Here is a 72089-nt window from a genome sequence, read left to right as displayed (position 1 = left end):
ATTGATGAGGGGCACGGTTGGCCCTGTCATCTTAGGCGTTGTAATTCGCAGTTGCCTCCCCTTTGCGTTCCAGCATCCTATGATCGTTGGTTCGAATCCCAATGTGGCCTGGTTATCTTCCATGCGTGGTTTATCAACACCATACCCGTTTCACCAAACCGGAACTGTTTGTACGCCATACCGGAAATGGGAGTAACCCCGGACTACCTCTCCAAAAACCAAATCCTGGTCTTGAGCCCGATATTCGCATTGAATATGTTTGTCAGCACCATACCCGTGATAGTATGGTTCACCAAAATGGTTAACGTTTAAGACCTGATCATTACATCAATAGACCCGTGAAGACCCGGGGTGGAATATGCCTCGGTAACCCATGCTTGCCGTAAAACAAGACTATGTTTGATGTCGTAAGAGGCGACAAACGGGATCGGGTGATCAGACTCGCTGAATTGGTTGATGCATAACATCGTATCCCAATCGTGTGTATTGATGCTCATGATATCAATCACTGGATTGTCTGGTCCAGACTCAATTATTTACAGACCGCCGTCATATAGATGGAATTTTGCTGACAGCGGCGTTAATCAACAAACAAACAGACAAACATTGCATCAATAATGTGTTGATGTCTTTACATACTTAACCGCCGGGAAAAGGGACACAACTCCGTTAGGCTTAACTGTATTCGCCATGGTTCACAACAATACATTTTTGTATTCTCTCCTGTTCATGTGTAAACAAACTCTTCCCACGCACATGTCATTATTAAAACCATATACGTTTAGCTTGATAAAACATCATAAGAAATAATGAACTCTGTACCAGGAAAAGAAATATAAAGCAACCGTAACATATTTATGTATATAGAGCCGTGAAGATCCGGGATAGAATAGTTTTTCGGCAACCGATGCTTGCTGTAAAAGGCGACTATGCTTATCGTAGTAGGCGACTAACGGGATCGGGTGGTCATGTTCGCTGATTTGGTTGATGCATATCATCGTTTCCAAATTGCGTGGATCGATGTTCATGATGGTAATCACTGGATTGTCTGGTCCAGACTCGATTATTAACAGACCGCCGTCATATAACTGGAATATTGCTAAATGCGGAGTTAAACAACAAACAAATAAACAAACAATGTATATATATATATATATATATATATATATATATATATATATATATATATATATATATATATATATATATATACTTCTGCTAATGTACGTGAAGTATCATTATCAGTGATTTGATTTTATTATTTTATGATGCTGACATTTGCTATAAATCAGTTTAACTGTGTACAGGCGCCTTATATAAACTGCCGGGTAAACGAAAGTATGCACGAACAAAAATGAAATTGAAACAAACTAACAATGGTTATTCGATGGAGATGTATTTGATACCGCTATCACATGCAGCGTTTCGGTGATTGGTTTCAGCTCAGCAGTGTTTTGATAACTTTTGTAATGTTTTGATCAAAGCCATTTTTTATCAGTATACCATTTGTTATCATGTAAATGTTGACATTTATATATGTGCTTCACTCACCAATACAGCGAGCTGTTTCTGTTTTGGTTGCATATGGAAGTCAGGGGAACGATTATCTTTTGAGGGAATTTTTATTTTTATTTATTTTAGTTGACAATGTTAAAGATGTGTGGCCTCAATCCCTGAAACGTAACATACCATTGTGTTAATAAAGTTATTGTCCTTCCATGATGTGTCTTTTTATGGGGGCGGTCGGGTAGCCTAGTGGTTAAAGCGTTCGCCCATCACGCCGAAGACCCGGGTTCGATTCTCCGCATGGGTACAATGTGTGAAGCCCATTTGTGGTGTCCCCCGCCGTGATATTGCTGGAATATTGCTAAAAGGGGCGTAAAACTACACACACTCACTCACTGTTTTATTTATGTACATTGGGCCTATAGCAATATTCGTATATGTATGAGTATCATGAGTGCGGGTTCTCCTGATTATAACGTTAACCTGCTATAGTTGACATAGTTGTGGCAAATATCTTGTCTTAAAAGATATCTTATCTTAAAATATATCTTGTCTTAAAATACATGTATATCTTGTCTTAAAATATATCTTGTCTTAAAATATATCTTGTCTTATGATGTACCTTATCTTATGATATACCTTATCTTAAAATATATCTTGCCTTTGAATATATCTTGTCTTAAAATATATCTTATCTTAAAATATATCTTGTCTTAAAATATATCTTGCCTTAAAATATATCTTGTCTTATGATATACCTTATCTTATGATATACCTTATCTTAAAATATATCTTGCCTTTAAATATATCTTACCTTAAAATATATCTTATCTTAAAATATATCTTGTTTTAAAATATATCTTATCTTAAAATATATCTTGCCTTAAAATATATCTTGTCTTATGATATACCTTATCTTAAAATATATCTTGCCTTTAAATATATCTTGTCTTAAAATATATCTTATCTTAAAATATATCTTGCCTTTAAATATATCTTGTCTTAAAATATACCTCATCTCAAAATATATCTTACCTTTAAATATATCTTGTCTTAGTCGTTTACCCAGGTTTCTGTTGCACGACTTATTAATTCTTATTGTGTTTGTGGTTATTTACTGCTACTCATCTTGCCAATGTGAAGGCACGGGGTGAGACTGCTGCTGCTGCTACTCATCTTGCCAATTTGAAGGCACGGGGTGAGACTGCTGCTACTCATCTTGCCAATGTGAAGGCACGGGGTGAAACTGCTGCTACTCATCTTGCCAATGTGAAGGCACGGGGTGAGACTGCTGCTACTCATCTTGCCAATGTGAAGGCACGGGGTGAGACTGCTGCTACTCATCTTGCCAATGTGAAGGCACGGGGTGAGACTGCTGCTGCTGCTACTCATCTTGCCAGTGTGAAGGCACGGGGTGAAACTGCTGCTACTGCTACTCATCTTGCCAATGTGAAGGCACGGGGTGAGACTGCTGCTGCTGCTACTCATCTTGCCAATGTGAAGGCACGGGGTGAGACTGCTGCTGCTCCGCCTCTTCTTCCTCCAGTTGATGTGCGGAATGTGTTGTTTGAAGCTATTGATTGTTTCTTGTGTAACGCCGCATGTTCTGACCTGACTACCAGGTATGGGGGCACCCCGGTGAAGACGTTATCACCTAACACCTGTTGTTGTGGTAGTCATTCCTAAATCACTAAAACATCACATGTAATCCCGATAGAATCCTACTCTACACCCCCCACCCCCACCCCACCCCACCCCCACCCCCCACCCCCACCCCTTGAAAAACATGCATAGGTGAAATGGAAAGTAGGCCAATGGGGAGGACACTACCCGTGAAGATCCGGGATTAGAATAAGTCTTCAGCAACCCATGCTTGCCGTGAAAGGCGACTATGCTTGTCGTTAAAGGCGACTGACGGGATCGGGTGATCAGACTCGCTGACTTAGCTGATGCATATCATCGTATCCCAATTGCGTGGGTCAATGCTCATGATATCAATCATTGGATTTCCTGGTCCGGCTTGATTATTTACACACCGCCGTCAAATAGTTGGAATATTGCTGAGTGCGGCGTTAAACAACAAACAAACATATATTGCCTTCTGTAGTCATGTTTCTATTATTCCACTGACTATAATATGTGTATGGACACCATCTTGCCTATCTAAGAAATATTATCAAACGACGACTAGTGAATATACCTGTTACATGAACTTACATGATTTTGTTTGCTGTGTGAAAGATAACGAGCTCGTATTAACAAGTGCGCCAGTAATCTGTAAAAAGTTATGTATGGCCAATGACGTATAGGCAAGTGACGTGTTCAATGGCTTAGTGTTGCCAATAACTCTTGACAAGGAAGCAAAATGTTTAGTCACATGGACCATGACGTCACTCCGTGTCACTTCGTATCTCTTTATGTCAATAAATGGTACATGATTTTATCCGTAAGCAAACACAAACGAAACAGCACAGTCAATATACCTGTGTGTTTGGGATATTATGTTTCCAACAGTTCGGCCTGTCAATACAATTTGCACTGTTGGTGCGTATTTTAATCAATTTTCTTGCAGCCTTGTGTGGAATTAGGTCTGAAATATAACTGCCTTGGAAAGAAAGGATACACCCTTGTTAGATATTGGGACCGCCTCCGTGGTCTAGTGGTAGAGCGTCCGCCCGGAGAGCGGAAGGTCCGGGGTTCGATCCCCGGCCGCGTCATACCAGAAGACGTTAAAAGATGGTACTTGTTGTTACCCTGCCTGGCGCTCGGCATTAAGGGGCTAAAACAAGAACTGGTCGGCTCGGAGTCAGTATACTGTGTCTGAGTGGGGTATTCATGTTAAACTGCGGCATGGTATCTCAGTGAGCTAGCACCATAAATCGGCATCACTCCGGACTAGTACAAGCAGCCACACAAACACACATACATGCACGTCGCTATATAAGTGCAATAATCTTGGACGCGACGTTAAACCCCATTTCACCTCACCTGTTGGATATTGGCTAAAATGTAAAGAAGCAAGCAATGTTTATTCGAGGTGGATGTATTTCATACGGGTATTATAGTTGTGCTTTGGACCTTAAGTTTGCAGCGTTTCGCCGACTGCTTTCAGCCGATATAAGTAACGTTTTGAAAACGTTTATAATGTTTTGGTAAATGTAAATTGTCAAAGAATAAATCCATTTCTGTAGTGTATACTATTTGTTACCATGTAAATGTTTAAGTGCAATTACTTTAATATTTATTTCACTCACTCACTCTCTATCTCTCCTGAGTCTTGTCCCGATGCCACACAGAGATGGTGGAAGTACTGGAATTGGCGTCATTCGGAAGGTGTATTTCGGAAGGTCTTTTGAACAGGCGTTATTTTCGAGGCAGGTGTTTTGAATCAAGGTTTTATTTTCAAAATTGTTTAACTGTCGCACTTCGATTTCTCTTAGTTGCAGTACGTTAGGAAAAAAGACAGGGTTCGCGTCCGCGACATTACATGAAACTTGGTACGTGGGACTGAGTGTTTGTCGTAATTCAAGTGTGTATGTTTATGTTTCCAGGGCAGCAAGTACAATCGGATTCATGTGGAAATAAAGATTGGTGCATATCCGGTCAGTAACCAAACACTGTTTTATTGTTACATCGATTCTTTGTGTACACAATAGATGCTGAACTTGCAACACTTGCCATGTAATTTATATTTTTGTATCGTTTTGCGTTTCCAAATCAACCCGTCGAAAATAACAATAATGGAAGACATGTAAATAGTTTTTTATCGAGTGACCTAATACAGAAGTAGATCAATGTAAATGATAAAGATGGCAATTTGTTTTCGAAATATGTCCCCATAGCTACTGTCTATAGGTATTTTATTGAATGTTGACACTCAAAAACCAGAACTCGAAATGAAAATATTACATGATTTGTTTTGATTGGCTGCAAGCACACAATTTGTCGTCACTTATCCTACCCAGAGTTCCTTGCGGCAAACCTAGTCAGAACCTCTGTTTCCCTTAGATATCCATATAATAATGTTGTTATATATATAATATAATATATAATTTAATAACGAGTCATTCAACAGCCCTTACATGTACATGTATGCAAAACCTATATGAATATGCAATGAATGTACATGTAATTAGACTGTCCAACACATTGTCAGTGGATGACCAGCTTTGGCACAAACACAGTATCTTAAGCGACATGATGGAGTGGCGCGATCACTGTATTACCGTCTTCGCCATGCTTGTGGTTTTGACACGGAGGTCCATCCATGGTACGACCCAGAATAGGTAGAGGCGTCATGGAAAATGATAAATACAAAATTCTTGTGAATAGACCCGTATACAGTCCCAGACCTATCCAGGCCAACACACCTGATCTTGTCCTTTTTTTTATAAATCCAATGAAATTATATGATTGAATGTTCTGTCCCCTTTGACGTAATGTAACTGACAAAATTCAGGGAAGAGATGGCAAATATGCGGACCTCGAAATTTCACGCTTGCATCCCAAGTACCAAGTTGTACGATTCGCCATTGGTACCTCGCAATCTGTTGACTGACATTGGGAGAGTACCCGGCTTTGTTGCCAGGAATACAGCCCTTCTGATAATCTGGGTAATGCAGAAGGCTGCAGTGTTGGGGAGTCGTCACATTCTCCGGAAAGTTCTGGGTGGGTTTGACTTGGCCCATTCGCTGTCTGGGCTGCGTGTAGAGGGGGCAAGGGCCCTGAGCTGATGATGAGTCTAACCAGCCTGACTGTGCCAGGATCACCCAAACCCTCTTTGCTGCATTTTCTTATTATAATCTGTAAATAGTAATAATAATAATGCAAAACGACATACAAAGCGCACGGTTATGTTTCCACTGGACCGACATACGAAATTTAGAAATTGGAGTTAGCTGATTGACAGAGCCTTTCTAAGTTATGACATTGGCTCTTGGCGTTTGGATTAAACATTTACCTCTCTGTGTCATAATGCTGACAATTATAAACTACATGTTGTTCGTCTTCACAAACTTTATATTTTTTGCGTGAGGAATATTATTCAGAACAATACTGTCATAAGGTCTTGAGTGGCATTTAGAAGTGATACACTTATTGCAGAGACGTTATGGATGTCAACTTCTTTATTATGAGGAACACCTCAAAATAAAGAAGTTGACATCCATAAATTCCCTTCTTTATACTGTAATGTGCACCATTTCCCTATTATTCCTTAAAAGAAATTTTGCTATTTTATAAAATGTTATATGTAATTATCCTTCATACATTTTGTCTATTTTCTGTTATTGAAAAAAACTTTGCCGAAGTCAACAATCAGCGTCACTGTTGAAATAGCAATGCGTCAGGGAAACTCAACATGCCTGTCATGCAACTAGAGTGGTCACAGTGTGTCACAGTTTTAATCCCGAAAGATACCCAGATTCATACAGTTTGCACATATTAATCGATTCATACCTCAATGATATTTATCCAAATATAAAAACAAAATTGAGGAAAATTAGAGAAAATGGCGCACTATAACAATATCTCTCTAATTAATTGTACGCCTAAGTTATTTTGCCCACTCATGAAATTGGTCAATATTCTTCGGTACTTGCATGATTAAACATTTAGTATTTATGATTTACAAATAAGAGAAACATATAGGATTATATATATATATATATATATATATATATATATATATATATATATATATATATATATATGACTGTCAATTTTGAAGTACACAATCTGTAGCCGGAGCTATAGACCCACTCCAGCGATGTATGTCATGGCTTTAGAAATGCACAAATCCAAGCTTGACACTGAGTCGATAATGGATATAACAATCTCAGTGAATTGTATACACATGTACAACGTAAACTAGCGGGCAAGAGAAACGCCACCAAATAAATAATTGTCGTCAGTTTGTCAGTCTTTAAAAAAATTCTGAACCGCACGAGAACAGTTGGACCACATGGCTGGAATGCAACTTATATATTCCCTGTGAACATGTGCACGTGTTGTACGTGATTTGCGAGAAAAGTGAATTTCATCACTAAAAAAATGCAAAATGTGCACAAGGTTACCCGTATGAAATTCTGGTATAAAGCATGAGCAGGATTGTACTCTCTCATCACTCAATCGTTTAAAACAACGAACATGCCTCGAGTATCCGCAGAGCAGAGGGAGAGAGCCATCGGTATGTTGCAAATGGGAGCGACGCAGGTGCACGTTGCCAGGATCATTGCTGCTTCAAGTGCACCATCGCCAGACTTGTCACAGGCAAACTGGCACTACTGCAGACAGGCCGAGGAGTGGAAGACCCAAGGTCACGACCCCACATGTATTTACGGGTGCTTCACCTAAGGTCCAGATTCTTAACTGTGACGTCATCATCCGCAAACAGCCTTGGACATCCAGTCAGCAGAAGGACCGTTGCTAGACGACTCAGCCTGTATGGTCTCCGTGCGTTTCAAGGTCATGACGTTAACGTTTCTACACCGACGTCACAGACTGAGATGGGCCAGGACTGTACAGCAGTGGCAGCAGAGAAATTGGCGAAGAGTGCTCTTCAGCGACGAGAGTAGTTGCTAACTCTTCAAGTCTGAAGGGCGGGTTCGAATCTACAGACGACGTGGTGAACGGGCGGCACGTTGTTGCGTCCAAAAGGTGGAGCCTTATGGAGGTGGTAGTGTCATGGTCTGGGGTGGCGGGAACCAGGAGACAGAGGATGTCATCATCGACGGAAATCTCACTGCACGTCGTTACATTGATGAGGTTTTGCGGCCTGTGGTACTGCCGTTCCTGCAACGACACCACGGACGCTGTTTCAGCAGGACAACGCCACCCCTCACACAGCAGGAGTCACTAGCGACTTTCTGAACGCCAACAACGTGACCGTATTACAGTGGCCCCCCAGATCACCGGATCTGTCGCTCATAGAGTACCTCTGGGACAAACTTGGACGCAGGATAGAGAAACGTCAACAGTCGAAATTGACGAGGGATGCCTTGGTAATTGCCCTGCAGGAAGAATGGCGTAGGATCCCTAATCAGGATGTCAGGAGACTCGTGTACTCAGGAGTGTACTCAGGAGACGTCATGTTAGGGCCTGCGTGCGGCTGGAGGGGGTCACATCCGATACTGAGCCATGTGTGTATCAGGGGACCTTGAAAGAGATCGACGTCGATTCTGCGGATGTGATCGAATACTGAACAGTGCACCCAGCATGATAAAGATGTCTGCAGAACTTTAAGTACATGGTTTTTGATCTTGTCATTTTCAAATACAGTTTTTGAATAAAAAATGTTTATAACAAAACATCAACTGTTACTAAATTTTGCGTCTGTTTTGTTTTAGATCAGAAAATTGTGTGGTGGCGTTTCTTTTGTCCGTTAGTTTATGTCCCACTAGGGAAATACAAACCATTATCCTGAGGAGGAGATAAGTGTTCTGTATTGATTTTCCCACTAACACTGTCGTGTTCAGTTGACGAAAGGCACATATCATGTAGTATTTATAACTGGAGTTTATAACATACAAAAAAATGCTATATCTTTTATTGAACTATGTTAGGCACGTGTTTGTTGACGCGTACAGTGCACAAACGCATCCGTTTTAAAGATTTGAAACCTGTGAAGATCCGGGGTAGAATGGGTCTTTAGCAACCCATGCTTGCAGTAAAAGGCGACTTTGCTTGTCGTAAGAGGCGACTAACGGGATCAGGTGGTCAGGCTCGCTGATAATGGTTGTTGCATGTCATCGTATCCCAATTGCGTGGATCGATGCTCATGATGTCAATCACTGGATTGTATTGTATTAAGAACGAACAGAGAGGTATTATGTACATAGGGATATTATGAACAGATAGGTTTTATGAACACAGAGGAATTATGAACAGAGGGGTATTATGAACAGGGCTGTATTATGAACAGAGGGGTATTATGAACAGAGGGATGTTATGAACAGAGAGGTATTATGATCAAAGGTGAATTATAAACGGATGGGTATTATGAACAGAGGGGTATTATGAACAGAGTGGTGTTATGAACATTGATGTATTATGAACACAGGGTTATAATGAACTGATGGGTATTATGAACAGAGAGGTATTATGAACAGAGAGGAATTGTGAACAGAGAGGTATTATGGACAGAGGGGTATTATGATTTCTTTTGTTTTGTTCATTGTTTAAATTTAACTCCGCACTCTGCAATATGGGTATTATGAACAGGGATGTATTATTAACAGGGATTATTATGAACAGAGGGGTATTATGGACAAGGTTGTATTATGAACAGGTATGTATTATGAACAGAGGGTTATTATGAACAGAGGGGTATTGTGAATAGGGATGTATCATGAACAAGGATGTATTATGAACAGAGAGGTATTATGAACAGGGAGGTATTATGATTTCTTTTGTTTTGTTTATTGTTCAACGCCGCACTCAGCAATATGGGTATTATGAATAGAGACGTATTATGAACAGAGGGGTATTATGAACAGGGTATTATGAACAGAGGGTTATTATGATTATGGTATTATAAACGGATGGATATCATGAACATATGGGTGTTGTGAAGAGTGATGTATTGAGAACATAGGGGTATTATGAACAGAGAGGTATCAAGAACGAACAGAGGTATTATGAACATATAGGTATCGTTAAGAGAGAGATATTAAGAACATAGGGGCATTATGAACAGAGAGGTATTATGAACACAGAGGAATTATGAGTGAGTGAGTTTGGTTTAACGCCGCTTTTAACAGTATTCTAGTTATATCGCGGCGTGTCAGCCCAATGGAAAGTGAGTGAGTTAGTGAGTGACTGAATGGGTGAGTGAGTGAGTGAGTGAGTGAGTTGGGTTTAACGCCGCTTTTAACAGTATTCCAGTTATATCACCGCGTGTCAGCTTAATGTGGGAGGAAAGCCCGAAGTGATGCAGGTCTCAGACGTTTACCACTTCGGTGAAACCCACGAGCACGGGTATGGTGCTGACAAACCTAGAAACATAATTGGGGCGAACCGGGATTCGAACCCACAATTATAGGTTTCTGGCGTGCCCAGGAGATGCAACTCTGCACAGCGAATCGCGGCGCCTTATACGACTGTGCCATCCGTGTCCCCGGTGAGTGAGTGAGTGAGTGAGTGACTGAGTGAGTGAGTGAGTGAGTGAGTGAGTATTTGAGTTATATCACGACATGGCATCTTGATGTGGGAGGAATGTCCGAAGTAATGCAGGTCTCAGACGTTTACCACTTCGGTGAAACCCACGAGCACGGGTATGGTGCTGACAAACCTAGATTCGGCGAACCGGGATTCGAACCCACAATCATAGGTTTCTGACGTTCTCAAGGGACACAACTCTGCACAGCGAATAGCGGCGCCTCAGACGACAGGGCCACCCGTGCCCCCGAGGACTTATGAAGAGAGGGGTATTATGAAAAGAGAGGTATTATGAACAGAGGGGTATTATGAATAGAGAGGTACTATGAACAGAGGGGTATTATGAACAGAGGGGTATTATGAACACAGTGGTGTTATGAACAGGGATGTATTATGAGCAGAGGGGTATTATGAACAGAGAGGTATTATGAACAGAGTGGTGTTATGAACAGGGAAGTATTATGAGCAGAGGGGTATTATGAACAGAGGGGTATTATGAGTAGATAGGTATTATGAACAGAGTGGTGTTATGAACAGGGATGTATTATGAGCAGAGGGGTATTATGAACAGAGAGGTATTATGAACAGAGGGGTATTATTAACAGAGTGGTGTTATGAACAGGGATGTATTATAAGCAGAGGGGCATTATGAACAAAGGGGAATTATAAACAGAGAGGAATTATGAACAGAGGGGTATTATGAACAAGGAAGTATTATGAACGGCGGTGGGAACGGTGGTGGGGTGATAGTTTTATATTCTCAAATATTTGTTATTTAAATTCAGACATTACTGCCTGGGAACATAAGGGACAGTTCATATGGGGGAGGGTTGGGGAATAAAAACAATGTTATGATGGGGTCGGCAAAATATGATACAGTTTCTCAGACACACCCACACACCCACACACAAATATATACTGAACCACAAAAGAAACGTTACCCCAAGTAACATTGCATGAAATATCTAGGAATTTTTTGTCAATTGTTATTCTAAACTTTAACATTACCTTGTCCGGAAAAAATATTTTGATGATAAAAAAACAAAGCAGATGACAATAAAACCGATCGCCCAAACGCATCACGACAACGGCCATGGTAACCCGATGCCAGTGAGTTCCGTGCAAATTGAAATGCACATGCGTTCCCCCATTTATTGCCCTATACAAATCCACCCAGATCGGATAACATTCATTCGTTATTTAATTGCTACCACATGACAAGAAATAAGCGACACCAAGCTCTTGGACGATTGCAAGCTGGACAAACCGCCCGGCATGTAGGAAGTAGACAGTGTATTTCAAGTCCACGTAAGGACCATATACAGGCTCCAGCAACAGTACCAGACCACCAGCACTACAGATGACCGACCTCGTAGTGGAAGACCAAGGGTCACCACCCGACGTCAGGATCGTCAGATTGTGCGACAGCATCTTCAAGATCGCTTTGTTACTGCTGCAGACACTGATCGACAGACCATGGGGACACACCAGCGACACATTAGCGCGGACACCGTGCGTCGACGATTGACGAGCAGACACCTCCACTGTCACAGGCCACACCGAGGACCCATTCTGACACCACGTCATCGCCGGGACCGTCTTCAGTGGGCTACACAGCACCAGCATTGGCGCCACTAGCAGTGGAGAAGAGTCCTCTTCTCAGACGAGAACCGTTACTGTATCTCAACAGCAGATGGCAGACAGGGGGTCTGGCGACGCCGTGGGAAACGTTATTCGGATGTTTGAGGTATGCACGCCATACCTCATTTGGCACGTCGCCACAACCACGAGTTTCAGCATGATAACGCCCGTGCCCCCACTGCGAGAGCAACAAGAGACTTCATCCAGCAGAATGGCATCAGAACCATGCAGTGGCCTGCCCTCAGTCCCGATTTAAATCCTACTGAGAACCCGTGGGACGAGACTCAAAGACGGCTGAATGACGCCCGACCAAGGCCGACAACTGCAGCTGAACTGCGTCAGGCGTTCCTCAGAGTGTGGGCTCAGGTGCCTATGGCCTTCATCAACCGCCTCATCCATTCAATGTATCGACGTTGCGCGGCAGTCATCAATGCACATGGCGGACACACGAGATACTGACTAGTGATGCCATTTTCTCAGAGACTAGTGTTGTGTTTCACTTTAAGAACATTTGACACTTTAATTTCAACCTTGATGATCAGTTTTGCCAAGTTTCATCTTTTTGATATGTCTCAAAGTATGTTTACAGTGTTTGGCCAAATAAGGTTTCTCATATATCTACCCACGGTGACGTTTCTTTTGCAGTTCAGTATATATTAAATGATCTTTTGTGAACTCTGGCTCTATTCTGGTATATCGTTGCAGGTCAATAATAATCAGTTACATACTCCAGTTACAATCTCCGACAGGGAAGCCATTTATAGATCTCTGGGTCAACTTGACCTGTGGATCGTCCTCAACTACAATCACAACTACTCATACTTTTACTGACATCAACCTAACTGAATATCTCCATCCTCACACCTTGAGCTTTTACGTTTTACAGGTATACAGGGCAACGCGACCTGTGGACATTGCTCCCTCTGCAAACAACTACTCCGATATCAACCCACGCGAACGACTCCATCAGCACAACTTTCACGCTTTCACGAGTTTCACGCTTTATAATTCCACAAGTCAACTTGACCTATGGATCATCCTCACTCTGAAAATGCATCGTCATACAAACGCACTTATTGCCAGGTGCGCTTGTTATTCAGCATGCAACCCGGATGGTGTAATCGATGCCGGGAATGTCGTTATAGGAAAATGCCCACAGTGAAAAGCAACAAGCATCGTTCAAAACGCAGCTGCAGGTACACCGTTCCCACAAGCCATATCTTCCTCATCCTTCATCAAATACCACTGCTACTTAGATCGTTATGTGGAACGGAGTGTACGTATTATCACATAAAATAGCAATATTGTTGCTCAGCATCCGGGTACTATGTATTTTTTAGAGACGTAGAAATCAAGAATGTTAACATAAAGGACTCTATAATCATTGGAATAATATTGCTGAAATTAAAAAAAGTACCGTTGAATTGAGTGTTCTTTTAGACTCGCTTCGAGGTCTTCAAAAAGAATTTCTCATATCAGTTGGGGCAGGGTCCGAGGCCAGAGATGTGGCAGGATTTTCAAAATTACGAGATATTCGTTTTCAAATACCTTCTAAACAGACTAAACATTGTACTTGTCATTATGTATTTTTATAATCAGCTGACTGCTAGAATTGTTTGTTCATTAAGCCATCTGACTCTTCTTAAAAAATATGAACATAATAACATAACACATGGACGGCCCGATGAAATTCATTTTTTGTGAATTGTGAATATCTTTTTAGCTACGGATACAAAATCAGAAAGTATTTCCATTAACATTATGAGCCTAAATACTTTTATTTAAAAAAACCATCTAGAAACATTGTATTTTCAATGGCAGACAATTTACTGTTTATTCAACCGCCTGCAGCATTTTTATGTTTTGCAAGACTTTCCTGGGACAATTTTGTTGTTGACAATAAAACACACACACACACACACACACACACACACACACACACACACACACACACACACACACACACACACACACACACCTGACCAACTTCAACTGTCTGGCGTAACCACTACATTACTAACTTCACGACTACACCGCCACGTTGCGTATTTATGTAGGGCAACGAGACAATGAGAAGACGTTGTTAGGCAGAGCCTCTCTACTCTATACACACAATGCCAATAATCTTTTTTAAGACCAATGTCACACATTAAAGCGTCAGTACTTTAACAAGCAAATGAAAAATCGGTTTCGCCCATATGCACAGACGTACACAGATGTATGTGCGTCCTTGCCGCATGTTATGCTTAACGTGACACAATCGACTCAGCTTTATGCAGAGATTTCTACTGGATATGGAAGTGATTTTGTGGCTTTATTTATTTGAAGAATTTGGTATACATGTGCACCACAGGTCATCCTAACATCGTGCCCAATTATAGGCGTCAATAGGTATATCTTGTAAAGGTGTTCTTTTGTTTACATATTTCATTTGTCAGCACCTCAAAACAAACGCTTGTTTTAAACAAAAAAAAGTGTATGCGCTTCAAAACACATTATTATTCAGAGTGAGTGAGTTGGGATCAACGCCGCTTCCATTAGTAACAGTATTCCAGTTATATCACGACGTGTCAGCTTAATATGGGAGGTAAGCCCGAAGTGATGCAGGTCTCAGACGTTTACCACTTCGGTAAAACCCACGAGCAGGGGAGCAAGCCGGCCAGGGGATGACATTCACGTTGTTTTGTTGAAGAGAACCCTGAGAAGTCGAGCAATATGCGGCCGGGCGTTGTCATGTTGAAAGGTAATGCCTGGGCCATGATGACGCAAAAACGGTAGAGCAACAGGGCCGATGATCTCGTCGCGGTAGCGCTGTCCATTGAGATTTCCCTCTACATCTATCAAACGAGTCCTCTGTCTTGCTGTAATCCCACCCCATACCATAACGCTGCCGTCCCCGAACCGATCTTCTTCCATGACACAATGATTTACGTAACGTTCACCTCAAAGTCGGTACACTCGAATCCGTCCATCGCTGTGGCTGAGGTGAAAACGAGACTCGTCAGTGAATAGACGCAACTCTGCACAGCGAATCGCGGCGCCTTAGACGACTGGGCCACCCGTGCCCCCTTGTAATAAAGAAGTTGTATATCTATAGAATTAAAATTCACCGGTCACGATGGATGTTCTGAAAAAAAAGGGGGCACGGGTGGCCCAGTCCTCTAAGGCGACGCGATTCGTTGTACAGAGTTGCGTCCCTTGGGCACACCAGAAACCTATGATTGTGGGTTCGAATCCCGGTTCGCCCCAATTACGTTTCAAGGTTTGTCAGCACCATACCCTGATCTCTCACCAATCGAGCACATGTGGGATGAGACGTCAACCACGTGTTCCACAGACACTCCAGGAACTTCGAAACATGCTCCGGCACATATGGACAGATAGACCACAGGACTTTGTGCGACGCCTGGTCCATTCCATGAGACGAAGATGTGTTGCTTGCATCGCAACCAAAGGTGGACACACACGCTATTGATTTGTAAATTGACATTTTGGCATGTTCATGTTGTGTTTTTTTATGAAATCACGCATTTTCTGAAGTCAGTATGGCAAATTAAACCATTTGAACACTTACAGGGGTCTTTTATCTGTTGCAAACCGAAATTGTTTCGGATTTGGTAAAAACTTAACTTTGCATTAAATCTTATTCAATGTCACAGGAACTTCTGTTGTTCAGTATATAGTATTCTCATTTTGTAATATTGATGGGAAACGTCTTTGTAATTTATTTAGTGTGACGAAAGGCACACAAAGTCTTTGAAGTTTGAATAACGTCATCATAGCTGACTACACTGGTTCCATAATAGTTTTGCAAAAATAGTTATAGAAACTTAGATCTACTTCAAATTAAATTTACAGAGGCAATACCACTCGTTCTATTTTTTCCAGCATAACACATCAATCTAATCATAAGTGTTGGTGGCGATATAAGCCTCAAAATATTCCTACACATGAATTGAACTCGGACATGATACAAGCCTTTTACCTCAAACATTTCCATGAAAGGAATAACTCATGAATATTAATGACCCCACGACCTTGTTTGGCGATGTTCGTAGAAGTGAGTTCAGCTGTAGTGTCTTCGCATTTGTACATTCTAATCCCATTATAAGTCATAATACTTATTTTAAATAGACAAAATAGCAGTTCGTTATGCGGGTTTGTTTACGTAATACATATTCTCAACATGTCAACAAGTGCGTTTAGTTTCGAATGTGGGCCCACCTCGAACTTTCAATTAGGCAAACGGAGTGAGATCCCTTCTCGAACCACGGTTTCGCATTTTTCCTCAAGATCAGAATTGAGAAACGTTGGCATCCAACGAGCAGAAATCTTATTCCTATGTAAATGTTCATAAATAATAGTTTCATTGGATCAATGGCTTAGACCTATGTCTTCCTCAAGTTGAGCAATGGTAATACATCTCTCTGACAGTATAAGTATAAGACAGGTACATATGCAGACAGGCAAGACGGCATGTCGACAGGTACATATGTAGACAGGACAGCATGTCGACAGGTACATATGTAGACAGTTAAGGCAGCATGTCGACGGATACATATGTAGACAGGCAGGACAGCATGACGACAGGTACATATGTAGACAGGCAGGACAGCATGTCGACGGGTACAGATGTAGACAGACAAGACAGCATGTCGACAGGTACATATGTAGACAGTTAAGACAGCATGTCGACGGGTACAGATGTAGACAGACAAGACAGCATGCCGACAGGTACATATGTAGACAGTTAAGACAGCATGTCGACAGGTACATATGTAGACAGGCAGGACAGCATGCCGACAGGTATGAATGTAGACAGTTAAGACAGCATGTCGACAGGTACATATGTAGACGTCGACATGCTGTCTTAACTGTCTACATACATTCCTGTCGACATGCTGTCCTGTCTGTTAACGTCGCAAACGTCGTTAGTGTCAGCCAAAGTTTGATCAGCAGGGCATGGAATTGACAGCGTTCCACAACACAGTGGGAAGAGAGGTTTCTCCTGATTGCAGCAAGCCGTCATCACTTCGTGACTGTCACTACACTCAGAAATGACCTGCAGAACACCAGTGACGTAACGTTTCTACTCAAACGGTGCGTTATCGTCTCCGTAAGGCTGGTCTCCACTGGACAATAACGCACGACCTTATGATCAAGGGTCAATGATGGCTACTTTGAGCAGGAGACCACTGCCCGCATGGAGTTGGCAGACCGGTCATCAGACCTCAAGCTATCGAGCACATGTGGAACGAGCTGCAGATCACCCTGTCTTTCCGGTAACTCTACAGGAACTCTGCCATGCCCTTACTCAGGCCTCCCAATGAAAACTGACAGACAAAAAAAACCATGTCGTATGTCTACAATACACAGGGAATCGGCAACAGAAACCACGCGAAAGTAACCAAAAACTGAGAAACAGCATCATAAATCGGAGAGTACGCTGCCGAAAACATGGAAACGGCAGCACTAAAACAGACAGCCCCGCAACATTGCAAACTAGGCATGCGCAGAACAAGAGGGAAGTTGACCGTTTTGTCACGAGGTAGATTTACGTCTTATAGCGCTAATATAATAATACACATCCAGAATATCCAGAATTAGTACATCACAATAATTTACTCTTGGGACACTACACACAAGCAAAAACAGAAAACTTGTCACTACAACCAGTAGAGATAAGATTCATCAAAAGTAAAATTGTCATACAGGCAAGTACATTTCCATTCAAAACATGTACATGTTGCTCTTTCATGTTTTATTTCCCAAAAATCGAGGACAAACTTTCCTGCTTTTGATTTCATAGACGTTAGATCAACAGCTGAAGTTGATGTTTTTGAATATAGAAATGATAGTTTTTAATCGAACTTCCGTCTCCCAATTCTTCATCATGGGAGTCTACAGTCTTGGTGTTTTCGTTAGCTGATTAGTTTTTACAGCTCAAAGGCAGGGCTAGTAGCATTAAATTCATGACACAGTTTAGGCACGCGGGTAACACCTGCATTAATTTGGTGACACATGTCAGGATTTATAGTATTCGTGAGGAATATTTTATGAAGGTTCAACCGCATGGGGAATAGAGCCGGAGGGGTCGTTGGGTACTACAGATACATAACCCAGGTACATTTCAGTACCCTTGGTAAAATAAGAGCCTTCAGAGGGAGTAGATAGAGGTTATCACACGAGTGTGTTTGGGGATGGTAAATATCCTGTATTAGGAATAAACATTGTATACTAGCCACATAAAGAAACTGTGCACGGAGAAAATATAGATATAAGGGCACACCGTCCATATATGAAATATAGGTTTGAACACAGCAATTATTGGAGACATTCAAACGCTCATGCACGTGCCATGCGATATGAGGTCATTGATGGGGGCCTATGGACGTGCAATGTGTTACTACACGTGCATCCTGTGCAGCTGTACACAGCATGTGCAACTCAAAATTCGCTGTCACTTTGGAAAGCATGATCTGTGGTCATTCAAAAATTCAAAACTTCTCAGGCGCAGACACAAGCATATCACAAACAAATAATGCCAAGATTGACAGCTGCACAGCGTCATGAAGCCATTGGAATGATCCGAGCGGGAATGAGGCAAAAACAGGTGGCAACACATTTCCAATGCCATCGTAACACGATATCGGCATTGGTGAGGCGTTATCAGAACACAAATGACGTTGCCGTCACAGGTTCCAAACGGCAGTAACGACGTCCCAGACAATTCCTGGACTGCGCCGTATCCATCCCAACACTGTCAGGAATCGTTTACGTCAGTACGGGATTCGAACACGACGCCCTGCCATACGTCCCATCCTGACACACCGTCATCGAGTCAACCGTCTAAGATGGTGTCGAAATCATGTTCGCCAACCCCGAATATGGTGGAGAAATGTTGTCTTTACAGATGAATCGAGGTTCAACATTTCCCACAGTGACGGGCGCCAACGTGTCTACCGGCGTTTGGGAGAACGTTATGCACGCAACTGTATTGTGGAGAGGTATCGTTTTGGAGATGGCTCTGTGATGATTTGGGGTGGGATAACAGCACGGCACCGAACCCCTTTGGTGGTTGTTCAGGGCAATATCACCGGTGTTGGCTACAGAGATCAGATTCTGAGGCCTGTGGTCATTCCTTTCCTGCAACGTCATGGCCCGGGATTGACATTTCAACAGGACAACGCTCGTCCTCACACGGCTAGGGTCGCAATGGATTTCCTTCACCATAACAATGTCATGTTACTGCCATGGCCTGCAATTTCTCCAGAACTCTCCCCAATAGAGCATATGTGGGATGAAATGGAGCGCCGTCTGCGTCGTCTTCCACATCCTCCAGATAACGTCCGTGACTTGGCACAGGATTTGAGGAGAATATGGCAGGCCATTCCCCAGGCCTCCCATGCCCATTTGGTGGACTCCATGCGTCGCCGATGCACTGCTGTGATTCACGCACAGGGTGGTCATACCCGTTATTGACTTTGTGACTTTGTCGTTTGACCCCCTACTCCATTTTGATCTTCTGACGTCATCGTATCAGATGTTGTTCAGGTCCCGTTGACATTTTCTTATGGTCCGATCATTCACCTGCTACAGCGTCTGCATCATTTTGTTCTTGCTGAGTTGTATTTCAATCCAGAATATGTTTCTCCGTACACAGTTTCTTTATGTGGCTAGTATATTTTGCGAGCCTTGGCGAGCTAGATATATGGTGTTTATCCCTAATACGGCATATTTACCATCCCCAAACATACAAGCGTGATAACCTCTTTATCATATAATGTCATTCCTTAATTCTGTGCTTGAAAATCGCTTTCCCTCTCTCACAAACATTACCCAAACATTGCGAGTTGTCCTGGAATGCGCGCATTAATATTTATTACGTCACAGGGAAAGTGATGTGTCAGTCGGACAGTGACAGTAGCCAATATAGTTCCAACTGAAATCTGTTTCTTATACGGTGGCGAAGCAATATATACTCAAAACAACATTATTGTTTTTACTTGCATTTCGCGGCAATCCATCGGTCTGTCCGCTAGAGTAACTGCCCTTTGTCAAAGGGAAGCTACTCTAACCATAGTCTATGATTCGTCATGGCAACGTTCAAACGTTGTTGACAGTCGGCCTGTCCTGTCAAAACGTTAAAAAGTGCAATCAGAAGTACACACAGCGACAAAACGAAACAAGGTAACAATTCAAACATATTTCGGCCAAATCCAGCTATTTTAATTTGTGGAAAAGGTTTCAAGCCGCAGAGGTCTACAAGCACAGATATGGCTACTGATCCCGCTTGGCTAGGCATAGTGCCCTCGCAAAGTTGTTTCGAAATTTATATCTCCAAAGTTGCCCAAACTTATAAAATTCCTTAGTTTCGTAACAGTTAGACACTGATTTTAAGTATATTAGACTGTTCTTTTGATAATGATAGAAATTATCTCTGTAGTTTATCCAGATTCCCGATGGTTAATTCTGACTCGATTGCCTAATTACAAGGGCGACGCCATGTTTGTTTATAAACACTGAAAGTAGTCCCTACTTGACCTTTGTTATTTGCATCTCTATCCGCATATGACCCCAACGGATATAGTTTTTATCCGTTGGCTTTATCCTGCCGAGAAACCTACCCATTATATGATAAAAGGACTTTTGAGCATAGACTTGCTAAGTATTTTATGATATTCTTGATAACTCAAAAGAAACTTTTCACAGTTTTCACAGATTTTCACAGTGTCCCCAATATAGGTGGAATTAAACTGTTATATTAAGATGAAACTTAATTATATTTGCTTTTTTTCATATCAATGTTTGATTTATTGTTAAAAATGTTTAAAACAACAGCAATGCTACTCATTTTCTCAACATGCTAGGCACAAAATAGCTTCACAGAGGCAAAAGAGGGGATCTTGAAGGGGCTTAGCTCGTCAGTTAACAGTAACCATATGACACATTGTGGGGACAGGCTTGGCGCGGATGGTTGGAGGACTGCAGGATGGCTGAGGGCAGTAGGTTGATGGCACAGACACATTAGATAAGATCATTTTACAACTGCAAACCCTTATCATGGCCCCAAAGTCAATTTAATTTCGTGATTTTTTTTCGACGATTCAGCTTTGGTCTGATAATTTCCATTTTGACGCGTGATCTGACTTATTATAGGTCACATGTTGTTTGCTGGCATTGTGTGGCACGTGACACCGGACTTTTGTTCATTAAACATGTCTTCATGCAATATTGACCTTAGCTATTTCAACAGATGCACACAATTTGACGTATTACACCTCTTAAAGTGATTATCCTTAGCACCTTTTGAGTAGTATACATGTATGTCGAATGATGCCTCTTTCAGCAACAAGGAATCCTAAATTATGGTACGCTTCGTGAGACTTTAGGTTAGGCTTTATCGAGATCGCTAATGCATTTTGAACATTGAATTTATGCGTCACGGAATACAATTTCAACTGTATTTTTCCTCTTATGCGTTCAAGCGATACTATTCGTATAAAACATAACATCCCCATCAATGTTATAATATCCTTATCATTGACATTCAGCTTCTGCTCCCTTCCTTGTTCTTTGTGAGAATTGTTTTGTGAACCTAACTATAGGCTTTGAACCACGACATTTCTCAAATAAAGACGTTCAACCGTTTCAAACAATTGGCTTCCTTGTTCCTCTATTGGGTAACTAGCTATAGGTCTCCGCTGGTGTGTGACATTGGTCCGATGCATACATGTTGTTGTCAGGAAAGTATTATGTTCACTAAAATGTTATTTCAAAGTTATGTCACACTCAAAGTGACCCTGACTCTATCTATCTACCTGTCGATCTATCACACTATATTTCTCTATCTCTCTCATATCAATCTCTCTCTATATCTCTCTATCTCTATCCATCTATCTCCCTGTTTCTCCCTTTCTATCTATCTGTCTATCTATCTATCTATCTATCTATCTATCTACTTCTCTCTGTCTCTCTCTGTCTACCTCTTAATCTCTCTCTTTCTCTCTATCTATCTCTATATACCTATCTCACTCTATTTCCCTATCTCTCTAATATCTAAATATCTCTATCTAAATATCTCTCTCAATCTCTCTGTCTATCTCTCTCTATTTATATCTCTCTAATATATATATAATATTATTAATTATATATATATATATATACACACACATCTGTTTCCCTCTCCCTGTGGCTTTAAGGCTTTCAATTCATATTGTATATAAGATATACATGCACCTGTGTGTATTGTGTTAATGTGTGATTGCGTGTGTGCGTGTGTGCATGTGTGTAGGCGGTTTTATACACACCATTGAATAAAGTGTTGACGAGTTCGTTACTTCAGACAAGGAAGAAGCTATTAAGTAGTCATTGTCATGTTACTCAGAATCCTCACGTTCCGCGTCATCACAGAACCCATAAAATTCATACAATGAGAACTTCCTGGTGTTTTCATGGAAACCCGTGGGAATTCAGGGTAAGACGTGACCCCTCAACCTAAGCTGGTCGACTGGAGGATCGGTCGTGGATTTGGTTGATCGGGTGCCCTCGTACAGTTATATACCCGTCAGGGATTGCTCAAATAATCAGTCACTGGTTTGTCTGATGTAAAAATGAATATATACAGGTTGCCTTGGTGAAGCTGGAATGTTGCTGACTGCAGCGTAAAAGATAAAACAAAAACGATTTTGTGGAAAACTTTTTTTTTTACCAGTACGAGACTGTACTTGACACACACGATTGTATAAATCGCCAGCCGCTTTTTGTTCACGGTAATTGCCGCTCGTAGGGAACGATGATATTAATATCATAGTGTTAAAGGTCATCTGAATTACACCGTCAATGGCTTGCAATGTTTAAATGTCACCATGCAGGAGTGCATCTCGAGTTCTTTGTCTCGAATGTTTATTTGGCTGATTCGGTTTTTCTCAGTTTTTGAAACGTTGCTTTTTATGACGAGGGCGCTGAGTGTTTTGAATGGTTGTTGAATTTCTCGATATTGCCACATCGTTAAGTTAATGTCGAGTTGGCTGCGTGTCAAAACGTGTGTGCTTGTATCGAGTTGGCTCAATCGCAAAACCTGCATGCTCGAGTTGGCAGCATCCCTAGATGTGAATGCTTATATTGAGATAGCTACATCTCTAAAAAGGGTTTTATCGATGTGGCTATATCTCTAAACATGTATCATTGTATCGAGAAGGTTACATCTCTGAACATGTATACTTATATCGAAGTGGCTACATCTCTGAACATGTATACTTATATCGAGGTGGCTACATCTCTGAACATATCTCATTGTATCAAGGAGGCTACATCTCTGAACATGTATACTTATATCGATGTGGCTACATCTATGAACATGTATACTTATATCGAGGTGGCTACATCTCTGAACATGTATACTTATATCGATGTGGCTACATCTCTGAACATGTATACTTATATCGATGTGGCTACATCTCTGAACATGTGTACTTATATTGAGGTGGCTACATCTCTGAACATGTGTACTTATATCGATGTGGCTACATCTCTGAACATGTATACTTATATCGATGTGGCTACATCTCTGAACATGTATACTTATATCGAGGTGGCTACATCTCTGAACATGTATACTTATATCGATGTGGCTACATCTATGAACATGTATACTTATATCGAGGTGGCTACATCTCTGAACATGTATACTTATATCGATGTGGCTACATCTCTGAACATGTATACTTATATCGATGTGGCTACATCTCTGAACATGTATACTTATATCGATGTGGCTACATCTCTGAACATGTATACTTATATTGAGGTGGCTACATCTCTGAACATGTATACTTATATCGATGTGGCTACATCTCTGAACATGTATACTTATATCGAGTTGGCTACATCTCTGAACATGTATACTTATATCGAGGTGGCTACATCTCTAAACACGTGCACGTATATCGAGTTGTCTGCATATCTATACATGTATTCTTATATCGAGTTGGATGCATCTCTAGAGGCTTATACTCATTATGTTTCTGTATGATATGAACATTTAGGTGAAGCTGACACACATTTAAGCTGCTGGTTTGCTAGTGAACACTTTTAACTGAGGATTATGGGAGGCAGGGTATTCTGTTTCGTCAAGGCAACTTCTCCTTGTGTATGTATATATGATGATAACACTCATTCAATCACTTAACTCGACGAATCTGCATTCCCAGCATTGATACCGAAATGTCATTTTCGTCCCATTACAAAGTCGTGTCTGCATTTACCATGATGGCGGTTGCGATACTGGTCGTGCGTTGGCGTCATCTCCTGGGTATGAATATAATGACCCATGTATATTCGTCGTTTCACAAAAATAGTGGTTTAGTGGAGCTATTCTGTTGTGTATGTGATTGTTGCAAAGGCATGATAAAATGTTGATTGTGATTGGATTGTGCATGGTGGTGTTTTTCTCTCAGCCAATTCTACAATTCTAATGTGCAAAGTGATATGATGAAAGGGTGGGAATATATTTGTGTGACTGATTATATCTCTGCCGTCAGAGGAGTATTCCCTTTTTAGGACAGAAAACATTAAAATGGCGGTTGTCAGACAGGAATACAAACAAACCGCCATGAGTTCATGTGCGGTTTCACCCGTGAAGATCCGGGTCTTCAGCAACCCATGCTTGCCGTAAGCAATCAAAAAAACAAACATCATATGCGGTCTGGTGAACCATGGAGAGAGAGAGAGAGAGTGAGAGAGAGAGATTCAGAGAGAATGAGTGAGTGTGAGAGAGAGAATGAGAGTGTGAGAGAGAGAGGTCAGAGAGAGATTCACACACAGAGAGTGAGTGTGAGAGAGAGAGTGGGAGAGAGATTCAGAGAGAGTGAGTGTGAGAAAGAATGAGAGAGAGAGAGAGTGAGAAAGAGAGAGGTGAGAGACAGGGGGCGGGGAACAGGGAGAGAGAGAGAGACACACACACACACACACACACACACACACACATGTACGCACGCACACAAACACATACACAAAGTCTCGCTCGGGCGTATGTTTGATGTACACGAGTCGATAAAAGCCTCGGGGTTTTAAACTTTTATTGACGCGTCTGTATACATTTGATACCTCAAGACCCAAGTGTCAGATCATATTTATTATCATTCGTCCAACTTTAGCAGCCTGGTAACAGTATTTATCAGTGTCTTGGGTATAAAAGGCACAGGTTACCAGCTTAAGTGGTAGAGAGAATAAGTGATGTCATTTGTCGTCACCGTGGACTGCAAAACATTGTGATGCGATTTTCTTGAAGCCACATCTCCTTGGAGACATCGCTTGATCTATTCTCCCCAAAGCAATAGCATCCAGTTTGGGATTATTGCGACACAGATAACGTATGCGTAGTTCGCTGTGAAGAGTTACGTCCCTTTGCAACTGGTCATAAGTTCGAATCCCAAAGTCATCCCGATTATGCAACCTTGTTCTGCCAGTACAACAAACACAGATTTCACCGAAGTGGTAAAACGCAACACGTTACTACGCCATAATGTAATAGAAATACAATTCAAGCAGCAATACTCTCCTGGATGTGTAGTCATTCTAACCTCCTAATAGGCAAGTCTAGATATGGGGACAGCACTAAGGACTTCAGTCTCTTATAGAGGCAACGTGTTCTTACAATTGACAAAATCTAGAAATTATGATATCTAGATAACTATTCATTATTGCCTTAGAGACTTGTGCAAGTCCACCGTCCCCCTTCGTCTGTGTACGTGTGCCAACCTTTTATGTCTGCAATATGTGAGGTTGACCCAGATCCGCGCGACCGCAAATCTCCCGTTTTGTTTACTTTCTTGAGTGTTTACCTCCCGTCCACACCCCATTCGGTAAACAAAAGAACACTTTGAATGAAGATACATCATGTTCTTTAAACAGTGTTTTCTAATTGCGCACGGCCGAAGCTTGAGAAACTCCCAATGAAAAAATGTGGGTTGGTGGCGATGTTTGGCGGTGGTTGTGTGGCGATGTATGGCGGTGTGTGTGGCGATGTATAGTGATGTATGGCGGTATGTGTGTGGCGATGTATAGCGGTGTGTGTGTGGCGATGTATGGCGGTGTGTGTGGCGATGTATAGCGATGTATGGCGGTATGTGTGTGGCGATGTATAGCGGTGGATGTATGGCGGTGTGTGTGTGTGGCGATGTATGGCGGTGTGTGTGTGGCGATGTATAGCGGTGTGTGTGTGGTGATGTATGGCGGTGTGTGTGGCGATGTATAGCGATGTATGGCGGTATGTGTGTGGCGATGTATAGCGGTGGATGTATGGCGGTGTGTGTGTGTGGCGATGTATGGCGGTGTGTGTGTGTGGATGTGTGGTGATGTATGGCGGTGTGTGTGTGGTGATGTGTGGCGGTGGATGTGTGGCGATGTATGGCGGTGTGTGTGTGGCGATGTATGGCGGTGTGTGTGTGGCGATGTATGGCGGTGTGTGTGTGTGTGTGTGATGTATGGCGGTGTGTGTGGCGATGTATGGCGCGTAGTGTGTGGTGGTGGGTGGGTGGCGATGTATGGCGGTGGGTTTGTGGCGATGTATGGTGGTGTGTGTGGCGATGTATGGCGGTGTGTGTGGCGATGTATGGCGGTGTGTGTGGCGATGTATGGCGATGTGTGTGTGGCAATGTATGGCGGTGTGTGTGTGGCGATGTATGGCGCTGTGTGTGGCGATGTATGGCGGTGTGTGTGTGTGTGTGTGATGTATGGCGATGTGTGTGGCGATGTATGGCGGTGTGTGTGTGATGTGTGGCGATGTATGGCGGTGTGTGTGTGGCGATGTATGGCGGTGTGTGTGTGATGTGTGGCGATGTATGGCGGTGTGTGTGTGGCGATGTATGGCGGTGTGTGTGTGGCGATGTATGGCGGTGTGTGTGTGATGTATGGCGGTGTGTGTGTGACGATGTATGGCGGTGTGTGTGTGGCGATGTATGGCGGTGTGTGGGTGGCGATGTAAGGCGGTGTGTGTGTGGCGATGTATGGCGGTGTGTGTGTGGCGATGTATGGCGGTGTGTGTGTGTGATGTATGGCGGTGTGTCTGTGGCGATGTATGGTGGTGGATGTGTGGCGATGTATGGTGGTGTGTGTGTGGCGATCTATGGCGGTGTGTGTGTGGCGATGTATGGCGGTGTGTGTGTGGCGATGTATGGTGGTGTGTGTGTGGCGATGTATGGCGGTGTGTGTGTGGCGATGTATGGTGGTGTGTGTGTGGCGATGTATGGTGGTGGGTATGTGGCGATGTATGGCGGTGTGTGTGTGGCGATGTATGGCGGTGGGTGTGTGGCGATGTATGGCGCTGTGTGTGTGGCGATGTATGGTGGTGTGTGTGTGGCGATGTATGGTGGTGTGTGTGTGGCGATGTATGGTGGTGTGTGTGTGGCGATGTATGGCGGTGGGTGGGTGGCGATGTATGGTGGTGTGTGTGTGGCGATGTATGGTGGTGTGTGTGTGGCGATGTATGGCGGTGGTTGTGTGGCGATGTATGGTGGTGTGTGTGTGGCGATGTATGGCGGTGGGTGTGTGGCGATGTATGGTGGTGTGTGTGTGGCGATGTATGGCGGTGTGTGTGTGGCGATGTATGGCGGTGTGTGGGTGGCGATGTATGGCGGTGTGTGTGTGGCGATGTATGGCGGTGTGTGTATAGCGATGTATGGCAGTGTGTGTGGGGCGATGTATGGCGGTGTGTGTGTGGCGATGTATGGTGGTGGGTGTGTGTATAGCGATGTGTGGCTGTGTGTGTGTGGCGATGTATGGCGGTGTGTGTGTGGCGATGTATGGCGGTGTGTGTGTGGCGATGTATGGCGGTGTGTGTGTGGCGATGCATTGCGGTGGATGTGTGGCGATGTATGGCGGTGTGTGCGTGGCGATGTATGGCGGTGTGTATGTGGCGATGTAAAGCGGTGTGATCGTGGCGATGTATGGCAGTATGTGTGTGGCGATGTATGGTGGTGTGTGTGTGGCGATGTATGGCGGTGGGTGTGTGGCGATGTATGGCGGCGTGTGTGTGGCGATGTATGGCGGTGGGTGTGTGGCGATGTATGGCGGTGTGTGTGTGTGGCGATGTATGGCGGTGTGTGTGTGGCGATGTATGGCGGTGGGTGTGTGGCGATGTATGGCGGTGTGTGTGTGGCGATGTTTGGCGGTGTGTGTGTGGCGATGTTTGGCGGTGGATGTGTGGCGATGTATGGCGGTGTGTATTAGGCGATGTATGGCGGTGGTTGTGAGGCGATGTATGGCGGTGTGTGTGGCAATGTTTGGCGGTGTGTGTGTGTGGCGATGTATGGCGGTGTGTGTGTGGCGATGTATGGCGGTGTGTGTGTGATGTGTGGCGATGTATGGCGGGTTGGTGGGTGGCGATGTATGGCGGGTTGGTGGGTGGCAATGTATGGCGGTGGATGTGTTCCGATGTATGGCGGTGGATGTGTGGCGATGTATGGTGGTGGGTGGGTGGGTGGCGATGTATTGCGGTGGATGGGTGGCGATGTATGGCGGTGGATGTGTGGCGATGTATGGCGATGTATGGCGGTGGGTGGGTGGCGATGTATGGTGGTGGTGGGTGGCGATGTAAGGTGGTGGTGGGTGGCGATGTATGGTGGTGGATGGGTGGCGATGTATCGCGGTGGGTGTGTGGCGATGTATGGCGGTGTGTGTGTGGCGATGTATGGCGATGGATGTGTTCCGATGTATGGCGGTGGATGTGTGGCGATGTATGGTGGTGGGTGGGTGGCGATGTATGGTGGTAGATGGGTGGCGATGTATCGCGGTGGGTGTGTGGCGATGTATGGCGGTGTGTGTGTGGCGATGTATGGCGGTGGATGTGTTCCGATGTATGGCGGTGGATGTGTGGCGATGTATGGTGGTGGGTGGGTGGGTGGCGATGTATTGCGGTGGATGTGTTGCGATGTATGGCGGTGGATGTGTTGCAATGTATGGTGGTGGTGGGTGGCGATGTATGGTGGTGGATGGGTGGCGATGTATCGCGGTGTGTGTGTGGCGATGTATGGCGGTGGGTGGGTGGCGATGTATCGCGGTGGGTGGGTGGCGATGTATCGCGGTGGGTGTGTGGCGATGTATGGCGGTGGATGGGTGGCGATGTATCGCGGTGGGTGGGTGGCGATGTATCGCGGTGGGTGTGTGGCGATGTATGGCGGTGTGTGTGTGGCGATGTATGGCGGTGGGTGGGTGGCGATGTATCGCGGTGGGTGGGTGGCGATGTATGGCGGTGGGTGGGTGGCGATGTATGGCGGTGGGTGTGTGGCGATGTATGGCGGTGGATGTGTTCCGATGTATGGCGGTGGATGTGTGGCGATGTATGGTGGTGGGTGGGTGGGTGGCGATGTATTGCGGTGGATGTGTTGCGATGTATGGCGGTGGATGTGTTGCAATGTATGGTGGTGGTGGGTGGCGATGTATGGTGGTGGATGGGTGGCGATGTATCGCGGTGTGTGTGTGGCGATGTATGGCGGTGGGTGGGTGGCGATGTATCGCGGTGGGTGGGTGGCGATGTATCGCGGTGGGTGTGTGGCGATGTATGGCGGTGGATGGGTGGCGATGTATCGCGGTGGGTGTGTGGCGATGTATGGCGGTGGGTGGGTGGCGATGTATCGCGGTGGGTGGGTGGCGATGTATCGCGGTGGGTGTGTGGCGATGTATGGCGGTGGATGGGTGGCGATGTATCGCGGTGGGTGGGTGGCGATGTATCGCGGTGGGTGTGTGGCGATGTATGGCGGTGTGTGTGTGGCGATGTATGGCGGTGGGTGGGTGGCGATGTATCGCGGTGGGTGGGTGGCGATGTATGGCGGTGGGTGGGTGGCGATGTATGGCGGTGGGTGGGTGGCGATGTATGGCGGTGGGTGGGTGGCGGTGGGTGTGTGGCGATGTATGGTGGTGGGTGTGTGGCGATGTATGGCGGTGGGTGTGTGGCGATGTATGGTGGTGTGTGTGTGGCGATGTATGGTGGTGGGTGTGTGGCGATGTATGGCGGTGGGTGTGTGGCGATGTATGGCGGTGTGTGTGTGGCGATGTATGGCGGTGTGTGTGGCGATGTATGGTGGTGTGTGTGTGGCGATGTATCGCGGTGGGTGTGTGGCGATGTATGGTGGTGTGTGTGTGGCGATGTATGGCGGTGTGTGTGTGGCGATGTATGGTGGTGTGTGTGTGGCGATGTATGGCGGTGGGTGTGTGGCGATGTATGGCGGTGTGTGTGGCGATGTATGGTGGTGTGTGTGTGGCGATGTATGGCGGTGGGTGTGTGGCGATGTATGGTGGTGTGTGTGTGGCGATGTATGGCGGTGGTTGTGTGGCGATGTATGGTGGTGTGTGTGTGGCGATGTATGGCGGTGTGTGTGTGGCGATGTATGGCGGTGTGTGTGTGGCGATGTAAGGCGGTGTGTGTGTGGCGATGTGTGGCGGTGTGTGTGTGGCGATGTATCGCGGTGGGTGTGTGGCGATGTATCGCGGTGGGTGTGTGGCGATGTATCGCGGTGGGTGTGTGGCGATGTATCGCGGTGGGTGGGTGGCGATGTATCGCGGTGGGTGTGTGGCGATGTATGGCGGTGTGTGTGTGGCGATGTATCGCGGTGTGTGTGTGGCGATGTATGGCGGTGTGTGTGTGGCGATGTATGGTGGTGTGTGTGTGGCGATGTATGGCGGTGTGTGTGTGGCGATGTATGGCGGTGTGTGTGTGGCGATGTATGGTGGTGTGTGTGTGGCGATGTATCGCGGTGGGTGTGTGGCGATGTATCGCGGTGTGTGTGTGGCGATGTATGGCGGTGTGTGTGTGGCGATGTATCGCGGTGTGTGTGTGGCGATGTATGGCGGTGTGTGTGTGGCGATGTATCGCGGTGGGTGTGTGGCGATGTATGGCGGTGTGTGTGTGGCGATGTATCGCGGTGTGTGTGTGGCGATGTATGGCGGTGTGTGTGTGGCGATGTATGGTGGTGTGTGTGTGGCGATGTATGGCGGTGGGTGTGTGGCGATGTATCGCGGTGGGTGGGTGGCGATGTATGGTGGTGTGTGTGTGGCGATGTATCGCGGTGGGTGTGTGGCGATGTATGGCGGTGTGTGTGTGGCGATGTATGGCGGTGTGTGTGTGATGTGTGGCGATGTATGGTGGTGGGTGTGTGGCGATGTATGGCGGTGTGTGTGTGGCGATGTATGGCGGTGTGTGTGTGGCGATGTATGGTGGTGGGTGTGTGGCGATGTATGGCGGTGTGTGGGTGGCGATGAATGGTGTTGTTAGGCAATGCGGGCTGGTGTATGGCGGTGGATGAGTCATACTGATGACGGCAACACTATACAAATGAAGCGAAAGGAATTTGACGCCTATGTCTTAGATATTTCCCAATACTTCGTATCTCACTGCTCTGCAATGTTAGGCTTGAAATAGCTTTATCCCAATTATGTGACTGTTTGACTGTCGCCCATCTGTCTCAGTTTTGACAATGAGTTGAATTTGTTTGAAACTGAATCATGCATAGGGCAGTTAGAGAGTGTTTTATGACAGAATGATAGATCTTAAAGAAACGACATAGTACTCAATTCAGTCAGTCCCCTAAGGCTAAATAAAGTCTACAAAACGTAAAACTGGCTACACATATGACTGCACATCCGACAAGCTCACTTCAAATGAATGCTCCAGAGTGATGGTGTTTCGTTGCATGATCGTATTTCTTCAACACTCACCTATCCTTCTTCATGTCTGACTCGCTTCTAGTCTAGTCGATGGCGCGTCTGCCTAGAGCGGGGAAGGTCGGTTTTTCGATCCCGAGTTAAGATATGGTACTTGTTGTTAACCTGCCTAACACTCGGCATTAAGGGGCTGAAACAAGGACTGCATGGCTGTCTCAGTGGGTATCCATGTCGAGCTGCTGCATGGCTTCTCAGTGAGCTAGAGAGAGAGGTGGTATGCCCGTTGCTATATGAGTAAAATAATCCTGAACGCTACGTTAAACCCCATTTCACCTCACCTCCCAATATCTTTCTCACTCCTGTGTCTGTCTTTCTTCTTACCAGTTCCCATCAGCCGTCTTACGTGTCTTTACTAATTTGCCCCATGGGGATAAGGTTAAGAATAGGTCTCCAGTACCCCGTGCTTGTCGGTACCATTTCACCGAATATAGAAATCCCAGTATTGCAAAATGACATAACGTCTGAGTAAGATTCGTCCCAGATGGCCGAAAGGTTGAGATTTCCGAGGCGTATTTTTTTGTTGACAATTATAAACAAATATTAGAATGACGCAGATTTGGAATATATCCAAAAAGGTTTAACTTTAACTAATCATTTAAAGAAGTTGGAATATGGACCTTTTGCCCCGTACAAATCTTAAAAGTTTGATAAATACACTTTATTAAATGTGTTAGGGTTCAACGCGTTCTTTCCTTTTGACCTCAACATGTTTATTTTAATACCATCATTTTTAGTTGTGTTTAAAATATAAACATGTCTAAATTGGAACATGTTAAAATTCTAAACATGTTGAAAATGAAACTAAAAGAAACGTACAGGTGAAAATGTTTACATACGTCGTCTCTATTTCAAATATTTCCAAACCGAAGCAAATATCTATGAATTATTCACTCCACATGATGAAATGGTAGTGTCTGATGTCAAATCTGACTGACATAAATGTCCTATAAACGTTCACACAGCGTTATATGGCAGCATTAACGTCATTCCTGTTGTGACTACCATTGACCTGTATCACAGGTCTGCAACGCCTACCTATTGAATGAGTTGCTGAATTCGATCCTGTGGTGCTCGTGCAATCATCCTGCGATGCCTGGCGTAGACTTGCACAAGTCTCTAAGGCAATAATTATTAGTTAAAATCGTTATTTCTGGATTATGTAAATGACAGTCCACATATCTAGACTTGCCTGTTAGGAGGATGGAATTACTACACATCCATGGACTTATCTTTCAGTGCAGCCTTGGAGTAAGGCTATGCCTGGCGAAGCTGTGGAAGCGCTTGAGGCGGCGATCGAATTCATCCCATAGATGTTCACTTGGGTTTAAATAGGGCGATCATGATGGCCATGGAAGCACAGCCATGTTCTGATTCTACAGGAAAACCCACGATCAGGCCCTCTTATCTGTTTTAATAAAAAGCGTTGCGTGGTTTAAAATGAAGGTATATTGGTTGTATAGCTTCCGTATTTGAACCGAATGCATTTATATTGCGTACGAAAAGAAATACTATAGGTTCGGACAGCTGTCGTTAGGGAAATGCGTGCACAGCTGCTGTGGGAAACTCGGTTAAATGCATCGGAACAACTTCGGTTGTATCCGTCAAAAGACGATCGTAGTTAATTCAGGACACCTTTTCCGGAAATCACGCCGAAAACCCGGGTTCGATTCCCGACATGGGTATAATGTGTGAAGCCCATTTCTGGTGTCCCCCGCCGTGATATTGCTGGAATATTGCTAAAAGCGGCGTAAAACCATACTTACTCACTCACTTTTCCGGAAAAGCCAGCGTGCACAAATGGCGGCGATAAACAAATAAGCCACAAAGTCAGTAATTTCTTTTGATTTTTCTGATTCGAAGTTTTGACCATAAAGCATAACATCCATATCATTGAGCATATAGAATTTATGTGCATCAGAATTTGATATCTAAAGTGGGAGACATTTTTTCTTGTATTTGTTATCGCAAATAAATGGGCAGCAGTCAGGTATGGTCCCCGAACACGCTGAAGATGTCTGACATTTCGCCCATCCGCCCATCCGCCCATGCACCAGATCCCACCCGAGGCAAAGAATCTTACTGACTCTATAAGTCCAGTTTCCACCCTTGCCGAACTAAGCTGGAATTATGGGGTTATATGTTGGCTGGACTAACGAGGCAACTGCCATGCCGAATTCGTTCGATTGCAGGATGTGCAAAACATGTGTACCGTCAACTTGGCGTCGACACATATTTTCCAAATCTGTTCATGTTTCTAATCAGGCTGATAAACTTCGTGAGGTAAAACCCGTTTTATTACAATAAAGAGCGTTATTATCGATGAGGTCGTCTTGACTGTGCACCGCCATGTTGTTGAAGAAAAGAAAGTGATAAGAGAGGTGGAATCTGATTGGTCAGTAGAGGGGACATTCAAGAAACATAACTCGTAATAGCCACTGGTGGCGCTACCATCAAGCCCGGGTGTAGGATATGGCCGCCCACATCATGACACTGACACCTTCACTTCGACAACAAAATTTTGAACAAAACGTTCATTTCTACGTCTGTAGACACGGGTTCGTCCATCTCGACGTTGCTAAAAAAATAAGATTCATCACTGTACCAAACTCTACGCCAGTGTCTCGGATTCTATGCCTGAACGTTCACACACCATCGAAAACTTAAACGGCGATGTTGACGTCGTATAATAGCACCGAAATACGACCTTCGGGCTCGAAGTTCAAACTCGTGAAGACGATTACATATTGTTTGCTCCGACACCCTACACGGACCGGGCACATTTGAGGCGGTGTCTGTCGCTGTAACGGTCCGGTGATCCGGATGAACCTGTCCTGAGCTACAGTTAATGATCCTTGCTTTGCCAGATCTGCCGTTGGTATCTGTCCCAAAGACGTGAAATTGTGCTGTGGTGGACGTTAAAATGAGGGGCAACTGACGACGGAGACCCTCCAGCCTCTACACTTCCGATGGTGTAATTTCGAGTTGCAGGGTCTAGTCGTGGCATATCGAAAGTTCAAGCAATACCAGACAATTTACCGAAAGAATACCACCCAACACCGACCGCTTCCGTGGTCTAGTGGTAGAGCGTCCGCCCGGAGAGCGAAAGGTCCGGGGTTCGATCCCCGGCCGTGTCATACCAAAAGACGTTAAAAGATGGTACTTGTTGTCACCCTGTCTGGCGCTTGACATTAAGGGGCTAAAACAAGGACTGGTCGGCTCGGAGTCAGTATAATGTGTTTGAGTGGGGTATTCATGTTAAACTGCGGCATGGTATCTCAGTAGGCTTGCACTATAAATCGGCATCAGTCCGAACTAGTACAAGCAGCCACACACACACACACACACACACACACACACACACACGTGCATGCACGTCGCTATATAAGTGCAATATTCTTGGATGCGACTTTAAACCCCATTTCACCTCCCCTCACTACCCTACCCTTTATTTCCCCGAAATCCACGCCCGATATGCATGCAGATTTATATTTCGTGACCATTTTTGAACATCCGTTCTAAATGCCCATGCATTACCAAATGGTGCGTCTGGCCGATGTAATCCAATGATAGATCATTTTAAAGTAATATCGTACGGTTGAAAGGTACGACAACACGGGGAATGTATTTCACCACTTTATTCTGTGGTCTAGTTCTCACTGCCCACCTCGTTCCGGACGTAACTAGATACCCCTGGCCGCTGGCCGCTGACCTCATCCTGTCACCGTCCGGTCATCCCCGGACTCGAGCTAGCTACATACATACATTAAAATATTATGTCTGTTCTACACATGCACTACAAGTTCTTGACCAAACGTTCCCACCCAAGTGTAACGAGTATTCATTCATATAATACTCATCATTCTACAATAGTTATTATTACGATATTTGCCGAATTGTCACGTCCTCGTCACGGATCGCGAAGGCAATAATTTCTGTGGGTACACGAAAGTTTGTTTGCACGAACGCACAATTGTTCATACGTAACTTTTACAGGAGGCATCATAATAAGAATTACAAATATTACAAATACGAAAGTCCTGTACAGTAAACTACTGTTTACTCAAAGGGACGGCGAAGTTTAGTTCATAATAACCGTAATTCGTTATAAGCATATGTACGGCATATATATGGCCGGTACTACAAAGTATGTTCGTTATATCGGTAAGTTCGTTATAAGCGCGTTCGTTATAAACGTAGTTTACTGTATATATTACAATGACATACAATGGTCAATACTGTGCGCAGTCCTTCGCGCTCAGTACAACACAGCAACTGCTGTAACGCAAACTATGGGTAATAACACAAGTTTCCTTGAGCGTCCTTATGTTGTCTTCATTTGGTGTTCATGAATATTGCCGCTGACCCAAGAAAAAATATCGATTAACATGAATGTTCACGTATACGCTTCACATGAATACTGAGAGAAGTTGTCCCAGGCGTGAGACGCAAAACAAAGTGAGTGAGTGAGTGAGTGAATATTGCTTGACGCCGATTCAGCAATTTTGCAGCTATTCGCGGTTTAATTAAACAAAGACATTGGTTTAAACTTAAACACTGTAGATAGTGTGGGTGTCGAGGATTGAGGACGCCAAAACATTCTGCAGCCCTCATCCAGTTTATTCTAGTTCTTAGTCTCATATTCTAACACTTGTTCTAGTTGAAGGGTGCCGTTGCCACAAAAACTGAGGTAGCGCTGGCGGTTTGAGTGAGTGAGTGAGTTGGGTTAACGACGCTTTTAACATTATTCCAGTTATATCACGGCGTGTCAGCTTAATGTTGGAGGAAAGCCCGAAGTGATGCAGGTCTAAGACGTTTACCACTTCGGTGAAACCCACGAGCACGGGTATGGTGCTTACAAACCTAGAAACATAATTGGGGCGAACCGGGATTCGAACCAACAATCATAGGTTTCTGGCGTGCCCAAGGGACGCAACTCTGCACAGCGAATCGCGGTGCCTTAGACGAGTGGGCCACCCGTGCCCCCGCTGGCGGTTTGTTTGAGTGCAGTACAATGCTGAAACGTCTATGAAATATACTAAAATTTAGACACAAATACGTAAGTAAGTGGTCAGATTAATAATGTCTTACTTCTTGGTTACTGATGTTTAGTATTTAGTTGAATAATTACCGCTCACTTGCACATAGCGATACTAACAAAAGAGAGTTACATCCCTTTACAACTTAAATGAAGCCCGCTAAACATAAAACTAACCCAAACAATTAATCAAAATCCAACCCATAGGCAAAGCGGCTTAACTAATTATGTGAGCGAACATTTTTAGGAATGTACATTTTTGTTGGAGGTGATTTGGATGTATTCCCAATTGATATGATCCTAGATGGTTAAAAGGTTGTGCTCTTTGATTCCGGTGTTGATGTTTCGCCTACACAGGGTTGTCGACAGTTACAGTCAATGTTATAATCTACACCTTTGGGTCATTAAGCGTTCACACAAACAGAACAGTACGCTGACTGACCATTTTTTTTTTATCCTGGGGGAGGGGGTGGGAGGTGCTGGGATTTTTTCGAAAAAAATGTAGTGTCTCCTAAAATTCTTGAAAACAATAATTATGCTTCAGGCGGTTGGAAAAAAAATACCACAAAAATTAAATTGTTGCGAGGTGTCTGTCTTTAAAGATTTCAGGCTGCAAAATAAAATTTAAAAATCTGGTTTTGTAGCTCTCGCTGAAAAATACCTAATCTTGATACAAAATCCCATTATAAGAAAGAGATTGTTATCCAAAACTATTGTCTACTCTGTCAACCGCCAAATTCTAAGAACTGCCTAACAAACAATGTTACCTTTGTTTGAGAATAAGTGTATTTCTGCGAAGTATTACTTTTGAGTGTCCATGTATTGTTTTAACTCACACTGGCAAATGCATATACCAGAAGAACCACGAATACTTACCCTATGCCGTATATACTTGGTCAGTATTACAATCTGGTTCTGCTGTAACCAGTCACCAGTAAGATGACCAACTCGTTATGTCCGGGATTTACACACTAATCATTATTAAATTGTTTGTTTGTTTGTTGTTTAACGCCGCACTCAGCAATATTCCAGCTATATGACGGCGGTCTGTAAATAATCGAGTCTGGACCAGACAATCCAGTGATTGACATCATGAGCATCGATCTACGCAATTGGGATACGATGACATGCATCAACCAAGTCAGCGAGCCTGACCACCCGATCCCGTTAGTCGCCTTTTACAGTAAGCATGGGTTGCTGAAGACCTATTCTACCCCGGATCTTCACGGGTCCATTATTATAATGAAGACTATGCACTTGCAAAAACTGAGTTCAGATGAGTAACCGAAAGTTGCTTCACGTCGCACTCAGCAATATTCCCGTTGGGATGTTTTGATAAAGTCTGTTTCCGAAAGGCGATCCGCCGGAATCTTTTAAGTTGACACACTCTAAAATGCCAAACCGGACTAACTACTCATCTATTATTTCCTCTGTTTCTATGACCCATCGGTTAACAGTTCCCATCGTCCTCCTACTGACCTTTGTCTTTACTTCCTCAAGCCTTTCGCAATATTGCAGCTATATCACGGTGCGCCACGCAAGGAATAGGATATTCACGTGCACGGCGTCGGGAAGTAAAACTTTAACCAGTATTTTACCACACCGCCCATGTTTGTCATTCTAAATTTTCTTTCTTTGTTGTTTAACGCCACACTCAGCAATATTCTAGCTACATGACGTCGGTCTGTTAGTAATCGAATATGGACCAGACAATCAAGTGATTTACATCATGAGCATCAATCCACACAATTGGGATGCAATGACATGTATCAACCAAGTCAGCGAGCCTGACCACCCGATCCCGTTAGTCGCCTCTTACGACAAACATAGACGCCTTTGATGTCAAGAATTGGTTGCTGAATGAATAGGTTTGGGTTAAGGCCGATTTGTATTTTATTTATGTCACGACGTGATCTCTTAATATCATCAACGACGTTCATCACAGGGTGAAACCCACGAGCGACGGCCCAAGGGTAAAAATCAAACCAGATCTGAGATTCGAACCATCGGCCGGCCAAGAGACGAAACTTACGAAATTATACAGATTCTAACATCGATCGGTGTTATTTACGTCAATATTCTATTGTCATTCATCAAGGTGAGTCACTTATAAATAAATCTAACGCCAGGCAATGCATGCATAGGTAATTTATGTATACTCTGTGTGTGTGCGTCAGTTTTTTCCTCTTTAAAAAGCCATTTGAATATGTGCGACTTTTCCGTCCCAACGTTGTATCAGTATTACAATCAAACAATCCCCCTGATGCTTCGGGTCATTCGTGACCAACTCGTGTTATTCCGGGACAAGCCGAATGGCGATCTTCTTGCAGGTTACGGAAAGGGGCGAGTGGTGACGGATGGCTTCAGGTGGGAGATGACATCACACTGTCACGTGTTTGGCCGTGTGGAATGAAAGCATGGGGAACATGGCTACAGTGTGTTTGTTTGTTTGTCTGTTTGTTTGTCCCTTGCTCAGTCATTTTTGTTCAATAGGTAAGATATTGGGTGTTGTAGTTTCATGTAGGTTTTCCTTATGCCATAACGGTTTATTCCTATCAACAGGATTTTAATGTGTGTTTTTTAAACAACTGAAATGATTGTATTGTATAAGAAAAAGGATTCTACTTTGAAGGTAGTAAGGCTCAGAGTTGACATTTTGTGTATATTAATTTAACTGTTATGTATTGCAACAATGTTGTAAAACAGTGCATTCATTCTTGCAAATTTAGAAACATTGTGGAAATTAAGTTACTTGTTAAATATTTGTTGATACTTTTGTGGACAGTATTTATGCAAAATACATTTGAATAATACTTTGTTTGTTTGTTGTTTAACACCGCACTCAGCAATATTCCAGCTATATGACGGCTGTCTGCAAATAATCTGGACCATAGTCTGGACCATACATAACAGTCGACTATGGGTTGATGAAGGCCTCCGAGGGCTGCTCAGGATGTTCTAAGCCTGACAAACTTTCAACTCTGGGCCATAACAAAGTGAACTAGTCAATGTAGTACATTGTTTGAGTAGTCCATTGCAAGTGTATTTGGTCTGCTGAGTCCGTTTGTATATTAGTGACAGCCAGTTGAAGGTGATAGGGGTCCAAATGGACACGTAAATGGAAAAGAACGAGTACCGAGAAGTCATCAAGTTTTGTACTTCTGAGAAAAGAACTCCCGAAGAAATTCGTGACCGCATGTCACAAGCGTATACATGTGCACTAGCTATTCCACTGTTAAACGTCGGGCAGCCATGTTTAAAGCTGGGAGAACAAGCCTTGATGGTGACCCTAGGTCTGGACGTCCGTCAACTTCCATCAATGAAGATTATCAAAGCGATAGAAAAACTTATACTGTCCGATGGACGTATCACCATTGCCGAACTTGAGGAAGACACATGTCTAAGCCATGGATCCAGACAGATACGCGTGTCTGCATGACGTGACAAATACGTGTGTCTGTACGACGTGACAGATGCGTGTGTCTGTATGACGCGACAGATACGCGTGTCTGCATGACGTGACAAATACGTGTGTCTGTACGACGTGACAGATGCGTGTCTGTATGACGCGACAGATACGTGTGTCTGTATGACGCGACAGATACGTGTGTCTGTATGACGCGACAGATACGCGTGTCTGCATGACGCGACAGATACGTGTGTCTGTATGACGTGACAGCGATGTGCACATGTATGACGCGACAGATACGCGTGTCTGCATGACGTGACAGCGATGTGTACCTGTATGACGCGACAGATACGCGTGTCTGCATGACGTGACAGCGATGTGCACATGTATGACGCGACAGATACGTGTGTCTTTATGAAGTGTCAGATACGTGTGTCTGGTACGACGTGATAGATACGGGTCTGTACGACCTAACAGATACGTGTGTCTGTATGACGTAACAGAGATACGTGTGCCTGTATGACGTGACAAATACGTGTGTCTGTACGACGTGACAGATGCGTGTGTCTGCATTACGTGACAGACATGTGTGTCGATCTGAATGAAGTGAACAAATGTGCGTCTGTATGACATGACAGATATATACGTGCCTGTATGTTAAGTGACAGACGTGTGTGTCTGTATGACGGAATCGATTTGTATGTATGTATAACGTGACAGAGATACGTGTGTCTGTACTACGGGACAGATATGTCAGGTCTTTTTATCGAAATATCTTGGCGAAATAATTATGCTTCAGCCTCTTGAAAATTGTTGATTAAAACAATATCTGGCCGCTGTCATAAACTAAAATATTTCCGAGAGCGGTGTTACACAACACCAAACAAAAACATCCTGCTTTGTATATTTACAACCTGCCGTTATGCATGTGTACGTGACGGAGATATGTATCTGACTGTGTCTGACCTGGGATCCCCACGAGGTCACACAGCAGGCAATTATATCAGGCATAGAATGAAAGAAACGGAGATTAATTAAGCCGATTAGAATCACTCCTGTTTAGAAGATCCTTAATGATCTTGGAATAACTTACATCCACTCAACACCGCAGTGCCATTTGACTTGATATACCTGTGAAGTGAGTTAATATTTAACGTCACATCGGCGATATTTCAGCCATTTCGTGACGAGATATATCTGTGACACGTCCACACAACTATTCCACTACTACTACTACCACTACTATTATTATTATTATCATTGTTATTATTAAGATGCAAATTATGTAAAATGCAAATGTGTGGTCTTCTTGAGAGAGGGGGGGGGGGGGGGGGGGGGGGGCAGAGAGAGAGGGGGGGGGGGGGCTGAGATACTACGCACACAGACACAGAGGGAGGGAGAGAGCGAAAGAGAGTATGGGAAACATTCATCTAAGTTAATACAGGAAAGAAATTATTTTAGGCGAAGAAGGGAGAGGGAAATTTTCAAATATCTATATAATCAAAACATCTGGTCCTCGAATTATGAAACATATTCCAACTTAAATCATGCATTCAAATATGAACAAAGTTTCGACATCAACGTATTTCCCTTTAATCATAAACACATTCCTGTATGACACGCGGAAAAGTACTTCTATCGCTTCCACGAAATATACCTGCGGGATGGACCGTTTGATATTTCACAACATGCACAGTGAATTCGAAGGCGGAGCTTAAGGCAGGCCTTGCGCAATGCAGCCCGCACGTCGATAGACGTAAACGACCATGCCAGTACAACGTAAATAGCAAGGCTGGCCTATATCTGTATTCATAGCAGGCCATCGGTTTCAGGGACCCTACATTCCATTTCACAGCGCCTCGGATATACTCGCAAAACATGAGCACTGGTAAGTGATCAAATCCGTTGGGTTTGAATATGGACTGGAACAACATTGTAACAGATACGTGTGTCTGCATTACGTGACAGATACGTGTGTCTGGATGAAGTGACAGATACGTGTGTCTTTATGACGTGACAGATACGTATGTCTGGTACGACGTGAAAGATACGGGTCTGTACGACGTGACAGATACGTGTGCCAGATTGAAGTGACAGAGATACGTGTGTCTGAATGAAGTGACAGATACGTGTGTCTGCATTACGTGACAGATACGTGTGCCTGTATGAAGTGACAGATACGTGTGTCTGTATGAAGTGACAGAGATACGTGTGTCTGTATGAAGTGACAGATACGTGTGTCTGTATGAAGTGACAGATACGTGTGTCTAGATGAAGTGACAGATACGTGTGTCTGCATTACGTGACAGATACGTGTGCCTGTATGAAGTGACAGATACGTGTGTCTGTATGAAGTGACAGATACGTGTGTCTAGATGAAGTGACAGATAAGTGTGTCTGCATTACGTGACAAATACGTGTGTCTGCATTACGTGACAGATACGTGTGCCTGTATGAATTGACAGATACGTGTGTCTGTATGAAGTGACAGAGATACGTGTGTCTGTATGAAGTGACAGATACGTGTGTCTGGATGAAGTGACAGAGATACGTGTGCCTGTATGAAGTGACAGATACGTGTGCCTGTATGAAGTGACAGATACGTGTGTCTGTATGACGTGACAGATACGTGTGTCTGTATGACGTGACAGATACGTGTGCCAGTTTGAAGTGACAGATACTTGTGTCTGTATGAAGTGACAGATACGTGTGTCTGGATGAAGTGACAGATACGTGTGTCTGTATGAAGTGACAGATACGTGTGTCTGGATGAAGTGACAGAGATACGTGTGCCTGTATGAAGTGACAGAGATACGTGTGTCTGTATGACGTGACAGATACGTGTGTCTGTATGACGTGACAGATACGTGTGCAAGTTTGAAGTGACAGATACGTGTGTCTGGATGAAGTGACAGATACGTGTGTCTGGATGAAGTGACAGATACGTGTGTCTGTATGAAGTGACAGATACGTGTGTCTGCGTTACGTGACAGATATGTGTGTCTGTATGAAGTGACAGATACGTGTGTCTGTATGAAGTGACAGATACGTGTGTCTGGATGAAGTGACAGATACGTGTGTCTGGATGAAGTGACAGATACGTGTGTCTGCATTACGTGACAGATACGTGTATCTGCATTAATTGACAGATACGTTTGCCTGTATGAAGTGACAGATACGTGTGTCTGCATTACGTGACAGATACGTGTGTCTGTATGAAGTGACAGATACGTGTGTCTGCATTACGTGACAGATACGTGTGTCTGTATGAAGTGACAGATACGTGTGTCTGCATTACGTGACAGATACGTGTGTCTGCATTACGTGACAGATACGTGTGTCTGTATGAAGTGACAGATACGTGTGTCTGTATGAAGTGACAGATACGTGTGTCTGCATTACGTGACAAATACGTGTGTCTGTACGACGTGACAGATGCGTGTGTCTGTATGACGCGACAGATACGCGTGTCTGCATGACGTGACAAATACGTGTGTCTGTACGACGTGACAGATGCGTGTGTCTGTATGACGCGACAGATACGTGTGTCTGTATGACGCGACAGATACGTGTGTCTGTATGACGCGACAGATACGCGTGTCTGCATGACGCGACAGATACGTGTGTCTGTATGACGTGACAGCGATGTGCACATGTATGACGCGACAGATACGCGTGTCTGCATGACGTGACAGCGATGTGTACCTGTATGACGCGACAGATACGCGTGTCTGCATGACGTGACAGCGATGTGCACATGTATGACGCGACAGATACGTGTGTCTTTATGAAGTGTCAGATACGTGTGTCTGGTACGACGTGATAGATACGGGTCTGTACGACCTAACAGATACGTGTGTCTGTATGACGTAACAGAGATACGTGTGCCTGTATGACGTGACAAATACGTGTGTCTGTACGACGTGACAGATGCGTGTGTCTGCATTACGTGACAGACATGTGTGTCGATCTGAATGAAGTGAACAAATGTGCGTCTGTATGACATGACAGATATATACGTGCCTGTATGTTAAGTGACAGACGTGTGTGTCTGTATGACGGAATCGATTTGTATGTATGTATAACGTGACAGAGATACGTGTGTCTGTACTACGGGACAGATATGTCAGGTCTTTTTATCGAAATATCTTGGCGAAATAATTATGCTTCAGCCTCTTGAAAATTGTTGATTAAAACAATATCTGGCCGCTGTCATAAACTAAAATATTTCCGAGAGCGGTGTTACACAACACCAAACAAAAACATCCTGCTTTGTATATTTACAACCTGCCGTTATGCATGTGTACGTGACGGAGATATGTATCTGACTGTGTCTGACCTGGGATCCCCACGAGGTCACACAGCAGGCAATTATATCAGGCATAGAATGAAAGAAACGGAGATTAATTAAGCCGATTAGAATCACTCCTGTTTAGAAGATCCTTAATGATCTTGGAATAACTTACATCCACTCAACACCGCAGTGCCATTTGACTTGATATACCTGTGAAGTGAGTTAATATTTAACGTCACATCGGCGATATTTCAGCCATTTCGTGACGAGATATATCTGTGACACGTCCACACAACTATTCCACTACTACTACTACCACTACTATTATTATTATTAGGGCTCCAAGCCGAAAGGCTGTAGAGCCCTATTGTAATCGTTCGATTTATTATTATTATTATTATTATTTATTATTATTATTATTATTATTATTTATTATTCCGCCGATTTTTGTACCTGCCCTAGCAAAATAACCACTGGCTCGATTTTGTTCAAATTTTGTGTGTGTTTGTAGACCGTTGGGTACTAGTGCCCGCCAAAAACCCAAGGCCGTAGGCCCAAAGGCCAAGGGCAGATTACTGAAAAACAAGTATTTTTTGAAGATATATTTTGCCCTGTTGCTCCACAACCGTTTATCCGTTTACTTTGAAACCTTGCATGTATCTGAGACTTGAGCTGCTTGACATTTTTTGTTCTTTGACTTTGGTCATTGGTCACGTGGTTTGGCATCCATATTGGATTCAAGGTTTTCACAGGGTGTTTTGGGTACCTGTCTTCAAATACTATCTCCTCTGAATCCACTGCATGAAAAGCTTTCAAACTTTCTGAGAATTGTCTCCATACAGAACACAACAAATAGCCATAGCCGTTTTTGGATATCTTTTGTAGTTGCGGCCATATTTGATTTTGATTTTTACCATTTTTTTCACCGAAATTTTACCTTTAAGATCATAGCTTGTAAGGTTCTTAACAGAAACTATTGAAAGTTTGCATGAAGTTTTGAGACTATATGTAGCTCATTTTGTGCTGGGTTGCATACTGAAAGCACCACTGCTTGGTGTGGTATTATTTGATTTAAGTAAAAAAATCAGACTTGAGTACAAATACTGAAGGAAGCGTCTCATAAATCTACCATACACCCCCATTCACTGGCTTTGCATATATCCAAGCGTTCTCCACAGTCTTGTTCTGTATTATGTGTACTACCCTTGACGACCAGGATTAGAATTGGCCTTTTTCAACCGATGCTTGTCTCAAGAGGCAACTTTGCTTGTCACAGCAGGCGACTAATCGGATTGGGTGGTCAGTCTCGCTGGCTTGATTCATTTCTCAATTGCCAATTGCTACAGTACCTTATTTTTGACGGCGTTGTTTAAAGCAAACCATTTGCGGATTAGAATATGGTCGAGGTCGGAAATTGGTTAAGTAGACTCTGGGAAACTGTGGCACACGCAAATTTGGTAGCGGTAATGTCCTGCAAACGGTGACTATCTTTTGACGGAGTTGGTACAAGCAAACTATATGCGGATTCGAACATGGTCGAAGTCAAACATGGGTTAAGAACACACTGGGACACATGTGGTGATGTCTCACAAGCGGTTCATTACATTTGACGACGTTGGTACAACCAAACCATTTGGGGATTCGAACATGGTCGAAGTCAAACATGGGTTAAGAACACACTGGGACACATGTGGTGATGTCTCACAAGCGGTTCATTACATTTGACGACGTTGGTACAACCAAACCATTTGGGGATTCAAACATGGTCGAAGTCAAACATGGGTTAAGAACACACTGGGACACGTGTGGTGATGTCTCGCAAGCGGTTCCTTACATATGATGGCGTTGGTACAAGCAAACCATTTGAGGATTCGAACATGGTCGAAGTTGGAAATTGGTTAAAACATCCTGGGACACCCAAGCACATGTCAATTTAGTAGTGGTGATGTCTCACAAGAGGTTCCTTACATTTGACGGCGTTGGTACAGGTAAACTCTTTGAGGATTCGAATATGAACGATGTCGGAAACAAGTTTAGCACTTTATCTCAGCAATGCGACAGGAACCCGGGGTCCGGACGAACGCAGAACGCTAATCCGTTTGACTGGAGCCCAACTGACAAAGAAGTTACAGCCTGTTAAAGAGTCACCAAGCCGAAAGGCTGAAGAGCCCCAGTGTTAGCGTTTGATTTAATATTATTATTATTCCGCCGATTTTTGTACCAGAGCTAGCAAAATAACCACTGGCTCGATTTTGTTCAAATTTTGTATGTGTATGAAGACCGTTGGGTACTAGTGCCCGCCAAAAACCCAAGGCCGTAGGCCCAAACGCCAAGGGTAGATAACTAAAAATCAAGACTTTTTAAAGATGTCTTTCGCCCTATTGCTCCGCAACCGCTTATCAGATTACTTTGAAAACTTGCATGTATCTGCTGCTTGAGCTGCTTGACATATTTTGTTCTTTGACTTTGGTCATTGGTCAAATGGTTTGGCAGCCATATTGGATTCAAGGTTTTCACAGTGTCTTTTGGGTACCTGTCTTCAAACGTAAACAACTCCGAGTCCACTGCATGAAATGCTTCCAAATTTTCTGAGAATTGTCTCCACACACAACACAGCAAACTCTCATAGCCGTTTTGGGATATCTGTTTTAGTTGCGGTTGTATTGGAATTTGATTTTGATAAAAAAAATTACCGAAATTTTACTTTAACGATCATATCTTGTTAGCTTGTTGACAGAAACTATTGCAAGTTTACATGAAGTTAGGTATCATATGCATCTTATTTTCTGTTCTTGGGTGCATGGAAAAAGTAACAACACTTGGTGGTAATATTTGATTAGAATTTGGGACACCCCTGGAACACGCCAATGTCCTGCAAACGGTAACTATCTTTGACAGAGTTGGTACAAACAAACCCTTTGAGGATTCGAACATGTTTGATGTCGGAAATGGGTTTAAAACAGACTTAGCACACGCCAATTTCGTAGCGGCAATACCCTGCAAGTTGTGCCTACATGTGACGGATTTGGTACAAGGAAACCCTTTAAGGATTCGAACATGGACGTTTGTGCACAGTGTAACTTGGAGCCCGCCATTGCTGCTTGCAGCTTTAATTATCATTGTTATTATTAAGATGCAAATTATGTAAAATGCAAATGTGTGGTCTTCTTGAGAGGGGGGGGGGGGGGGGGGGGGCAGAGAGAGAGGGGGGGGGGGGCTGAGATACTACGCACACAGACACAGAGGGAGGGAGAGAGCGAAAGAGAGTATGGGAAACATTCATCTAAGTTAATACAGGAAAGAAATTATTTTAGGCGAAGAAGGGAGAGGGAAATTTTCAAATATCTATATAATCAAAACATCTGGTCCTCGAATTATGAAACATATTCCAACTTAAATCATGCATTCAAATATGAACAAAGTTTCGACATCAACGTATTTCCCTTTAATCATAAACACATTCCTGTATGACACGCGGAAAAGTACTTCTATCGCTTCCACGAAATATACCTGCGGGATGGACCGTTTGATATTTCACAACATGCACAGTGAATTCGAAGGCGGAGCTTAAGGCAGGCCTTGCGCAATGCAGCCCGCACGTCGATAGACGTAAACGACCATGCCAGTACAACGTAAATAGCAAGGCTGGCCTATATCTGTATTCATAGCAGGCCATCGGTTTCAGGGACCCTACATTCCATTTCACAGCGCCTCGGATATACTCGCAAAACATGAGCACTGGTAAGTGATCAAATCCGTTGGGTTTGAATATGGACTGGAACAACATTGTAACAGATACGTGTGTCTGCATTACGTGACAGATACGTGTGTCTGGATGAAGTGACAGATACGTGTGTCTTTATGACGTGACAGATACGTATGTCTGGTACGACGTGAAAGATACGGGTCTGTACGACGTGACAGATACGTGTGCCAGATTGAAGTGACAGAGATACGTGTGTCTGAATGAAGTGACAGATACGTGTGTCTGCATTACGTGACAGATACGTGTGCCTGTATGAAGTGACAGATACGTGTGTCTGTATGAAGTGACAGAGATACGTGTGTCTGTATGAAGTGACAGATACGTGTGTCTGTATGAAGTGACAGATACGTGTGTCTAGATGAAGTGACAGATACGTGTGTCTGCATTACGTGACAGATACGTGTGCCTGTATGAAGTGACAGATACGTGTGTCTGTATGAAGTGACAGATACGTGTGTCTGTATGAAGTGACAGATAAGTGTGTCTGCATTACGTGACAAATACGTGTGTCTGCATTACGTGACAGATACGTGTGCCTGTATGAATTGACAGATACGTGTGTCTGTATGAAGTGACAGAGATACGTGTGTCTGTATGAAGTGACAGATACGTGTGTCTGGATGAAGTGACAGAGATACGTGTGCCTGTATGAAGTGACAGATACGTGTGCCTGTATGAAGTGACAGATACGTGTGTCTGTATGACGTGACAGATACGTGTGTCTGTATGACGTGACAGATACGTGTGCCAGTTTGAAGTGACAGATACTTGTGTCTGTATGAAGTGACAGATACGTGTGTCTGGATGAAGTGACAGATACGTGTGTCTGTATGAAGTGACAGATACGTGTGTCTGGATGAAGTGACAGAGATACGTGTGCCTGTATGAAGTGACAGAGATACGTGTGTCTGTATGACGTGACAGATACGTGTGTCTGTATGACGTGACAGATACGTGTGCAAGTTTGAAGTGACAGATACGTGTGTCTGGATGAAGTGACAGATACGTGTGTCTGGATGAAGTGACAGATACGTGTGTCTGTATGAAGTGACAGATACGTGTGTCTGCGTTACGTGACAGATATGTGTGTCTGTATGAAGTGACAGATACGTGTGTCTGTATGAAGTGACAGATACGTGTGTCTGGATGAAGTGACAGATACGTGTGTCTGGATGAAGTGACAGATACGTGTGTCTGCATTACGTGACAGATACGTGTATCTGCATTAATTGACAGATACGTTTGCCTGTATGAAGTGACAGATACGTGTGTCTGCATTACGTGACAGATACGTGTGTCTGTATGAAGTGACAGATACGTGTGTCTGCATTACGTGACAGATACGTGTGTCTGTATGAAGTGACAGATACGTGTGTCTGCATTACGTGACAGATACGTGTGTCTGCATTACGTGACAGATACGTGTGTCTGTATGAAGTGACAGATACGTGTGTCTGTATGAAGTGACAGATACGTGTGTCTGCATTACGTGACAGATACGTGTGTCTGTATGAAGTGACAGATACGTGTGTCTGGATGGCAGCCGAGATATATCTGTGACACGTCTCACTATGTGAGCAGCCTGGAAAGGGAGCTATATACATATAGCTTATTCATTGTTATCTTTATTGTTTTTTACATTATTGTTATTTATTAACAACAAAAAACAACAACTATTCCACCACCACTACTACTACTACTACTATTATTATTATTATTATTATTATTATTATTATCATTGTTATTATTAAGATACAGATTATGTAAAATGCAAATGTATGGTCTTCTTGAGAGAGGGGGGGGGGGGGGGAGAGGGGGAGACCATACAGAGAGAGAGAGAAGGGGGGGGGGGGCTGAGATACTACGCACACAGACCCAGAGGGAGGGAGAGAGCGAAAGAGAGTATGGTAAACATTCATCTAAGTTAATACAGGAAAGAAATTATTTTAGGCGAAGCAGGGAGAGGGAAATTTTCAAATATCTATATAATCAAAACATCTGGTCCTCGAATTATGAAACATATTCCAACTTAAATCATGCAATCAAATATGAACAAATGAAGTTTCGACATCAACGTATTTCCCTTTAATCATAAAGACATTCCTGTATGACACGCGGAAAATTTCTATCGCTTTCACAAATATACCTGCGGGATGGACCGTTTGATATTTCACAACATGCCCTTGCGTTGAACTCCTCTACATGACCTTCCCACGATAACCTAATAGTTAGAGGTGTGCCTAGAACAGTGTCAGGAGTACCGGACAGAGAAACTGCATAGTGAATTCGAAGGCGGAGCTTAAGGCAGGCCTTGCGCAATGCAGCCCGCACGTCGATAGACGTAAACGACCACGCCAGTACAACGTAAATAGCAAGGCTGGCCTATATCTGTATTCATAGCAGGCCTCACTCTCAGGAGCCATCGGTTTCAGGGACCCTACATTCCATCTCACTACGCCTCGGATATACTCGCAAAACATGAGCTCTGGTAAGTGATCAAATCCGTTTGGTTTGAAAATGGACTGGAACAATATTGTACCAATGGCTGGATTAGTTTTTGTAGTAATAAGTTGTTAAGGTAGTTTGGAATTCCATCCTTGCTGATTACCAGGGGAAGATCCAGGATATTTTAAAACGGGGGGTTCAACTTTGGCCACTTGCAACTCCAGTGTGTGTGTGTGTTGTTGTTGTTTTTTGGGGGGAGTTTTTGGTTAGGGAGAGGGGGTGGGGTTTGGGGCACACATAAGCCCATCCAAAAAATCACAAATATGAGTTATATACCCCCGAGAATCCCCCTCCTGGAACCGCCATTGCCTGCTATCTAGGTCGCGTTTTATCTCATTGTTTCAAGCTCTGGGGAGAGACTGCCGCCAGCTGCCTGTGGGCTGGCAGCATAGCGTTATAGGGAGACAGTGCGGAATTCATCGGACAAACATAGCATCTGTTATTTTCTGTTTTTGTTTTTTTATGTGTCCTCGGGCAAATGTTTTATAGAGTGTTTGAATATAATTGCGTGTGTGCTTCCCCCGGGTTTTATATAGATATATAACTAGCCAGTAACAATTGTACAAATATTGAATATATAGTTTATCCCGCTGTGTCAACTAGTAGTCACTTCCATTATGTTAGGTACACAGTAATCCCGTTTTAAATTAAATGAACTGAACTTTGCAAACATGTATGTCAAGGATATTAAATCATAACTGAAAATAATTCAAATTCAATAATTTTACAAACAACACTTAATTCCATTTAAAAAAACGTCAATATGCTTGGCGATACTATTGTTATTTATTCAGTTATGTTATTAAATGTAAATGTCATGGCTTCAATATTGACATTTTCCGAAACACTAAATGTTAACAAGCTGTATGCTTCACCACTGTTCATTTGCCGTGACGTGGTGACAATACAAATGTCCTACCCAGCATACAGTTCGTCAGGCTGACGTAAAGCTCTTCGCTTGAGCACACCGAAACAGGTTTGCCCGCAGCGAATGGTATGAGATCTAAGATTGGACCCACCTGTGCTGTAAACAGGATACGGCTAAAGGGAGCGGTGTGTATTGTCGAGGTCACGGCTAGTTTCCAGTGATCTCTTGTTGAAGATCACATCATGTCAGGAATGTTAAAAGTAACGTACGTTTTGAATACATTAAGAATGCCCTTGTCTCATTCTCAACTTCTTGGAGACTGAAGCTGACGCCAGCTATTTTTAAGTTTGGTGTAGGGACCATTGACCTGGTCATTCTGGGAAGGAAAAGCGGTAGAAACATTTCTCGCGGGACGTTGTTTGGACGCGCTCATGCATGCAGCTGGAGATTGTGGCAACAGCTTAGTGTCTGTCGGGTTAAGAAACAGCCAGGTCACGACCAGTTCATTTCTGGCTGGTATAATTATTCTTTCTGGAGTCACGTAGCGCTTTTAGCGTTATTGTTTGTTTGTTGTTTAACGCCGCACTAAGCAATATTCCAGCTATATGACGGCGGTCTGTAAATAATAGAGTCTGGACCAGACAATCCAGTGAACATGAACATCGATCCACGCAATTGGGATACAATGACATGTATCAACCAAGTCAGCGAGCCTGACCACCCGATCCCGTTAGTCGCCTTAGTCAGGCTCGCATATAATGCGAGGGGATACAGCGATCAGCCAGTCTGTCCGTCCGTCCGTCCGTCTGTCCGTAATCATTTCCTTTTCCGTGGCAGAACTCGAAAACAATTCAGTGTATTTGATCGAAACTTGGCAAATCTATCAGTCACATACTGAAGTTGTGCCTTTTGCTATTTAGGAACAATTTGGACTTAGGTTATATAAGGGTGGTGTTCATTTCTGGAGCGTAACTCAAAATCCGTTAAATACTTTCTTACCAAACTTTGCATGTCTACCAGGCACATACTGAACTGGTGCCTTTTCCTATTAAGGAATTTTATAAATTTTTATTTTTTACGTTTCCATGGCAACAAGTTGGATTTAAGTTTTAATATAGGGTGGGTTCACTTATGGAGTAAAACAAATAAACTGTTAAATATTTCCTTGCCAAACATTGCATGTCTATATATAAAGCACATACTGAACTGGTGCCATTTGATATTAAGGAGTTTAAGAAATGTGTTTTTTTAGAATTTCCATTGCAGCTTTTTTGACATGGGCTAAGAGAAATGTTGGGTCAGTTACCTGGTTTGGGACCATAACGTGTTAAAATGGGCGGGGGATATAGATGACTTCGTTGACTATACGCTTGTTTAGTTATTGTTTCTTGTGATTTGTCATTTGTTTGCATAAAAAAACAAAACAGAAACACACTTGTTATACTTTCCATATCATATGGATGCGACCATGGTGGATCTTTTGTGGGTAAATAATGTATGCTTCTTCAAGAACATTCAACTCTTGATGGCTCGACTATAAGAGCAATGTCTAATGGCTTCCCACTGTCGGCAGCTCGCCTGATGTCTCCACTATAAGAGCAATGTCTAATGGCTTCCCACTGAAGGCAACGTATCTGATGTCTCCACTATAAGAGCAATGTCTAATGGCTTCCCACTGAAGGCAACGTATCTGATGTCTCCACTATAAGAGCAATGTCTAATGGCTCCGAACTGAAGGCAACTTGCCTGATGGCTCCACTATAAGAGCAATGTCTAATGGCTTCCCACTATCGGCAGCTTGCCTGATGTCTCCACTATAAGAGCAATGTCTAATGGCTTCCCACTATCGGCAGCTTGCCTGATGGCTCCACTATAAGAGCAATGTCTAATGACTTCCCACTATCGGCAGCTTGCCTGATGGCTCCACTATAAGAGCAATGTCTAATGACTTCCCACTATCGGCAGCTTGCCTGATGACTCCACTATAAGAGCAATGTCTAATGGCTTCCCACTATCGGCAGCTTGCCTGATGGCTCCACTATAAGAGCAATGTCTAATGACTTCCCACTATCGGCAACTCGCCTGATGTCTCCACTATAAGAGCAATGTCTAATGACTTCCCACTATCGGCAGCTTGCCTGATGGCTCCACTATAAGAGCAATGTCTAATGGCTTCCCACTATCGGCAACTCGCCTGATGTCTCCACTATAAGAGCAATGTCTAATGGCTTCCCACTATCGGCAGCTTGCCTGATGGCTCCACTATAAGAGCAATGTCTAATGGCTTCCCACTATCGGCAGCTCGCCTGATGTCTCCACTATAAGAGCAATGTCTAATGGCTTCCCACTATCGGCAGCTTGCCTGATGACTCCACTATAAGAGCAATGTCAAATGGCTCCTCATTGAAGGCAACTCGCCTGATGTCTCCACTATACGAGCAATGTCAAATGGCTCCTCATTGAAGGCAACTTATCTGATGTCTCCACCATAAGAGCAATGTCAAATGGCTCCTCATTGAAGGCAACTCGCCTGATGTCTCCACTATAAGAGCAATGTCAAATGGCTCTTCATTGAAGTCAACTTTCCTGATGTCTTCACTATAAGAGCAATGCCAAATGGCTATTAATTGAAGGAAACTTATCTCACGACGTGTTCGAGACCGGACTAATGTTTTTAATGTCGGTTTCGCTAGCCCCCTGAGACAGCATGCCACAGCACTCAAACACATTATGGGGCGGTCGGGTAGCCTAGTGGTTACGGCGTTAGCTCGTCACGCCGAAGACCCGGGTTCGAATCCCGACATGGGTACAATGTGTGAAGCCCATTTCTGGTGTCCCCCGCCGTGATATTGCTATATTATTGCTAAAAGCGGCGTAAAACCATACTCACTCACTCACCCAAACTCATTATACATGATATTGATTCCAAACCGGCGGAACCGGCCATTATTAATAGAATGGAAGTAAACGATCTTTATGAGATTCCTATAGCGTATCAGCTACGTGGAAGGCGGTGTTTAAACTGACACAACCCTGCATTTCAGCATATTTTGCCTACCATGGACATACCATGATTACCGTATTGAGAGTGTGACCCGTGAAGACCCGGGTTAGAATTGGTCTTCAGCAACCCATACTTGCCGTAAAAGGCGACTAACGGGATCGGGTGGTCAAGCTCACTGACTTAGTTGATGCATGTCATCGTATCCCAATTGCGTAGATCGATGCTCATGATATCCATCACTGGATTGTCTGGCCCAGACTCTATTACTTACACACCGCCGTCATATAGCTGGAATATTGCTGAGTGTGGCGTTAAACAAGAAAAAACAAAAAACTCATTGTGTGAGTGAGTGAGTATGGTTTTACGCCGCCCCCAGCAGTATTCTAGCAGTATCACGGCGGGGGACACCAGGAATGGGCTAAACACATTGTACGGAAGTCGAGGAATCAAACGAGGGATCTTCGGCGTGACGCGCGAAGTCTTTAACCACTAGGCTATCCCAACGCCCTTCAACAAGTACCGATACAGACCATTATCATGCTTAAGGGGCATTTATATAGGAATGTATTGTTGGTATGCTTGGTAGTGCAGTCGTAGTTATAGTTACTAATTGCAGCCCAGCTGTGTAAAATGGCAACCCACCAAGGTCCATGCGCTAGGAGCAGCATGTCTGACATTTCAGTCCACTTAGGCAAAATAACCGATGTCAGCCTTTCATATGTCAATTTAGCGTTATAATCTGCAAATGTGAGGGGCCAAGGTCGAGTACATTGATTGAGGTGCAAAACCACTGTAGTGTATTGATACTAATCGCAGATTACTTCCCCGACAGGAACCTTGTTGCACTGTTCTGCAAAATTGTTAATAACTATAAACAAGTCTCTACTCAATAATACGTCCGATATGTCTAACCTTATAGGGGCGGTCGGGTCGCCTAGAGGTTAAAGCGTTCGCTCGTCACGTCGAAGACCCAGTTTCGATTCCCGACACGGGTACAATGTGTGAAGCCCATTTCAGGTGTCCCCCGCCGTGATATTGCTGGAATATTGCTAAAAGCGGCGTAAAACCATACTCACTCACTCTATCCTTATAATACATGTTATAGGCTTGAATTTCAAGATGGCTGCCATTTTGACCTGTTTTCAAAATCAAGATCTAATATTGCTCTTCAACATGGTCATGTAACATATCATATGAAAGCCTAACAAATGATATATTGAAAGCTATATAATTTCCCAAGCGACACCAACACACCCCCAAAGTCAGATTTCAATTAAAATGGACATAGTTTCACTCAAAATTGTAGATATACTGCACTTTTTTCCGAGCATTTTACTAGTTTATCATTTGAGTGAGAAAGAACCATGTGAATACTTGTAGTATTATGAAGTATATAAAAATTACATCACTGAGTCGAGGGCTGTGAAATAATGTCACCTCTAGTCACCGTCAGAGTCCAACTCTTCTGGAGAGGTAGGTAAGTTGTTTCTGTTTAGGCACACTTGCATCCAAGGGAACATATCCCATGTTGTTCTTGGCGCAGCTACACCTGGATCAGGAGCATCTGCTTATTGTGCATTTACAGGTGAGCAATTCTAGACACAGTTCTAGCATTCGTTCCTGGGTCATTGAGATACTCAGTAGACGTCCACATATACTCTTCTGCGGGTCGAATGTCAGCCTTTCCTTTGTGTGCAGAACACCACATGATGCACTGGTGCTGACATCTGAGTAGATGTTGTGTTAGTGCATCTTGTGAGGGTGGGAGTTTCTCTAGGTCTACAACTCTGTGGAACATGTCATCTCTTAGTGTAATAATGCTAGTTGCAGTAGATGCTGGATTGTACACTTTAATGACAAATGATTCTGCCTTTTTCGTGTCAAAGGCACCAGTTTCTGCTGTTGGTTGCAACAAATCTGGTTGTGTGATGAATTTGTTCAAGATCGACTTCTTGCCATGACCACTAAACTAGCTTGTTGTGTCCCAACCTGTGACTACACGGAATGTTGGTAGAGCAGCTCCAACATCTGGAGTGATGTACAGCATCAAATGGTATGAATAGAGGGCCCTTTGCAGTACCTGCACTCATCCATATCTGTGCAGAAAACCGATGCTTATGACGTGTCAGCAGTACTAACTGTGAATGACAATACGGTCATATACATTGCAGGAGTCATCCATAATATCGATCATTATTCGTGTATCTGCCTCTTCATGTGTTGATAGTAGATTTGGTGTTGCTGCAGATTGATCTATGGGAGATATTACATCATCAACTGATATGAATCGAGGAGACAAGCTTTTGTCGGCGTTCATTGACAATCGATTGGCTGATATTGCTACAAAGAGTATTCATGACCAAATACCACAAAATATGTCCAACAGTACATGTTCCAAACTGTACACCTTGCAGCTATCAAAGAAGTCAACTCAAACCAATAACCAATACCTTTAAGCAGGGAAGAAATATTTTCAGAAGGTTGCTGATTGCCGCCTACTGTAAACGTACCACATCTTCTAACACATGAGCTGTCCCAGACCCCACCTTCCCTGGCAACAACAGATGGCCTACTTTGTACAACAAAGCTGCATTATCACATTTGCTTGTATCACATGTTGTTAAAGAGCTACAAGCAACTGATGACACAACATGCATTGTTATTGATGACCAGGCTATTGGCAAACCAAGCAAAGATAGGACCTTTGGAGATTTGGCCGATGTTTTCAATTGGAGGTGAGGTGAGGTGAAATGGGGTTTAACGTCGCGCCCAAGATTATTGCACTTATATAGCGACGTGTATGTACATGTGTGTGTTTGTGTGGCTGCTTGTACTAGTCCGGACTGATGCCGATTTATAGTGCTAGCACACTGAGATACCATGCCGCAGTTTAACATGAATACCCCACTCAGACACAGTATACTGACTCCGAGCCAACCAGTCCTTGTTTTAGACCTTTAGCCCAGACAGGGTACCAACAAGTACCATCTTTTAACGTCTTTTGGTATGACGCGGCCGGGGATCAAACCCCGGACCTTCCGCTCTACCACTAGACCACGAAGGAGGTCGTTTTCAATTGGAATGAGATGAAGAACTTCAGTGAAACGTCTTGTCACGTCGATGTTGTCTTTTGACCAATATGTTGCAAAGTCAGTAAAATCTGCTATTCGGACGAAAAAAAAGCTGATCGATCAAAGAAAATAGAAGAATAATAGATTAATGACACATCCTTCGGCCGTCTTCATGGTCCAATTTTATTGGAATGAACGAGAACAAGCAAAATGTTGTTACAGTTCGTGACCACAGAATTGCACGCACAGCATCTCCATCATAACAATCATTTCATCATATGAAGGGTGCTATTAAAAAGAACCATAATGTTTGTTGCCACACCTGGGAATAACGTCACAGTTTGAATAAATGTTTTGGCATCGCGCCAGTGATGGGTAATGTGTCACTGGTGGGTTTGGCAAGACGGCTCTCATCCGGGTCATCGAGTTTATTTGCGCAATCTCTCGGGCTGCTAATGAAAGAACAGCCGCGGTATTGTACGATGTGCACCGACCGATCCCACGGCCTTTAATTCGTTTATGAAGAGGCAGATTCGGAGAAAAAAAATTTTTGGTAAATAAAACGTATGTATATCATGAGTTCAGCAAAATACATACACACAATGCAGATTTCGTGGTGTATTGAGCGGACGATGTCGCAATTGAAGTAGACCGTGTCGCAATTGAAGTAGACGATGTATTAGCCCCGATCCACATACATCAAAGCGCCGTGACTATCATGGCGTGGCATCATAATGGGCAAGTACTGTATAACCGACATAAGTCCGGATCAGTACAAGCAGCCAAACACATATATAAGTGCAATAACCTTGAACGCAGCGTTCAACCCCATTTCACCTAGGTTATTTTTGTAGAACGGTGCAGGTTAATGCTTAATTAATACGTCTCCATCAATAATACGCAGTAGCCAGGCAACGCCTTATAGCGAGGACATGCCATTCACTAACACACCAGCCGGTTGCAATGTAGCCTTGCTCCAAGGCTGTACTGAAAGATACGTCCATGGATGTGTGGTAATTCTATCCTTATAACAGGCAAGTCTAGATAAGCCGACGCCAATTTTTTCATCGGAACAACCTGTTCTTATTATTTATATAGTCTAGAAATTATGACTTATCTAATTATTATTGTCTCAGAGACTTGTGCAAGACCAGTGGCACTGAGTCACAGCTGTATAAGTGTGAACTTGAGTGTATGACCTTGGGGAAAGTGCCCGGATTTGGAATAACAACACGTCAGTACGACATCAAAGAGTAGTAGGTCGTAACGCTCGGCACTTGATTTTGAACCCACATGTAGGTTATGCATATAGATTATTTGGCTTTTCTTACGAACTCGTTTTGCAATAGATCTATACACTGCACGTTAACTTAACATGAGCTGTTTGTCTAGCCTTGCTCTAAGGCTGTACTGAATGAAAAGCCCATGGGTGTATAATGATCCTATCCTTATAATAGGCAAGTCTAGATAGGGGCACTGGTTTCTCATGGAGGTATATTGTTCTCATTATTTATAATATATAATCAAGAAATTATTATTTAAACTAATACTTATTGCCTGAGGGATTTGTGCAAGTCGACTGGTTGTCCTCGTTTGTTTGTTGTTGAACGCCGCACTCAGAAATATTCCAGCTTTATGACGGCGGTCTGTAAATAATCGATTCTGGACCAGACAATCCAGTAATTGATATAATGAGCATCGATCTACGCAAAGTGCACCAATGTTTCTCAGTGGAAGTCTATGAGTCTTGATCCCGTATAAAACGTGCACAGAGATAAAAAAAATTATTTATCGGGGAGTTTGCTAACCAGGGCTGTTTCATTGTACTTAAGACCCATGAAGATCAGGGGTAGAATAGGTCTTCAGCAACCCATGCTTGCCGTAAAAGGCGACTATGCTTGTCGTAAAAGGCGACTAACGGGATCCGGTAGTCAGGCTCACTGACTTGGTTGATGCACGTCAACAATCCCATCGATGCTCGATTATCTACAGACCGCCGTCATTTTGGAAGAAAGCCCGTGATGCAGAATTGTGTTTAGAATTGCACCCCCCCCCCCCCCCCCCCCCCCCATCCCCCATCCCCCAATCCACCCCCCCCACCCAACCCAACCCCCCCCCCCCCCAAACACACACACACACACACACACACACACACACACACACACACACACACACACACACACACCCCCCCCCCCCCCCCAAATACATATGATAGTGACTCATCGAATTTGATAGCAACGTCATCCCTGGGCGCGAGATATCGCCGGGCGGACGTTTGTATATAGCACAGTGAATGGTGACATTGGAAAGTGTCCTGTCACTATTTTGTTGGTGGCAACTCCCCCTCCCAGTTCGCTTTCCTTGATCCCAGCTGATGCGAGGTCCTTTAAACTTAAAACAAATAATTTCTTTCCTGCGATAAGAGATACTTCAAAATCGTCTTGCTATTCGATACTTAGTCACGTTTCGTACTGCAGATAACCCATGACATTTGTTCTTTTTGTTTTTACCGGTCTAAATTTGGTAAGAATAAACTATTGCGCATTGGGCGATTACCTCCTTTAGCCATAGGGGAAGTATTGAGCTTTATCTTGCACTGACGTTGCAATGCGGGACATCGTACCTTTTTCAAGCTCTATTGCAACAACCTTTGCAATGTATTGTATGTTATTCAGGCAGCCATCGAGAAAGGTTCCAGGGAGGAATTTAGGTCAAGCCTGTCACGCGTTCAATCTTTCAACTTTTTGTTCAACACGAAGGCTAATAGGCTTCTATAAAGTATGACTTTGTTCAATAAACAACACATGTAAAACAACGGGTTTGATATGAGAAATTTGTAATTAGTTGTCTTCTTAATCACATGTATGACCCTTGCTGGGCATAGTTGAGCACAGTATTGTTTCAAGTAGTTCACTGTATGTAATGTATGATTCATACCGTTTCATGCGGCGGTTTCCGGTTCTGCATGGTTTAATGCTTTGACAGTTTTTTAAACAGATTTTTTACTGATTATACACCCGCATATGTTCTTTGTTCCTGGATACATAGGAAATCAACAGGTTGATCTGTAGTTTGCAATTATTTTCCTGAAAGATAATACGGTTGCATGATATCTTCACGATGTTTGGGTTTAACATAGTAATATTCTTCCAAACATACTTCAAATCTAATCTGGAAGCAATCACAACACAAACCCAGTTTAACCAAACGGAACCGTACACAAGAGTGAGTGAGGGAGTTGGGTTTAACGCCGGTGAATAGTAGTCCGTGTCAGCTTTATGTGGGAGGAAACCCCGAAGTGATGTAGGTCTTAGACGTTCACCACTTTGGTGAAACCAACGAGCACGGGATTTGTGCTGACAACAAAATCGGGGCGAACCGGGATTCAACACACTGTCATAGGTTTCTGGCGTGCCCAAGGGACACAACTCTGCATAGCGAATTACAGCGACTTCGGCGACCTTGCCCCCGTACACAACTGTAAGAAACTATCATACAACAAATATGTTTTAGATGAGATATGTATTGCGGAACATTCCATGAAGAGACAGTGGCAATATTACACTATCACAAACTACAAAATACATGCACAATAAATGACAATTAAAAAACACAGGTACATTCAACATACAAAGGAGGTACATTATAACAATTTTATTTCAAAACAAGTGTATTATAATGATATGGAAACAATATGAGAATTTAGCAAAACTATGGGAATGTTGTACATACAAGGAATTTGTAATTGGTGATATGATAACAGATCTTGGAAGTTGTTTCTGGATAACTGTTGGTAAAATTATTAAGAACTGTTCCTTTTAACAGAGTGTACCAAATTCTTTTTCATGATTGAGGATTATTTGTGATTCTCTTTCTTGGTTGTATTTTATACAAGACCGTGCGTAATGTTGTTCATCTTCTGAGACATCACATGTTTCACAGAGACGTTGTTCCAATGGGGTGTTTTTGTATATCCACCATTTTTTTCAATTTTCAGTTTGTGATTACTTAAACGATGTGGCTGGCAGAATTTGTATTGGACAAAGCACCCATTGTGCAAATGCTATCATCAGGCCGATCTGTTGGAAACACAATATCCACGAGTGTCATGTATTTCGTCTGTGTTTGCGCACGGGTATTGTCGTGTGCCATTTAACGACATGAATTGACGTCCTTGCCCACGTAACGAAACATTTTTCTGTTCCGTCAAGGGCTACTGGAGCAACCCTAAGCCATTGACATGTTACTTGTGTATGCGTCATTGGCCATACACCACTTTAACAGATTACTGGCGCTGATATGAATACCAAAGACATTATCTTTAACGCAACAAATATAATCACATGACTACACGTAAAAGGTATGTTCACTGGTCGTCGTTTGATAATGATTCTAAAATAGGCAAGATGGTTTCCATACAGACATTATAAGTCAGTGGAATAATAGCAATAGGACTTTAGTAGATAATGTATAAACCACATATGATAGGATACACTGTGTCCCAAAGCTTAGTCTCTGAAAACATATGATTTTGATCGAAACAAACAACTTCATTTATTTTGAAAAGGAGCTCCAGTGAGGTAGGATCCTTTGCCAAGTCTAGACTTGCTTCATCTGGAGCTACAGCATGACAGTAGGGACTAGGAGAAAGGGATTGAAATATGGTTGGGGACTGTAGGATAGGCTATGCAGACTGGGTCTCTGGTGCTTAACCTTCGCCGCAACGACGGTCCTGTTTAGATTCCCTTAGAGTGAGTGAGTGAGTGAGTGAGTGAGTATGGTTTTACGCCGCTTTTAGCAATATCACGGCGGGGGACACCAGAAATGGGCTTCACACATTGTACCCATGTCGGGAATCGAACTCGGGTCTTCGGCGTGACGAGCGAAAGCTTTAACCACTAGGCTACCTGACCGCCCCGATTCCCTTAGATATCAGTGGTAGACTAACATTTAGTCTCTAAAACTTTATATTACACAATATCCTTCTTGACTCTAAAAAAAATAAAAATTGCCTATGATGATTTCAGGTGGGATAGAGCTAGCTTGAGCTGGCTAGACTTGCTTTTTTAGGCATTTCTAGATATATTTAATTCTCATACAATAAATATATTCCACGGTCATGGTGCAGGACTAATATCAGTGGGTACGATGTGTGGTGCCTGTTCTTGGTGTCCTTCCCCGCTATACAGCTGGAACATTGTTCATGAGTCAGTGAGTTTGGTTTAAAGGGGCGAATCTCGAACCCATGAGGTCAGAAGGGGACAGCAGATGCTCACGTATTGTAGGGGCGACGCTTGAACTATGTCTTAGGTTGACGGAGTTACGTCATCCACTGACCGCCCTGTGCTGTTGTTTGTCTCGGAGTGACAGCTATTTACAAAACAACCACCAACAGTGATACCAGATTGTTTATTAGGCATTTTATATCTATAGGTGAGGTGAGGTGAAATTGGGTTTAACGTCGCGCCCAAGATTATTGCACTTATATAGCGACGTGCATGCACATGTATGTGTGTGTGTGGCCGCTTGTACTAGTCCGGACTGATGCCGATTTATTGTGCTAGCTCACTGAGATATCATGCCGCAGTTTAACATGAATACCCGACTCAGACACAGTATACTGACTCCGAGCCGACCAGTCCTTGTTTTAGCCCTTTAATGCCGAGCGCCAGACAGGGTAACAACAAGTGCCATCTTTTAACGTCTTTTGGTATGATGCGGCAGGGGATCGAACCCCGGACCTTCCGCTCTCCGGGCGGACGCTCTACCACTAGACCACGGAGGCGGTCTTTATATCTATAGAATCATACAGGATTTATCAGATTTAATTTGATAATATAGATACGTAGTTTATTATTCTCTAAATATTGTGATATTGTACCAAGTGATATGTTTTGCTAAATAATATATTGGAAAGATACATCTGCTCGCTAACTGCGAGGTTTTTTCACCTCTCTTGTAATCTGAAATGAATGTATCTAATAATACGTTTCAAGTTGTTGTTTATTGCATATTTACAGAGGCATGCCTTGGCAATGATTATCCTCTGAGAAAAATATTTATATTGCCCCAACCAAATACTCCTTTACTGATTAGGTGTGCGTGGTGTGCATGATTAGGTGTGCATTGTGTGCATGATTAGGTGTGTATTGTGTGCACGATTAGGTGTGCATGGTGTGCATGATTAGGTGTGCATTGTGTGCATGATTAGGTGTGCATGGTGTGCATGATTAGGTGTGCATTGTGTGCATGATTAGGTGTGCATTGTGTGCATGGTTAGGTGTGCATGGTGTGTATTGTGTGCATGATTAGGTGTGCATGATTAGGTGTGCATTGTGTGCATGGTGAGGTGTGCATGGTGTGCATTGTGTGCATGATTAGGTGTGCATGGTGTGCATGATTAGGTGTGCATGATTAGGTGTGCATGGTGTGCATGATTAGGTGTGCATGGTGTGCATTGTGTGCATGATTAGGTGTGCATTGTGTGCCAGCAGTGAGTAATTTATTTAGCTGCAGTACCAAATAGGAGTGCCACCCTGCTGTGCTCAGCGGGAGTCCTGAATGGAGCCATGCAAAGGCCAATCTAGCCTGTCTCCCTGGCTCCTGAGCATAAATTAAAAATGAGTCCAACTCAAGCCTAGAATGATGTGGCAAGTCTAGATCGTCTCAGCTCTGAAATTAGGCTTGTTCTGGGATCCGTTTTGATTATGTCTTTTTTATTTTGTAGATATATTTTAATTAATAAGATTTTATTTCTGGGACTAAATGTCAGTCGAGGGGCAATCAACACGCCCCCATGTTGTAGCTAGGGTGGGTTAAAGCAATCAACACGCCCCCATGTTGTAGCTAGGGTGGGTTAAAGCAATCAACACGCCCCCATGTTGTAGCTAGGATGGGTTAAAGCAATCAACACGCCCCCATGTTGTAGCTAGGGTGGGTTAAACCAAGTGCTGTTAGGAGAGAGATTCTCTTGCTTTATGTCTAATTATCTTATCATATATATATATATTAGATATACTCTATTTGGAATTGTAATTCATAGATCCATATCTGTAACCAAGAATGGTAACTGAACAGAAGGTTGATACTTTAAATTTTGCGGAAACATTCGAAAAATCCTGGAGCTTAGCACCCTAAGACGGTTGAAGCTGGCCTTGAGTGCCCCCTTTATGCCTCTTTCAATTATATCGTGGTGTGTGAGCTTCGTGCTGGAGGAAAACCAAACAAATGATACAGGTCTTAGACGTTTACCAATTTGGTGAAACCCACGAGTATTGGTTTAGTGCTGACCAACCTAGAAATAAAATCAGCTCGAATCTTCGGTCATAGGTTTCTGACACACCTAAGGGGCGCAACTCTGCACAGTGACTTACGCCGGCCTAGACAGCCGGGCCGCCGCCGTTCCCAAATATGTTAACGCTATGTAAAACCATACTCGCAAACTCATACAAGAGAAATATCATTATTGCATACATTATCGTTTCAGAAAAGACAGGATACCCTGAACAGCCCCCACCCGGATATGGACAACCCCAGCCCGGGTATGGCCAACCCCAGCCCGGATATGGACAACCCCAGCCCGGATATGGACAACCCCAGCCCGGATATGGACAACCCCAGCCCGGATATGGACAACCTCAACCCGGATATGGCCAGCCCGGCCAGCCAGGATACGGCTACGCCACGTCAGATAACGTCAACGTGGTGGTAAGTTGACACAGACAGGCAACTTCGGATGTATCGAAGTCGAATATAGCATTATATATTTTGCCGTCAGTCGAATATAGCATTACATTGGATGTAACTAAGTCGAATGTAGTATCTTATCAGTGTTAACGAAGTCGAATATAATATTATATCGCCTTTAACATGTTCGAATATGATATTATATTGTCTGCAGCAAATTCAAATATATTTTATAGAATTCGAATACAGCATTCTATAGGTCATTTTGAAGTTGGAAAAAGCAACATATTTGAGTCTGTTTGTCTGTTGTTTAACGCCGCAATCAGCAATATTCCTGCTACATGACGGTGGTCTGTAAATAATAGAGTCTGGACCAGACAATCCAGTGATTGACATCATGAGCATTGATCCGCGCAATCGGGATACGATGACATGCATCAAATAAGTCAGCGAGTCTGACCACCTGATCCCCTTAGTTGCCTCTATCGACAAGTATAGTTACGGCAGGCATGGGTTGCTGAAGACCTATTCTACCCCGTTTGTAACAATTCAGTCGACTATAATAGCAAGTTAACGTTAGAATAAGGAGCGGTGCTCGTCATCCCCATACATATATAAATATTAACATAGGCCCAATGGTCATAGATATGAGTGTGTATGGTTTTACGACGCTTCTAACAATATTCCAGCAATTTCACGGCGGGGGATCCTACAAATGGGCTTCACACATTGTACCCATGAGGGGAATCAACACGGGTCTTCGGTGTGACGAGCGAACGCTTTAACTACGGACTACCCCACCGCGCCTATAAATAAAACATGACATGAAAGGAAATAACTTTATCAGATTGGGGATCGAGGCCACACTTCCCTAGCTATTGTCGACTAAAATCAAACAAATGAATATTTCCTCTTGATAAGGTGACAAAAGGTTATAGTTCTCGTGACTTCCATGTTTAATGGAATCATTACCCTTGTTGATGACTGTGATGTTCCTGTCATGGCGGGGGCACGGGTGGCCCAGTCTAGACAGGTGCCACTATTCGCTGTGCAGAGTTGCGTCCCTTGGACACGCCAGAAACCTATGATTGTGGGTTCGAATCCCGGTTCGCCCCGATTATGTATCTAGGTTTGTCAGCACCATACCCGTGCTCGTGGGTTTCACCGAAGTGGTAAACGTCTGAGACCACATTAAGCTGACACGCCGTGATATAACTGGAATACTGTTAAACCCAACACACTCACTCACTCACTCACTCACTCACTCACTCCAGTCAGCGCCGTTTACAGAGTAAATCACACACTGCATGAAGGCAACATGAGAGAATTTGTTTTAATTTTCTGAATGCAGCCATGACTAAGATCTATTTCACCAGTCTTGATAAATATATAGTCTTCATTCTATGGTATAGTAAACATATAATTAAAATAATTTTAAATAACATTTTAAAACCATTATGAAATAGCTTAACCCTTATGCATCATTTTGTTTTTTTATCAAAATCTTAGATTGTGAATGAATATAGACCATTACACATTCATAAAAATATCCTTTTGTTTATTATCATTAACATGACCATTAATTAAACGATAGTGTCCATGTTTTCACAACTAAACTAAATCGAATGAAGTCCAACGTGACCTTGAAAATGATGCTTGGCATTCGACATTTGAGTTGTAAACACCTCCTAATTTGTGTACTTATTTAAGAGCTGGCCGGATGTTTCGAAATTAGACATCTAAGCATATGTGGAATTGATTTCTGCCTTCTACCAGCTGAATGCCTATCAATTTCCCGATAGTGCGCCAACTCTGTAAACTGACCGATTGTCGTGGCAATACTGGAGCTAGCCCCGTCCTTTCAAGTGCCACGCCAGCAACAGCATGACTCACTGTTTGTTCATCCACCTAGTCAACAAGAGCGTTGGTTATTGTCATAATGTCAAGCTCTTTGTTATAAGGCCAGTTCATATTCGGCTTCACGTTATAAATCGCTCTCTCAGAAGATGAATAAATGTGATATTAACGCAAATGTGAGGACGAATTGTTCGAACTATTTAGATATGATTTATCAATATATAAATTACTTCCTTAAAATAATTAACAACTTTGCTTCGGAACCTTCCGTGTATGCGTGATGTGAATGTGGACGGGCGAACACTTGAGTGAAAGTATTAATAGTGTATACCAGGTGTTTCAAATCAATATTCAGTTTGTAAAGATTTCAGCAGCCGGTGTCATTGATTCGGTGCCATTTGTATGATTTAGTTCATATCCAACTGTTGCACTTAAGAAAAACACTGACACTTAGTACAGGGCTGTGTCAGATAGCGTTAGACACTTTGTAGTAATCGACCGTTGGTTGTCCCTTTGATTGTTCTATAGGGTGCTTACTTACTTATTTTGGAGATTTTACGTGCGCTTTCCAATTGCAGGCGTATATCGCACACGGGCCCGCCAGGCCATTTAATGTGTTTCCGAAAGGGGGGAAAGGAAGTGGTGGTGCAACCCCGGAGGGGGGTTTAAGGGTTGCTTATATAGTAATTTTGAGATTTGTAATGAATGCCAAGAGTGGGTAGGGGGCGAACTAAGGGAGCTGTGTGTGGTGGGTGGTTTGTTAGTTTATGTGATTTTGGTTTTATTAGTTTATTTGGGGTTTAAATGCGACTAATTAGTTTTAATTAAGTATATGCCTAACTTTTTGAATTTTTCTAATTTATTTTGTGGATTTAGGATTGATTCTAGAGTAAGTGCAGTATTAAGATTTAGGGTGGTTTGTAGTGTGGTTCGGTGTGTTTGGTAGTGTGTGCAGTGAATGAGTACGTGTTCTGGTGTTTCTTGTTGTTTGCTGTGCACCCTGTCTTGTTCCTTATATTGCCCCGCTGGTCGCCCAAGAATTACCATGTGACACGTTCTGTAGGTTGATCTTTGAATTGCCCCGTGGGTCGTCCCTAGAATTACCGTGTGACATTTTCTATAGGTTGATCTTTGAATTGCCCCCTGGGTCGTCCCTAGAAGTACCATGTGACATTTTATGTAGGTTGATCTTTGAATTGCCCCCTGGGTCGTCCCTAGAAGTACCATGTGACACGTTCTGTAGGTTGACCTTTGAACTGTCCGTGGGCCATCTTGTGGGCAATCTTGAGTAAGTTTTGTTGTATTTTATAATTAAGAGGATTGTAATGTGGGGTTTTCTGTTATTTGTGCTGTAGGTAATCTGTCCCGAGGTGTTTTCAAAGGGTTGTCATATTGGCGTTTCTGTAGTTTGTCCTGTATGTAGACTGCCTCGTTGGGTGTTCAGAGGGTTGATAAATGGGTTTTTCTGTTATTTGCCCTGTAGGTATTCTGTCCCGAGGTGATTTCGAGGGTTGTCATATGGGTTTTTCTGTTATTTGCCCTGTAGGTATTCTGTCCCGAGGTGTCTTCGAGGGTTGTCATATGGGTTTTTCTGTTATTTGCCCTGTAGGTATTCTGTCCCGAGGTGTTTTCGAGGGTTGTCATATGGGTTTTTCTGTTATTTGCCCTGTAGGTATTCTGTCCCGAGGTGTCTTCGAGGGTTGTCATATGGGTTTTTCTGTTATTTGCCCTGTAGGTATTCTGTCCCGAGGTGTTTTCGAGGGTTGTCATATGGGTTTTTCTGTTATTTGCCCTGTAGGTATTCTGTCCCGAGGTGTTTTCGAGGGTTGTCATATGGGTTTTTCTGTTATTTGCCCTGTAGGTATTCTGTCCCGAGGTGTTTTCGAGGGTTGTCATATGGGTTTTTCTGTTATTTGCCCTGTAGGTATTCTGTCCCGAGGTGTTTTCGAGGGTTGTCATATGGGTTTTTCTGTTATTTGCCCTGTAGGTATTCTGTCCCGAGGTGTTTTCGAGGGTTGTCATATGGGTTTTTCTGTTATTTGCCCTGTAGGTATTCTGTCCCGAGGTGTTTTCGAGGGTTGTCATTTGGTGTTTTCTGTACTTTGTCCTTTTGGTATTCTGTCCCGAGGTGTTTTCGAGGGTTGTCATTTGGTGTTTTCTGTACTTTGTCCTGTTTGTAGTCTGTCCCGTTGGGTGTTCAGAGGGTTATCACGTGGGGTTTTCTGTGATTTGTCCTGTAGGTTGTTTGTCCCGCCGGGGGTTCAAAGGGTGGTTTATCATGAATTGTGTCGTTGGGTGCTTTCTGGCGCCGACTGTTCAGAGTATGCGAAAAGTCAATGATGATGATGATGCTATCCAGGTCGTTGGGTGCTTTCTGGCGCCGACTGTTCAGAGTATGCGAAAAGTCAATGATAATGATGATGATGATGATGATGTTGTTGATGATGATGATGATAATGATGATGATGATGCTATCCAGGTCGCCCAACCACAGGCCATGATTGTCCAGACAGGAGTTCGACCCCCAGACTACCTGATCCTCTCCATCGTGTCCTGCTTCTTCTGCTGGCCAATGGCTATATGCGCCCTCATGTACGCCAACAACGTAAGTACTCCAGAGTGTGTGTAGGTCATAGTGATTCAATATTGTTTTACGCCGCAAAAGTAATTTTTTTAATTATTATTGTTGTTGTTGTTGTTATTATGACTTATGTTTTTAATTTATTTCATATATTCTTTTAAAATATTTTATTCTATGTTTTTACATTTTTTTATATGTTTAAATGTTATAATATGCCTTTTTTTTATCAATTTCAGTCCCGAAACTCGTCCTCTGCCGGTGACTTTGTGTCAGCCGAGAATCAAGGGCGAACAGCCAGGAATATCGCCATTGCTGCCATAGTAATCGGCATTATTATCGTCGTCGTGGCAATCATTCTCCGTGTTGTATTGGTGTCTACGTACACTTCTACCTATTACTACGGATAACATCTGAAGCGGACCACAACGCTACTCTCAATAAACTGTAAATACAAACCTGAATTATCTTTAGTATACTTAACTCGACTGGATTTGACTGAAGAGTCCAGACTGGCTACCAAATTATGACAAACTTTCATTCGGACCATCACTGGGAAGTATTATATCCAAGGGGGGTAACTTTAGGGTACCGAGAAAAGTTATCTGCCCTTGGACAAGGGGACTTTCATGAAATACCACATTAAATCAGTTCCTGGCATCTCTGGAAACAGACCGACACGGGTGACGTTTCTTCACAAGCGTGCTCTTTTTGTCAATCACGTCTCCATAACAACCGTATCCATGATAAATCAGCATCAGTTTACTCCATCTTTCGTTGACAGTCATTACGGAGATGGCCGATTTAGTGAGATTCACAAACGATCTGATTGTTTTCATATTTGACGAACATTTGCAAATTCTTTACATTTGAAATTCACATAAATAGAATTCAATTTTTACTGTATTCAATATGTTTGTAATCTCTACATAGGCCTCGTCATAACTTAATTTGGGTGATTAGGAAATTATCACTAGCCGGGATATGATTTGCCCTACAAGATGGCGGCATTTGTTATCAATGTATTTGCCTTACAAGATGGCGGCATTTGTTATCAATGTATTTGCCTTACAAGATGGCGGCATTTGTTATCAATGTCAAGACTTAAACTGGTTTCAAGATTTGTCTGCGGGAAAAGAGAACGAGCCATCTTTGATCAAGAATGTGCCTTGTGATGAAAATAAAGCAATGCAAATATTAAACAGTGCAGCTGTCGTGTTTCTGAAATTATGTTATCATTTCATAAAATATGTGTGATGACAAATTATATGCATAATAGTGATTATTCTTTGTGTCTTTTGTCGTTTCTTTTATACCTTAGCGTGACAATGTTGCGGTTTGTATTCGTACTCATAGGTACCCTCTAACAACAGGCTTTGTTATCAGAAATAACATGGCTGCCGTTGATTTTAGTGTTATAAAATTTGTCATAAGGGTAAACGTGTATATATATGTTCTGTATGCTGCTGTAATAGCTCATATTTTATGAGCAAAGCTCATTTTTTTAAGGAAAAGAATTAAACAGTACTTTTGTAAATACTGGACATTGAGCAACCAAGAGATTTTTAATAGCTCAGATCTGACTCGCATATTTTCTTGATTAGTGTTTTTACCTACCGTTTGGATCTTTCTTTGTTAATTGTTTTCATACATTTATTGTTCAAAGTAATTAAACTGTTTTCTACACAAAATGATGATATTTGTTGTGTTTAATTCTGAGCTGTATTAACGGAGTCATATTAGGTGTGGTTTTATTGGTGTCACCATGGAACTGTGTAGCGTGGACACTCAGTATACTGGAAACCTAACACTTTGGAAAGAACCAACTTTTACTTTCGGACACCTCTTACTCCATAAAAAGACTATATTCTGCTAACCTTATGCTTCGTAAAACGTACATTCCGGACACCTCTTAATCCAGATATGGACTATAGTTTTTAAACCTTACACTTCGTAAACGCACATTCCGGACACCGCTTAATCCAGATATCACC

General features: G+C 43.2%; 1 protein-coding gene across 2 annotated transcripts; it reads left to right on the top strand.

The window, feature by feature from the left end:
• The first annotated feature begins 48350 nt into the window (after positions 1-48350).
• Positions 48351-71786, top strand: LOC124117499 (trafficking regulator of GLUT4 1-like). 2 transcript variants are annotated; one of them, XM_046479427.2, is made up of 4 exons: positions 48351-48501; positions 65461-65681; positions 69997-70122; positions 70335-71786. In XM_046479427.2, exons 1-4 carry the CDS (start codon positions 48492-48494, stop codon positions 70503-70505), a joined length of 528 nt encoding a protein of 175 aa, XP_046335383.1. In that variant the 5' UTR covers positions 48351-48491; the 3' UTR covers positions 70506-71786. The 2 variants fall into 2 exon arrangements, with proteins under 2 accessions (XP_046335383.1, XP_046335382.1); XM_046479426.2 differs by lacking the exon at positions 48351-48501 and adding an exon at positions 50837-51014.
• Positions 71787-72089: the final 303 nt, after the last annotated feature.

The sequence above is a fragment of the Haliotis rufescens genome, unplaced genomic scaffold (genome assembly GCF_023055435.1).
Source record: "Haliotis rufescens isolate VD_foot unplaced genomic scaffold, xgHalRufe1.0.p SCAF_7, whole genome shotgun sequence".
In the NCBI taxonomy this organism is placed as follows: domain Eukaryota; kingdom Metazoa; phylum Mollusca; class Gastropoda; order Lepetellida; family Haliotidae; genus Haliotis; species Haliotis rufescens.
This window is presented reverse-complemented; position numbering and strand designations above follow the sequence as displayed.

Coding starts and splice junctions, on each gene's coding strand:
- LOC124117499 (XM_046479427.2), top strand. Junction 65,682..69,996: donor CAGATAACGTCAACGTGGTG/GTAAGTTGACAC, acceptor GATGCTATCCAG/GTCGCCCAACCACAGGCCAT. Junction 70,123..70,334: donor CCCTCATGTACGCCAACAAC/GTAAGTACTCCA, acceptor TATCAATTTCAG/TCCCGAAACTCGTCCTCTGC.